The 66,751-nt window shown below is 55.7% G+C and overlaps 5 protein-coding genes across 17 annotated transcripts; 2 read left to right on the top strand and 3 right to left on the bottom strand.

The window, feature by feature from the left end:
* Window positions 1-1,102: 1,102 nt before the first annotated feature.
* Window positions 1,103-13,654, top strand: SMG9 (SMG9 nonsense mediated mRNA decay factor). 10 transcript variants are annotated; one of them, XM_074307050.1, is made up of 16 exons: window positions 1,415-1,580; window positions 1,642-1,741; window positions 2,477-3,172; window positions 4,241-4,404; window positions 8,391-8,465; window positions 8,547-8,814; window positions 9,955-10,052; window positions 10,217-10,329; window positions 11,250-11,361; window positions 11,529-11,624; window positions 11,706-11,791; window positions 12,070-12,176; window positions 12,257-12,364; window positions 12,445-12,573; window positions 12,718-12,862; window positions 13,137-13,654. In XM_074307050.1, the coding sequence occupies exons 4-16, from the start codon at window positions 4,249-4,251 to the stop codon at window positions 13,213-13,215; spliced, it is 1,572 nt and encodes a 523-aa protein (XP_074163151.1). In that variant the 5' UTR covers window positions 1,415-1,580; window positions 1,642-1,741; window positions 2,477-3,172; window positions 4,241-4,248; the 3' UTR covers window positions 13,216-13,654. The 10 variants fall into 10 exon arrangements, with proteins under 10 accessions (XP_074163158.1, XP_074163154.1, XP_074163151.1 ...); XM_074307057.1 differs by lacking the exon at window positions 1,642-1,741 and having other exon boundaries at window positions 1,103-1,427; window positions 2,553-3,172; XM_074307053.1 differs by lacking the exon at window positions 1,642-1,741 and having other exon boundaries at window positions 1,285-1,580; window positions 2,510-3,172.
* An 11,700-nt stretch (window positions 13,655-25,354) lies between these two features.
* On the bottom strand, window positions 25,355-36,729 carry LOC141564503 (interferon-inducible GTPase 5-like). 2 transcript variants are annotated; one of them, XM_074307046.1, is made up of 3 exons: window positions 36,600-36,729; window positions 30,775-31,414; window positions 25,355-26,089 (listed from the first exon to the last, which is right to left on the bottom strand). In XM_074307046.1, the coding sequence occupies exons 2-3, from the start codon at window positions 31,370-31,372 to the stop codon at window positions 25,473-25,475; spliced, it is 1,215 nt and encodes a 404-aa protein (XP_074163147.1). In that variant the 5' UTR covers window positions 31,373-31,414; window positions 36,600-36,729; the 3' UTR covers window positions 25,355-25,472. The 2 variants fall into 2 exon arrangements, with proteins under 2 accessions (XP_074163147.1, XP_074163148.1); XM_074307047.1 differs by lacking the exon at window positions 36,600-36,729 and adding an exon at window positions 34,706-34,789.
* Window positions 36,730-37,442: 713 nt separating this feature from the next.
* LOC141564501 (interferon-inducible GTPase 5-like) lies at window positions 37,443-41,426 on the bottom strand. Its single transcript, XM_074307043.1, has 2 exons — window positions 41,270-41,426; window positions 37,443-39,058 (listed from the first exon to the last, which is right to left on the bottom strand). Exon 2 carries the CDS (start codon window positions 38,966-38,968, stop codon window positions 37,571-37,573), a length of 1,398 nt encoding a protein of 465 aa, XP_074163144.1. The 5' UTR covers window positions 38,969-39,058; window positions 41,270-41,426; the 3' UTR covers window positions 37,443-37,570.
* Window positions 41,427-42,576: 1,150 nt separating this feature from the next.
* On the bottom strand, window positions 42,577-46,830 carry LOC141564502 (uncharacterized). The gene is made up of 7 exons (XM_074307044.1): window positions 46,690-46,830; window positions 45,610-45,720; window positions 45,267-45,380; window positions 44,938-45,072; window positions 43,811-43,978; window positions 43,352-43,492; window positions 42,577-42,952 (listed from the first exon to the last, which is right to left on the bottom strand). Exons 1-7 carry the CDS (start codon window positions 46,781-46,783, stop codon window positions 42,726-42,728), a joined length of 990 nt encoding a protein of 329 aa, XP_074163145.1. The 5' UTR covers window positions 46,784-46,830; the 3' UTR covers window positions 42,577-42,725.
* Window positions 46,831-52,364: 5,534 nt separating this feature from the next.
* Window positions 52,365-63,293, top strand: PLAUR (plasminogen activator, urokinase receptor). 3 transcript variants are annotated; one of them, XM_074307040.1, is made up of 7 exons: window positions 52,365-52,517; window positions 53,605-53,718; window positions 59,286-59,429; window positions 60,007-60,159; window positions 60,269-60,403; window positions 60,762-60,908; window positions 61,569-63,293. In XM_074307040.1, the coding sequence occupies exons 1-7, from the start codon at window positions 52,466-52,468 to the stop codon at window positions 61,802-61,804; spliced, it is 981 nt and encodes a 326-aa protein (XP_074163141.1). In that variant the 5' UTR covers window positions 52,365-52,465; the 3' UTR covers window positions 61,805-63,293. The 3 variants fall into 3 exon arrangements, with proteins under 3 accessions (XP_074163141.1, XP_074163142.1, XP_074163143.1); XM_074307041.1 differs by having other exon boundaries at window positions 52,383-52,517; window positions 59,289-59,429; XM_074307042.1 differs by having other exon boundaries at window positions 52,383-52,517; window positions 60,272-60,403.
* Window positions 63,294-66,751: the final 3,458 nt, after the last annotated feature.

The raw sequence follows: 66,751 nt of genomic DNA, 5'->3' as shown, positions 1-66,751 counted from the left end.
ACTCTCCCTGACCTCTCTGCAGCCCTTGACACTGCTGGCCACTCTCTCTGACCTCTCTGCAGCCCTTGACACTGCTGGTCACTCTCTCTGACCTCTCTGCAGCCCTTGACACTGCTGGTCACACGCTCTGACCTCTCTGTTGCCCTTGACACTGCTGGTCACGGGCTCTGACCTCTCTGCTACCCTTGACACTGCTGGTCACGCGCTCTGACCTCTCTGCAGCCCTTGACACTGCTGGTTACGCTCTCTGACCTCTCTGCAGCCCTTGACACTGCTGGTCACACGCTCTGACCTCTCTGTTGCCCTTGACACTGCTGGTCACGCGCTCTGACCTCTCTGTTGCCCTTGACACTGCTGGTCACGCACTCTGACCTCTCTGCAGCCCTTGACACTGCTGGTCACTTTCCTTCCCAGATGGGCTCTCCTCTCTAGGTTCCCCAGGCTGAGCACCCCATAAGAGAGAGTCTTGCCTATTCTCATTCCACGTGATGACCACTAACCAGGCATATCCACAAGGGGCACACTGGAGCCAGTTTGAACTGGAAGAGCTTATTGTTAAATTTTTTTAAGAGTATGAGCAAACACTATAAAATCAGGGGTTGATTTGTTGTGTTGTTCATTTCTAGACTCAAGGAAGTGATGGGAAAATGTTACAACACAAATTACACTTAAAAAGTATGTCCTTCATGCATCCCCCCCCCCCCCAAATGATAGTTAAAATTTTCCTAGCCCATTGCTAGTTTGGCTTTATCCCGGGGCCTCTTCTTTGTTTTTCCCCTTAGTGAGCTCATCTCGCAAAGGTTCAATTATTACCTCTGGGGACCCTCCTCAATTCTAGACCTCTAGCCCTAGTCTCTCTGAAATGCATTCGCCCACCAGACACCATGCGCATCTTGGACATTCCCTGTTCTAAGGGCCTCCCAGCTCGGACATACGGGGCTTTAAGTCCTTTCCTAACACTCTCACATTACATATTTATGTAAACTTTTCCTCTGGATTCTAAGCAACTGAAACTGCCTCTGTATCTCTAATGTTAAGCATGGGACCTCAACCAGAAACGGATACATTTAATATTTCTCGAATGTATGATAAACTATCAGGGCTGGGAGGGGCTTAGAATAGGGGGGTGTCAGAGCTGGGAGGGGGCTTAGAACAGGGGGGGGTCAGAGCTGGGAGGGGCCTTAGAACAGGGGATGTCAGAACTGGGAGGGGCTTAGAACAGGGGGTGTCAGAGCTGGGAGGGGCTTAGAACAGGGGGTGTCAGAGCTGGGAGGGGCTTAGAACAGGGGATGTCAGGGCTGGGAGGGGCTTAGAACAGGGGATGTCAGGGCTGGGAGGGGCTTAGAACAGGGGATGTCAGGGCTGGGAGGGGCCTTAGAACAGGGGATGTCAGGGCTGGGAGGGGCCTTAGAACAGGGGATGTCAGAGCTGGGAGGGGCTTAGAACAGGGGATGTCAGAGCTGGGAGGGGCCTTAGAACAGGGGATGTCAGGGCTGGGAGGGGCTTAGAACAGGGGATGTCAGAGCTGGAAGGGGCTTAGAACAGGGGATGTCAGAGCTGGGAGGGGCTTAGAACAGGGGGTGTCAGAGCTGGGAGGGGCTTAGAACAGGGGATGTCAGGGCTGGGAGGGGCTTAGAACAGGGGATGTCAGAGCTGGGAGGGGCCTTAGAACAGGGGATGTCAGAGCTGGGAGGGGCTTAGAACAGGGGATGTCAGAGCTGGGAGGGGCTTAGAACAGGGGGTGTCAGAGCTGGGAGGGGCTTAGAACAGGGGGTGTCAGAGCTGGGAGGGGCTTAGAACAGGGGATGTCAGGGCTGGGAGGGGCTTAGAACAGGGGATGTCAGAGCTGGGAGGGGCCTTAGAACAGGGGATGTCAGAGCTGGGAGGGGCTTAGAACAGGGGATGTCAGAGCTGGGAGGGGCTTAGAACAGGGGGTGTCAGAGCTGGGAGGGGCTTAGAACAGGGGATGTCAGGGCTGGGAGGGGCTTAGAACAGGGGATGTCAGAGCTGGGAGGGGCTTAGAACAGGGGATGTCAGAGCTGGGAGGGGCTTAGAACAGGGGGGGGTCAGAGCTGGGAGGGGCTTAGAACAGGGGATGTCAGAGCTGGGAGGGGCTTAGAACAGGGGATGTCAGAGCTGGGAGGGGCTTAGAACAGGGGGTGTCAGAGCTGGGAGGGGCTTAGAACAGGGGGTGTCAGAGCTGGGAGGGGCCTTAGAATAGGGGGTGTCAGAGCTGAGAGGGGCTTAGAACAGGGGGTGTCAGGGCTGGGAGGGGCTTAGAACAGGGGGTGTCAGAGCTGGGAGGGGCCTTAGAATAGGGGGTGTCAGAGCTGAGAGGGGCTTAGAACAGGGGATCAGAGCTGGGAGGGGCCTTAGAACAGGGGTGTCAGAGCTGGGAGGGGCTTAGAACAGGGGGTGTCAGAGCTGGGAGGGGCTTAGAACAGGGGGTGTCAGAGCTGGGAGGGGCTTAGAACAGGGGGTGTCAGAGCTGGGAGAGGCCTTAGAACAGGGGTGTCAGAGCTGGGAGGGGCTTAGAACAGGGGGTGTCAGAGCTGGGAGGGGCTTAGAACAGGGGGTGTCGGGACTCCGAGCATCCTTTCAGGCCAATCCCCCGTTTGACAGATGAGGATATTTAGGGCGCAGCTGAGAAGCCATTCCCCCTTCTCCCTCCCCTCCCCCCTCCCGGCCAGTGACCCGGAAGACCTCCATGCTTGAGCCCAGAGTTATTTAGGTTGGTTTCATTCAGAACCTCTTCCTCAAGGTCTTGCTATAGCCAGATAATTTTACTCCCAGAAGAGGAATTTGAAGCAGCCCTCAGCGCCGACAACCGCCCGGCACCGGCGCAGGCGCAGTGGAGCCAGATGAGAACAGAGCCGAGAAAGGGCGGGGAGCAACACCCGGCAGAAGCGCAAGTTAACGCATGCGCAGTTTCTCACGCTCCCCGCACACCCGGCACCCTCGGCGCATGCGCGATGACATCACTCTAGCGACAATCCTCTTTGCCGTAGCTCCCCTTCTTCCCCCCTCCCTCTTCTCCCGCCCCCCGGTTCCGGGAGTCCAGCAGCGTCGCTCCCCATCGTTTTCCGTTGATTTGCCGGTGACGGGCCCTTCAATAGCTCGACGCGGGAGAAGCGCGCGACTTGGTCGTGGCGCTACTCGGCGACCAGCTCAGGTAAGGATCAGGCGGCGCGCGGGCAAAAGGGCTCCTCCTACCGCGGGCGCGCGCCACTGTTCTCCTCCCTCTTTGGGAGCCCCCCCATGCGCTTCTGTCGCAGCCAATCAGACGTCATCTTAGAGAAGTGGGCCCCTCCCCTTCCCTGTTCGCGCTGGGGCCAAAGGACCAATCAGACTCGATCTCAGGGAGGACCGCGCCCATATCCCGCGCGCGCGAGGCCTCCGCGCCAGCGAGCCAATCAGGATTCAGTTCAGAGCAAGGCGCGCGGACGAGCGAACTCCACCCTCCCTCTGCACGTGCCTGATTCTGTCCTTCCACCCCCGTTAGCGTTCCTCCCCCACCATTGCTGGTAGCCCAACCCGGAAGTGATTGGGAAAGGGCCCACGACCACCTTATTGCCCCCTCTCACCAGGCGTCTAAGTACCTGAGGTGGGGGAGGGAAGGCGCACGGGTCCGAATCTCGCTCCGACACCACCCGGGTGATCTTGGGCAAGTTACTTAATGGCCTTATCTGTAACATGCACAAGGGCTGGGGACTGAGGAAGCGTCCAGTGGACAAGCATTTGTTAAGCCTTCCCTGTGTGCCTGGGGTAGAGAACAGCGGAAGGGAAACCAGCCCTGCCCTCTGGAGGCTTACACCCTAACGGAACCAGGCCTAAAGAAAGGGAGGGGGAGGGGCCCTGGCTGACCGGACCTTAGGGTCATGTGACCCGTGTTCAGGCCCGGCTCCCTGGCTTTAGGGTCGCGCCCCTGGGTGGGGGTGAAAATAAAGACCTGAATCACGGGCTTGGAATCCCTAGTGAGCTGCCACAGGGGCCGTGCCCACCCCAGGGAGCTCTCCTTCCCTCAGCAAGGGCCTGGTGCCCACCCTAGGGGGCTGTCCATCCAAACAGAGGCCCTGTGCCCACCAGGGAGCTGCCCATCCAAGCAATGCCCCCCTCCCCCAGGGAACTCTCCATCCCCCGGCAGGGAACCAGGAAATTCCTAGAGCGGGAGAGCCCCCGCCCCCCCCCTCTGCTTGCAGCTGCTGCAGGGCGGGCCCTGACATCGCTCTTTCCTCACCAGGCCGTGCCATGTCCGAGTCTGGGCACAGCCAGCCCGGGCTCTACGGGATAGAGCGGCGACGCCGATGGAAGGAGCCGGGCTCCGGGGGCCCCCAGAACCTGTCCGGGCCCGGGGGCCGGGAGCGCGACTATGGAGCCCCTTGGGACCGGGAGCGCGAGCGGCGGGTGAGTGTGTGTGCGGCTCCAGCTGCAGGGAGGAGCTCCCACCTCAGGAACCTGTGACCCCCCCAGGGGACGGCAGTCTGGGGTTGGGGGGCAAAGGGAGAGGGTCTGCAGATTTGTATGTCGTTTGAGAAGGCCGGAGGGGGCCGAGCTGCAGGAGGGCTCTGCCGGCAGGATGCCACAGGGCACAGAGCTGGGCTTGTGGGGGGGAGCCGGGGCGGGCAGCCGATGCTGCAGAGAAGGCCGGGCGGTGGGGGGGCAGCCGTCCCTCGCTCAGATGTGCCCATGCAGGCGCGGACAGCCTCAGACAGGCACACACCTAAGGGGACACCCCCGGGCCGCTCGGTCAGACTCCCCTCAGGCGCAGACATGCCCCCCGTCCATGCACATTCACACCCAGTCACACCCGGAACGAGAGGCCTCGGAGGCCCAGCTTTCGTCTAAGAGCAAAGCTCTGGAGATCCCGATGGAAACTGCCCGGCCCGTGCCCTTGAGGACGGCCCCAGTGCACCCCTTCCTCCCCCATTCTGCCTGCGTCTCTGCCTTTCCCAGCCCTCAGAACCGCCCGGGACTCGCAGAAAGCCCTTGGAAAGCCTGCAGGTTCCAGAGCGCCCAGAGCGGGCCGGCCCCGCCCCCGCTCCTTCCAGGCTCCGGCCTCTTCTTGTACCTCCCAGTCCTGCCCAGCTCCGGGCTTTTCCCTCCTTGGCTTTGCAGGGTCCACCCTTCCTGGTTATGGTCCGGAGCCTCCACCTTACCTGGCATGATCCCTTCTGGACACACAGGCTTCTTTTCTGGGCTGGGTCCCTGTGGTCTGGGGCCTGCTGCCCTCTGGTCTCTGGGCCGGGTTCCTCTGGGCTGGGTCCCGCTGGGCTCGGACCCTCTGGGCCGGGTCCCGCTGGGCCTGGACCCTCTGGGCCGGGTCTCGCTGGGCTCGGACCCTCTGGGCTCGGTCCCGCTGGGCTCAGACCCTCTGGGCCGGGTCCCTCTGGGCCGGGTCCCGCTGGGCCTGGACCCTCTGGGCCGGGTCCCGCTGGGCCTGGACCCTCTGGGCCGGGTCCCGCTGGGCTCAGACCCTCTGGGCCGGGTCCCGCTGGGCCTGGACCCTCTTGGCCGGGTCCCGCTGGGCTCAGACCCTCTGGGCCGGGTCCCTCTGGGCTCGGTCCCGCTGGGCTCAGACCCTCTGGGCCGGGTCCCTCTGGGCCGGGTCCCGCTGGGCCTGGACCCTCTGGGCCGGGTCCCGCTGGGCTCAGACCCTCTGGGCCGGGTCCCGCTGGGCCTGGACCCTCTGGGCCGGGTCCCGCTGGGCTCGGACCCTCTGGGCTTGGTCCCGCTGGGCTCAGACCCTCTGGGCCGGGTCCCTCTGGGCTCGGTCCCGCTGGGCTCAGACCCTCTGGGCCGGGTCCCTCTGGGCCGGGTCCCGCTGGGCTCGGACCCTCTGGGCTCGGTCCCACTGGGCTCGGACCCTCTGGGCCGGGTCCCGCTGGGCCGGGTCCCTCTGGACTCAGACCCTCTGGGCTCGGTCCCGCTGGGCTCGGACCCTCTGGGCCGGGTCCCGCTGGGCCGGGTCCCTCTGGACTCAGACCCTCTGGGCTCGGTCCCGCTGGGCTCAGACCCTCTGGGCCGGGTCCCTCTGGGCCAGGTCCCTCTGGGCTCGGTCCCTCTGGGCCGGGTCCCGCTGGGCTCGGTCCCGCTGGGCTCAGACCCTCTGGGCCGGGTCCCTCTGGGCCGGGTCCCGCTGGGCCTGGACCCTCTGGGCCGGGTCCCACTGGGCTCAGACCCTCTGGGCCGGGTCCCGCTGGGCTCGGACCCTCTGGGCTTGGTCCCACTGGGCTCGGTCCCGCTGGGCTCAGACCCTCTGGGCCGGGTCCCTCTGGGCCGGGTCCCGCTGGGCTCGGACCCTCTGGGCTCGGTCCCACTGGGCTCGGACCCTCTGGGCCGGGTCCCGCTGGGCCGGGTCCCTCTGGACTCGGACCCTCTGGGCTCGGTCCCGCTGGGCTCGGACCCTCTGGGCCGGGTCCCGCTGGGCCGGGTCCCTCTGGACTCAGACCCTCTGGGCTCGGTCCCGCTGGGCTCAGACCCTCTGGGCCGGGTCCCGCTGGGCTCGGACCCTCTGGGCTCGGTCCCGCTAGGCTCGGACCCTCTGGGCCGGGTCCCGCTGGGCCGGGTCCCTCTGGACTCAGACCCTCTGGGCTCGGTCCCGCTGGGCTCAGACCCTCTGGGCCGGGTCCCTCTGGGCCAGGTCCCTCTGGGCTCGGTCCCTCTGGGCCGGGTCCCGCTGGGCTCGGTCCCCCTGGGCTCAGACCCTCTGGGCCGGGTCCCGCTGGGCCAGGTCCCGCTGGGCCGGGTCCCTCTGGGCTCGGTCCCGCTGGGCTCAGACCCTCTGGGCCGGGTCCCGCTGGGCTCAGACTCTCTGGGCCGGGTCCCTCTGGGCTCGGTCCCGCTGGGCTCAGACCCTCTGGGCCGGGTCCCTCTGGGCCGGGTCCCGCTGGGCTCGGACCCTCTGGGCTCGGTCCCACTGGGCTCGGACCCTCTGGGCCGGGTCCCGCTGGGCCGGGTCCCTCTGGACTCAGACCCTCTGGGCTCGGTCCCGCTGGGCTCAGACCCTCTGGGCCGGGTCCCGCTGGGCTCGGACCCTCTGGGCTCGGTCCCGCTAGGCTCGGACCCTCTGGGCTCGGTCCCGCTGGGCTCAGACCCTCTGGGCCAGGTCCCTCTGGGCCAGGTCCCTCTGGGCTCGGTCCCTCTGGGCCGGGTCCCGCTGGGCTCGGTCCCGCTGGGCTCAGACCCTCTGGGCCGGGTCCCGCTGGGCCAGGTCCCGCTGGGCCGGGTCCCTCTGGGCTCGGTCCCGCTGGGCTCAGACTCTCTGGGCCGGGTCCTGCGGGTGTTCCGGCCGTGCCCTCGGTGTCAGGGCATCCTCCACGTAGGATCTTAGAGAGTCGGTGTCTGGCTGCTTTGGGAGCATGGTTGGCACACCCAGGGACCCTTGAACTCTGCCCCCGGCCCCCTGATCTTCCACCTGGGTTCCGGGCATCAGCCCTTGGCTTCCTGAGTCTCTGCTGCTTTGATTCCGTCCCGCTCCTTCCGGCGCTGGCGGGTCTGCGCCGTCCTGGCTGGCCAGGGTCCCGGGTCCGGGCCAGCTTGCAGACTTTGTCTTCTCCCGCTTCTTCCTGCCGAGCTTTGGTTTTTCACCCTTGCCCGTTTTTCTGGACGACCGTGCCTCTGGAAGTTCCATTTTCCTCAGAGTCTCTGCTCGCTCATGCTGAAGGCTCTGGGGCCTCATCGCTTGGCAGGACGCTGACCCCTGCTCTCTTTGGGATTGCAGGGCCTCCCCCCGGCCTCAGTTCTAGTGCGTGCTCAGGCCCACTTTAGGCCCTCGAAGCCTCCAGGGACCGCTGCCCTTCAGGACCTCTTGGGACGAGCCTCTGGGCCTGAGCATCCCCAGGGTGCGCCCTTGAGGCCCCCGCCTCTGGCGGCCCCTCGACACCTTTAGTCACCATGTCCTGGGTTCCTGGCTGACCCTTGTGCACTCCTGGGCTGGAGGGGGTCGCTCCCTCCAGTTTCGCATTGAGTTTCCCTATGGTTTTTCGGGCTCCACTTTTGGCTGGGCAGGGGGGTCGGGGAGGTCAGGGGATCTGCCTGCATTCAGAAGTCAGGCTCTCCTCCAGCTTCCCACGCTGAGGGGAGTCGTGACGTTGCCATCCCCCTGAGGAGAGGGGATTAAAGCACCCCAGGTGATTTGATTACAGTCCTCCAAGGAGGAAGGGGTGGCTCGTCCCTCCTTGACCTCTGGGAGTGTGTGTGTGTGTGTGGGGGGGGACACCCTGCACTACATCAGTCTTCTCTGGCCGGGGAGAGAGGATGGCTCAAGGGGTGTGATGGGATAGAGGAGAGCTAGAGGGATGGATGCTGGAGTGGGGTCTTGACAGGGTGCGGCAGTACTGGGGAGCCGTCCCAGGCCCTTGATCTCTGGCGCCCTTCCTTCCCTTTCACAGGATGGCAATGAGGAGGCAGGGACGTCAATCATCCAGAAAACGCCCATCATTCTCTCCAAGCCTCCAGCAGAGCGGGTAAGGCTGTGGGCAAGTCCTTGGGGGGCCCGGGGTATTCTGGGGGGGCCGCAGGGATTGAAGCTTCTTTTTCCTCCTCAGTCCAAACTTCCGCCCCCGACCACGCCGGCTCCCACTGCTCTCCAGGCCCCTGCTCCTCTGGACAAACCTATTGTTCTGATGAAGCCTCGGGAGGAAGCCAAGGGCCCGGCCGGGGGGGCAGGAGCCCCGGCCCTTGAAGGGGCCACGCCGCCCCCTCCAGTGGTACCCACCCCCCCCAAGGGGGAGAAGGAAGGCCAGCGGCCCACCCAGCCCGTCTACCAGATACAGAACCGGGGCATGGGCACCACGACGCCCGCCGCCTTGGACCGTAAGTGGGGGGCACACGGAGACGGTGCTGCGACTAGGGGGTGCTCGGAACAAAGCGGGGTGAGCAGGTGCACGATGTGTCAGTAGGCGGCTCTGGAGGTTGCCCTCCACACCCCACCATGCCTGTTCCTGTGGCAGATGCTCGGATGGGGGGTGGGGCCCCCAGTCAGCACAGCAAGGGAGCCTGGGGCACTTCTGTGTGCACGGGGAGGGGGACACGCTCAGGGCCGGCCTCTGCCTCCAATAAAAGGCGAAGGAAGGACCCTTTGTGTGACGTATCTGCACGCAGACGTGCGATGGCATGGCCGAGATTACCCGGGGAGAGGCCGGGCCACCGCACGCCCAGTGCCATCACCTCCTGTCTGGGAGACGCATCCTTAATGTGAAAAGTGGCCCTCTGGGCCCGGGCCGGGTCCTCCCCAGGGACTCAGTGCAGACAGACCCGTAGGTCCCAAAGGAGGGAGATCCTGAAATGGGGGGGCACGATTCTGCAGTGAGGCCGGGGGTCCTGCCAGGGAGGCTCATCCGGGGTCCTGCCTCAACATGGGCTCCGTGGAGGACAGTGCCTGGCGTGAGACCCACCAAGGTAGACATTTATAGAGAACGGAGCCCTGCCAGGTCCTGGGGGAGACTTGGGCACTGCTGGCTGGCCCATTGGGGGGCAGGGGGGAGGATGGAGAGGGGCAGGGGGCGAGTGGGCATGTGGAACAGCCAGCAAGAGGGATCTGGGAGGACTCATCCTGGCCCGTCCTTCTGGGAGACTCCCTGGGACCCACTCGCAGGTAAGGGAGAGGCTGGGAGGGAGGGTGCTGCAGTCAGAGTCGCTGGGGGGCAGTCCCTCCCCCCAGGGCACCTGCCCGGCCACTGCCCAGGCTTACCGCTCCAGGGACTGGGGCCTGTTTTCCTCAGAAGGGAAAAGGGGGGGGGAGGTGGGCTCACCCTGGGAGGAACAAAGGCCGCCCCACTCTGCACTCGGCTCGGCCTTCCCTCGGGCCGCGGCCTCCCCTTTATTGGCCAGCCAGTGTGCATTTATTAGGTGCCTGCTGTGTGCGGCACTGTGCCAAGCCGTGCAGATATACAGAAAGGCAGAACCAGCCCCTGGTCCGGGTGACAGGCGGCCCCCTTCTCTCTCCCTTCCCAGCCGTGGTGGGCCAGGCCAAGCTGCTGCCCCCCGAGCGCATGAAGCACAGCATCAAGCTGGTGGACGACCAGATGAACTGGTGCGACAGCGCCATCGAGGTGAGCCCCTTTAGGAGCAGGACCTGGGTGGGACGGGGGGGAGAACCTACCTGCTGGGGGGGCTGCCCAGGTGGCTCTTCCAGCAGCACCCCGCCTGTGGTGGGACGAGCGGCGCCTCTGCAGTCGGAGGGGGGGGCTGACGTCCTGCACTGCGCTCTCCTCAGTACCTGCTGGATCAGACGGACGTGCTGGTGGTCGGGGTCCTGGGTCTGCAAGGAACGGGCAAGTCAATGGTCATGTCCCTGCTGTCGGCCAACACCCCCGAGGAGGACCAGAGGTAGGCGGGAGGCGGGTGCCCGGGCCCAGCTCCTCCTCCGCCCCCACACCCGGCCCTCTCCCCACTGCGTCACCCATCACGGAGACCCCCTGCCCCTCCCCACACGGGCGATCCGGGGTCACGGCTCTCACCCAGCCAGAGCCTCGGGGGCCCTCAGTTGTGAAATGTCCCTTGGGGGCCTGGCTCCAGGGCTGTGGGGAAGCTCCAGGAAGTGAAACACCAGCGTGTTCACCCCAGGGGGCCAGCAAAGGCCTGGCCTCCTCCAAGAAGTCAGCCCTGATCCCGAGCCCTGTGGTTCTGGGGGGGCTTTCCCTGTGCCCCGCCCTCCTGCGGCCCCAGCTCTGTTTAGTCACAGGCCAGGATGAGCTAAGTTTGAGGTTTCTCAGCCCAGTCACAGGGTTGGGCACACAGTAGGCGTTAAAGGCTGCTTGAGTCAGTAAAAGGAGACTAGGTGTGAGGCGGAGCCCGCCCAGAACTGAGCCTAGACCTCCCTCTGTGGTTAGTCCCTGAGAGGGGAGGAGGAGGGGGAGGGGAGGCGGCCACCTCCCAGAGGCCTCCCTGCCCTGGCTCCACGTTGGGCCGTGTCTCAGACAGGGTCAGGAAGAGCCAAGTTCTGGTCCCTAACCCTGGCCCATATTGTCTGCATGAAGTAGCAGGGGAGGAGCCTAGGGAGGCCCGTGCTCACCAGGAGCTGGGGGTCCACTAGCACCCCCAGCTTTTCCCCACGGCACTGGAGGCTGACGCCATGCTCCCCCCACATCTCCTTGATCCTTCGCGGCAGACACGTGCCGTCACCCCCGTTTCAGATGTGGAGCAGCTTCTGAGGCTGCTTCCCTGGGCCGGGCCCCCCCGAGGGCCTCCCTGGCCCCTAGGGAGGGGGCACAGAGTCTGACGGGAGGGAACCCGTGCTGCCCCCACAGAGCCTACGTGTTCCGGGCCCAGAGCGCCGAGATGAAGGAGCGCGGGGGGAACCAGACCAGCGGCATTGACTTCTTCATCACCCAGGAGCGCATCGTCTTCCTGGACACCCAGGTGGGCCGGGCCTCTGCAGGCCACCAGGGGGCAGTAACGGCACCCAAGGCATCATTAAGCGCCCACTGTATGCCGAGCACAGTGCCCAGCTCGGGCCGCCAAGTCCTCTTCACCTGCTGGCGGTTCTCCCCGTCTCGGCCCTGACGCTCCTTCCCTCCTCCCCTCAGCCCATCCTGAGCCCGTCCATCCTGGACCACCTCATCAACAATGACCGCAAACTGCCCCCCGAGTACAACCTGCCCCACACCTACGTGGAGATGCAGGTGAGAGGTTGGGGGTCAAGCGGGGGGGAGGGGGGAGAAGGCAGGGCCATGGCCCCCCTGAGCATCATCTCTCTTGTCCAGTCCCTGCAGATCGCGGCCTTCCTCTTCACCGTCTGCCACGTGGTCATCGTGGTGCAGGACTGGTTCACTGACCTCAGTCTGTACCGGTGAGCAGTTGGGGGACCCGGGCCTGGGCTTAAGGTACCGGATTCGAATTCTGACTTGGGTGCTTCTGTCTGTGCTCCTGAGGGCTAAGTGGCTCCCTAAGCTTTGGAGGCAGCAGCAGAGAGGCAGGAGCTCGAGGCCAAGAAGACCCAGAGCCTCTGTAAAATGGGGTTGGGCCGAGCAAGGGGAGTCCACAGACACTGGGGGGGGCTTCCTGCAGGCGGGTCTTGCTTGGCAGGGCCACAGGCAAGGCAGCGAGCCTCCCTGTGTCCCCGCCCAGGTTTCTGCAGACGGCTGAGATGGTGAAGCCCTCTACCCCCTCCCCCAGCCACGAGGCCAGCAGCTCCTCCGGCTCGGACGAAGGCACGGAGTACTACCCCCATCTGGGTGAGGTGCCGCTCCAGGGGGGAGGAGGGGGGAGGGGCTGCTCCTGCCCAGCCTCGGGCTCACCTGTCCCTCTCCCTCAGTCTTCCTGCAGAACAAGGCCCGGCGGGAGGACTTCTGCCCCCAGAAGCTGCGGCAGATGCACCTGGTGATCGACCAGCTGATGGCCCATTCCCACCTGCGCTACAAGGGTAAGGGGCCGCCCTCGGACCCACCTCGAGGCCGCTTCATGCGCCTAGCTCTCACCACGGCCTCCTCTCCCCTTCATCAGGCACCCTGTCCATGCTGCAGTGCAACGTCTTCCCGGGCCTGCCCCCCGACTTCCTGGACTCAGAAGTGAACCTCTTCCTGGTGCCCTTCATGGACACCGAGGGGGACAGCGAGAGCCTGCCCCGGGCAGGTACCAGCCAGAGGGCCTTGGGCCTAGGAGGGGGGCTCCCCAGGGGTGTGGGGTGGGCATGGGGCTGCTCTGGAGGGGACGGGCACCCAAGGGGAAGGGCAAAGGCACCAGGCCGAGGTTCTCACCCTATCCCTCAATCCCCAGGCCCGGGCTCCAGCCCGCTCTTTTCCCTTCTCCCGGGCTACCGAGGCCACCCCAGCTTCCAGTCCTTAGTGACCAAACTCCGGAGCCAGGTGATGTCCATGGCCCGGCCGCAGCTCTCGCACACCATCCTCACCGAGAAGAACTGGTACGGCCCTGGGGGGAGGGGGGCACAGGAAAGGGGGGCCGGTGGACAAGGAGCTCACCTTCCACCCTTGGCAAAGCTCAGTCCCCAGGACATGTGAGCTGGGGTGGTCTGGGCCCATTTCAAAGCAGAGGTGGTCCTGAGCAGTCTGAGATTCTTGGGTCTCAGTGAGGTCCCGGAGGTTCTGGTGAGGTCCTGGAGGTCTCAGAGAGTCCCAGAAGTTCTCTGATGACTCCCTCCGGCCCACTCACTGACACCGATCCTCCCCTTGGCCTAGGTTCCACTACGCCGCCCGTATCTGGGACGGGGTCAAGAAGTCCTCCGCGCTGGCTGAGTACAGCCGCCTGCTGGCGTGAGGGTGTGCGAGGAGGGCGGCGCGCAGGGCTTGCTAAGTTCCTGGAGGTCCTGGGGTCCCTTTCCCCACCTCCAGCTGCCGTGTGTGAGTACGTGCACACCAGGCCCCCCGAGGGCGCAGACAGCAGCAGCGGGAGAGCCAGTGGGGGGATTCAGCTGCTCGGACGTCCCGGGGCCAGCGGAAGGTTCTCGGGGGTCAGAGCCTGGGGCTCATCCATCCCCACAGATTGAGGGAGGAAGGTGACCGATTTCAAGACCCAGCGAGAAGCGGGGCCCCTCTCCCAGCCCCTCGTTCTCGGGCCAGACAGCCAGACAAGTGGGGAGCTCAGAGCTCCTGTCCTCCCCGGGTGGTCCCTCTGAGAGCTGGGGCCGGGGATGCCCCTGTCCTCCAGGGCTCCTCATCTGGGTCCGATTTGTTGGTTAATAAAGATGGTAACACAGCACCGCGCCGGTTCTCACTCCGAGACGCCGCCCTCCTCCCCCTTGCTCGGCCTTGGCACGTGGCTCAGGGCAGCTTCTGTGGGGACCACTGCCCATGGAGGGGCTGGCCGGACGCAAGGGTCAGTTCTGGCCCATCCCTCCCGCTCACTGGCAGAGAAGAGACCCCGTGCCCCCCCCCCCCAGGCTGGGAATGCGGGGGCGAGCAGGAGGGAAGGGTTCAGTAGCAGCAGGGGGCTCAGTGCACTGTAAGCACCTACTAAGTGTTTGTGGGATTGGCCCAGCACTGGTTGTACAAACGGCCAGTGTAGAGGCTACTGTGGGCTGTGGTTGGCAGCAGCTGTGCGTTGTAGACGGCGCCTCCTGCAGGCAGGTGAGTCATTCAGGTAACGGCTGGAGAGCTACATGAGAGCCCCTAGACAGGGACAGGGGCAGGTGCTGCATCATGTCAGCTGGTGGCGCTGGCCTGGGCGTGGGACGTGAACTCGGAGCTCCTCTCCCAGAGACTCCCTGGTCCTGCCTGAGGGTGGAGGGGTCCCAGGATCTCCTGAGAGGACGCCTGGCTGGCTTCCCCCACATATCCCTGCGCTGAGATGGCAGTTTGGGTTCTGGCCTTCGTTTTTAGGTTCAAGCCACTTTTCCAGTCTGGCTCAGTCTTTCTCCTCCCCAAGTCACATGGATGCGCCCTCGCCCTAACCTCCCTAAATCCTCCTTTATTCCCTGAGACATCCGCACGCCCCATCTCCCCATCGCCCACACGTGCTCCCCCACCCCCAGGGTCACGGACTCTGACACCCGATGGCCGTCTTGTCCATGTGCCCCCCGCCCCGCGCCCCTCCGTTCTTTCCCAGGCTATCCCCCTGGAAACCGCTCACTCGGACACGCTGCCGCGTTCCTTGCTCCCCTTGGCCCTTGTCTAAAACCTTCAGGCCTCACCCGCCTGCTGCTCCTGCTTGCCAGCCTGACCCCAAGTGGGCCCTCCCACGGCCTGGCTGCCAGCCGCTGCCTTGGTGCACAGAGCACTGGGGATGGAGAGGACTCGTCCTCGGGGTCAAAGCCGGCCCTTCGCCAGACCCTCTGCCCCAGAGGCCCTACACGGGGTCACAGAGAGACACAGGAAGGAGCCTGCCCTGTCCCTGGCCTCGCCATGGCTCGCCAGCTTTCATTCCTCCTCAGCTGAGGATCTGCCCTGACATTCTGCTGGAGGAAGGAAAGCCCTCCACCAGCCCTTCCTCTCCTCCCTGCGCCCATCCCCCGCGTTGGGGCGCCTCTGCTCCACAGGAGAGCTGGGCCCCCGGCTGATGGGCCTGCCGGGATCTCGCCCCCTCCGCCTCATCTCTTAGCGCCTTACTGCCTGTGAACATGTGCACACGCCTCCCTCCTCAAGGATCCGTATCCCGATGAGGAGCGGCCGCTCTCCGGAAAAGCCGGGGACAGTGGAAGCTTCCACTTCCTCCCATCTCGCCCTCAGACTCCTCCACATCTGGCTTCTGACCTCCTCCTTCCCTGGAAACCGCTGCTCTCCAGACGCCCTTGCTCTCCTCAGGGCCAGAGCCAGCGTCCTGCCCTCAGTCCTTGTCCTTTCCCTCTGCAGCCTCCAACGCTCCTCATTCTTTCAGAAAAAATTTTTTTTTTGGTAAATCGTATTTTACTTTTTTCCATCACCCATAAGAGGGAATCACAGGCTGGGACTGGACAACATTCGTTTCTTAGATTTTTGAACTTGACATTTGTTCCCCCGCTTCCCATTCTCCCCTCCCCCAAATAGCAAATAGTCTGCTGTAGGGTATACACGTGCAAAGATGGAAACGTTTCTCCTTGGTCATGTGGTCAAAGAAAAGGGGGAAAAGCGAAAATGCTGCTTCAGTCCGCACCTCCGCGGGCCCCGCCCTCTCCCCGCGTGCCCCGACGCCCCGTCTGGCCACCCCCGGCCTCCTCGGCCGGATCCCCTCCTAGTCATCCCCACCGCTAACCGCTCATCTCCCTGGTCTCCGGGTGATCTCACCCACCTCCAGGGTTTCAATTATCTCGGCCCGGATGACTCAGCCCCACTTAGCGAGCCTCAGGGCGGAGCTCCAGGCCCGCATTTCCTCCAGGTAGCGCCCCCTCCGCCCCCCCCCCAACGTCCCAGACTCCTCTCCCCGCCTCTTCCCCCGCTAGGCTCCGAGTCCCGCCTCGCCCCCGGGCCCCGCCCTCCGTCCCTCGCGGGTGCCGGCCCGTCCCTCCCTCCTCTGCGGCCCTTCGTCCCCGGGCCGTCGGGCCCCCCACGCCCGCGGCTGTCACTCTTCGGGAGCTTTGAGCGCGTCCGCCCCCGCTCGGGAACCTCCGGCGCGTTCTGCGCCCTCCCTGGCCCCGGGCGGGGGGCGGCCGACGGCTTCCCCGCTGCGTCTCTGCACGTGACGCTTCGTATCCCGACCCCAGAGATCCCCTCCCCCCAGGCCCGGGGTGCTCTCCTTCATTCTGCCTCCCGCTTAGCCGGCTCCCTTCAGCTCCCCCCATAACGGGGGCGGGGGACAGAACACGGGCCCTGGGGGTTCAGTCTCGTCTCGGGGATTCTGCAGCGCTAACCTCGACCGCGGAGCGGCCAGAACGCCTCCCGCGTCCCAGTGGCTTCCCTCTCAGGCGGGGGAGGGCGCGCGGACATTGAGGCTGTTACGCACAGGACCTCCAGCAGGGGGCGCTACCCCAGCTCACCGGGACCGTGGCGCGGGGCTGTCTGATCCCCACCCCGGCCCCCTGCCGTCCGCACGGGATGGTTCGCACGTGACCCCCCTCCCCCCACGTCGGGCCTCGAGCTCCGGGACAGCGACTGCCTGCCTTTCTTTGTAACCCCAGTGCTTAGCACGTAGTAGGTGCTTAATAAGTGCTGGTTGGCTGAGAGTATCCCCCGTGGTGTCTCCGGTCTGGACCGGAAGCCAGATTCTCGCGGGAAATGCGGGGTCTCCCGGCCGGTAAACGCGACGTCATCGCCAGGAGCCAGGCAGGCCCTCGCATCCGCCCGAACCCTGGCCGCAGTGGCTCCGGCCCCGCCCGCTCCGGGGCCACCCAGGGTTTCCATTTCCGGGGAGTAAACTGAGGCAGGGCAAGTGACTTGTCCGCGTCCCACTGCTAGCGCCCCAGGCCGGACTTGACCTCGGTCCTCCTGTCTCCACTGCCGCCGGCTGCCTTAGCCCGAACGCGTCTTCTCCTCCGGAAACTGCTTCCTTGGCTCCCAGGATATGTACAGATCTTACCGTTCCTCTCGGAAAGCTGCGGATTTCCAAGTTCTCCCCTCCCCCTCGGCCCGCTCCGGCCCGGAGCCGCGGAATGGGGTCGCACCGAGGGGCTACGGCTCTTTCCTAACCCCGCGGGAACCGTCTCCCCGGCCTTTGTGGGGTCAGTGATGGCGGCCGCGGGCTCTGCCCATTATTCTGCCCCAGAGACTGAGGCCGCCTCCCGGGCCCGACGTCCCGGCTCCTTCCCCGAGCTTGTCTGGCTCCGGAACCGAGCCCCACCCCGGGATAACCCCCTCAGGGGAGAAGCTCAGGCTTCTGGCAGCCAGGGGGCACGTGATGTGTGACCCTGGGCAAGGGGGAGGGGGGAGGAAGGAAGAATGGAAGATAGGAGAGAGAAAGAAAAAGAGAAGAGGAAGGGAGGGAGAAAAGAAGGAAAAAAAGAAAACTAGAAAGTCTCAGCCTTGGAAGGGTCCCTGCTTTGGCAGGCTGCAGTCTGCATCAGAGAGAGGAGCTTACAGGGAAATAAATCCGGCAGCTCGGGTGAAGCTGCACGGACAGCATCCGAGGTAACGGGCAGGGAGGGGCCAGCCTGGAGAGCACAGTGTGAGGCACACAGTGGGCGCCTAATAAATGCTGCTTCCCTTCCCCTGGCACAACAACAGGAACATGGGCAGAGGCTCGGCAGTGACGCCCACCAGAGCCGGATCTACGGTCCTGTGACTGGTTCTTGCCCCATAGTCGGCCCAGCCTTCCCCACAAGCACGTCTTCGGCCTGACGAAACCTCCGCCACTTCCTTTGCGGAACCCCCTTTGGGTCCTGGGCGGTGGCGTAAGTCAGACCTTTCCCGTTGACAGACGTCAGCTGGAGCCCCGAGACAGCCGCACAACACCCCCAGGACAGTAGTTCTAGAGCCCTTGAGCCCTTGTCTCTGGCGTGACTCAGTTTCCCAGATGATCCAGCCCCGTTTCCTCCTCCTGTTTCCTTCTGGGCAGGCTCCTCACAGAGGCCCCTCCGGAGCTGTCCGTGCCGGCTCACATCCTCCTCTGACCAGCAGGCCTTTTCTCAGGGAGGGTCATTAGACTAAGTTCTTTTTGAGTGCCGGCAGCGGTCAGCGGTCAGCGGTCTGGGATTGGCTCCCAGCTTGGGGAACCTTTCTACGTGTAAGGAGCGTTCCGGCTGCGGATGTGGGGCCCGGTCCTAGCACCGAGCCCTGGGTGGACACAGCCGGTGGCGAGTTCCAGTTTTGTGAACAACATCCAAGGCACCCGGTCGCCCCCGGCCTCCTTTCTCTTCGTCAGGCTGAGATCGCCATTGGTGTCCACGGCTCAAAGTGTAGCCCTCCTGATCTGTGATCCATCTTCATGGAAGACAATGACAAAGGTCAAACTTGCTTCTCCTGGAGGACTTGGGCTTTCCTTAAAGGTGAAGTGTTGAGAGATGGGACCAAGATGGCCGAGTAAAGGCAGGAGCTCGCCCAAGCTCTCCCCCAATCTCTCCAAATTCCCTTAATGATTCAGAATAAATTTTAGAGCATCAGAACACCCCAAAAGACAGAATAGACCGTTTTCCAGCCAAGGACAACTTAGGAGGTCAGCAGAAAAGGTCTGTGACAATAGGCAGAGTCCAGGACGCAGTTCTGGCAGAGATTGCGCCAACTCGCCCGGACCCCAGCAAAGCAGGACTCTGTGGCTTCAGCACACTGGCTCTTACAGCGACAGAGGGGTAGGGGCAGAGAAGAGGGCTTGTGATCAGTCCGAGAAGGCTCTCTGAAAGAAAACAGCTTGGGACAGTGCACCCTCTGCCCTGGAAACAGAGCCCTACTTTACCAGAAAGTTAAAAGCCGAGTAATAGGCTAGGAAAATGAGGGAATAGCAAAAAAAAGTTTCTGATCATAGGAAGATGACGTAGAATATGACAAAGTCAAAGCTCCTACATCCAAAGCTTCCAAGGAAAATCAGATTTGGGCTCGGGCCATGGAAGAGCTCAAAGTAAGAAAAATAAGGAAAAGATCTGAGAGTGGTGCAAAAAGGACATTTTAAAAAGCTAATGAGAAGAATTCCTTAGAAAGAACAATTGGACAATTGGGAAAGGAGGTACAAAAACACACTGAAGAAATTAATTCCTTAAAACTTATAATTGAACAAATGGAAACTAATAACATGAGAAATCAAGATATAATAAAAGAAATCCCTCCCTGCCCAAAAAATTTGTGAAATATTTCATTGGAAAAATTGACCTGGACAATAGATCCAGGAGAGATCATTTAAAAATTATTGGTCTACTTTTATGATCATAAAAAGAACCTGAATATCACCTTTCAAGAAATTATCATGGAAAACTGTTCTGATATTCAAGAACCAGAGGTAAAATAGAAATTGAAATAATCCAACAATCACCTCCTGAAAGAGATCCCCAAATGACAACTCTCAAGAATATTATAGCCAAATTCCAGAACTTCAAGGCCAAGGAGAAAATATTGCAAGCATCCAGAAAGCAACAATTCACATATAGTGGAGCCAGTCAGAATAGCACAAGATTTAGCAGCTTCTGCATTGAAAGACCAGAGGGCTTGGAATATGTTATTTGTAAGAGCAGTGGAGCTAGAATTCCCCCCCCAAGAATCACCTACCCGGCAAAAGTGGGTAAAAAAATCCTTCAGGGGAAAAGGTTACCAGTCTGACTTTCGCTTCTACTACAAGGGGGGCCTTGGGCAAGGCACAGCCTCCCCAAGACTCACTTCCTCTATGAGTTGTCCTTTTCAGTCCCAAGTCTATGGTTTCATGATCTGTCCTGTCCAGGCTGGTCACTCCCTCCTTTTAAGCCAAACCACTTCCCCAGCCCCATTCCAAATCAGCTATTTCCCAATCATTTCCTTTATCCAGTTTCCTTAAATCAGTCTGATGAGCTCCAAAGTCACTCAGTCCATCTATCCAATTCTTCCAGGTTAGTCAATCTAGCTTTTCAGCCCATCCTCCCCAGGTCAGTCAGTACGAGTGTCCATCCCTGCCAGGACAGTCAAGTCTACTTGTCCCCATCCCCCAAATCCATCATGTCATTTCTCTATCCAGTTCTATCCCATCTGCCAATACAGTCATTCAGATGTTCAATTTTACCAGGTCAGTCTAATTTTCTATTCTCTCTCCTGCCCCCATCAATCAGTCTGTCTGTCCATTGCCTTCAGGCCAGCCTACTTGCTGAGTCCCTCCCTCACTCAGTCTCCCCTCCCCATCATTTAGTTCAAGCCTCCTGATACCAGGCAGCTCACCTGCTCATCCCAATAAGGAGATCTGTCTGTCTCTTGTTCTGTCCAAGTCAGTCAGCCTATCCATCCAGATCTAGGTCAATGAGTCTGTCTTCTCTGGGCCACTCGGGCCATTTGTTCAGCACCCACAGGTCCATTGATCCATACTCTGATTTCATCATCATTGATCCATAGGGGCAAGCCCTCCTCCAACCCCCTCGCCGGTCCATCTCTGGCCAGTCTATCTGTGCCCCAGACCTTTGCCCAAAGTAATCAATCTGCCTCCTGCTCTTCTCTAGACCCAGGGCAATCACTTTGTCTACCCAACTTCCCAATCTTTGCCTGTCCGGTTCTCCAGGTCACTGAATCCATCAATGAAGCTCCCCAAGGCCAGTTTCCCTAATCACTCATCTGTCTGACTTGAGCTTCTCCTACAGATATGACCTTGGACAAACGACTTCCCTCCTGGGCTCTCAGTTTCCCCATCTGTAAAATAAATGAATGGAGCGGGATGTAGAGTCAGAGTTGGCCACAGAGTCAACAAGACCTGAGTTCAAATGACACACACTGGCTGTGTGAAGTTCCTTAACCACTTGGGTCTCAGTTTACCTATCTGGATGAATAAGAAATTAAAAATTTCATATTAGAATTATAAGCTCACTCAAATCTGACAGGCCTGAGCTTCCAAATTATGGGAACTTGACCGTTCCATGAATTCTGTATATTTTTGACACTAGATACTAGGAACTAGCCATTCCTAGAGATGTTTATGCTCCAGAGAAGAGTGGCTCCCTCCCTTGAGCATAGGCAATTAATAAAGAACTGTCAAGATGCAGACGACATGGAACGAGTCAACTAGTGAAGCCCTCCTGTACCCCACACCTGCACAGATGTGCCAAACCCTTATATAATTTTTTGGCAAAAAGCCTTCTTTGTCTAAAGACCTATAAAAAAGGTCAGGGCCCCATACTATGATAGAGCCTCGCCCTTGAAGGGACGCCTTGCGCAGGGAAATCTTGACACAACTCAAGTTGAGAAGGCTGAAAAAAGAGGGGCTCCCAGCCGTTTGAAGTTCTTGCGGGTTCCCTTGAGTTGGTGATGTATTCTCTTCCTCTATCTGCTATAATTGTCATATTAATTGTTCTTATTTCTATTTTTTTATGCAAATCTAAACTATCTATACTTTGTCTTATTTGATTAAAGCTTTTTACTTTTACTTTTTAACTGAGCTTGAGAGCGTCATTTATAGGAGCGAATCCGAACTTTTCTTTAAAATCACAATACACTGGAGTAGATGGCTTCTGCTGTCCCAACTTTTAGCCCTACATTTCTATGACCTTATGACTCGATCTCAGGTCCCTTTCATATCCAAGTCCATAAAACTGTGACTTGGGAGGCAGGATAGCCAAGTTTCAGAATAAAGGCCTGTCACACGGAAGGAGGGTTAGCTTTGTTCTGTTCAGCCTCAGAGGACAAAACCCAAAGCTACGGTGGGATGACGGATGGAAGGGGCAAGGAAACAAACATAGGCTCAAAATTAGGCTCCCTGATAGCTAGAAGTGTCCAAAAGTGAAATGGGCTGCCCTAGAAGGTAGTGAGCTTCCCATCGCCATAGGACTCCAAGCAAAGGCTTTTCTCAGGGCTAAAGGAGAATCTCTGCTCAGGTGCAGGGCAGAGTAATGATCTCAAAGGTCCCTTTCACCTCAGGTACAAACTGTCAAGCCCAACACAGCTACAGTAGAAGCCTTGCAAAACCCTTCTGTGTGGGGTCCCCAGAACCCCAGGCCTGATCCTTGGTCCTTCCCTTTCTTCACCTTGTCCTGTCCTCTCTCCACTCCCAGAGCCCCTCCAGTCCTTCCCACTGGGGGCAGGCTCCCACCTGCACTTTCCAGCCTCCCAGAAGCCACCAGGAGCGGCTTCCTAAAATACAGGATGGAGCAAGTCATCCTCCCTCTGCTCAAATCCTCCGGAGCTCACACTGATCACCAGGAAAAAATACAAACTCGTCAGGCTGGCGCTCCTTCACAGACTGGCTCTCAGCTTTCCACTTCTCTTCCTATTTTCTCATTCTCCTCTTCTTTTTTCTACTTATCTCCCTTCCTCCCCTTTTCTTTCTTTCAAAGTTTTCCTTTTCTTTTATTTTGTCTTCATATTTCTGTCTCTCTGACTGACTGTCTCTCTCCCCAATCAGGAATTGTCTCCATCCTCTGCCCATTCATGCCAGGGGTCCTCTATGACTAGAACCCTCCCTCAGAACTTCTAAGACTCCTTCCTGCAGCCAGCCCTTGCCTCTGGAACCCATTGTGCTTTCTTCAGTTCCCCCTCCCAGACTTACTTGGACTACGGACCCACCCTCCTCATCCCATCCCCAGTGCAGTAAAGCAAACAGAGCAGGAATCATTGCTTTCCTGCCTTTATATCCTCCTGCTTTGCACACACTCCAACGTGGTCTCAATTTTTGCTTAATCCACATTATCTCCGGCTTTAATTGGTCTCTGAGGTCCCTTTTCACTGGAGTTTCTAATTCTGTGCCGTTAAAGTCGGGGAGGGAGTGAGTTCCCCACGTCTGGGACTTCAGAGAGCACCTGCTGGCTGCCACAGGGTCACCCAGTCAGAGCTGGACCAGAAGTCGGAAGGCAGCCCAGGAAGCTCCATGGTCAGGCTGTAGAAATTGTACTTCTCGGGCCAACTTGGGGATCTTGAGTCTGAAGGGAAGACGTGAGTCTTCAGTGTTCCTGGGACCGGCGTGTGGAGGAGGAAGGAGTCCGGCTCTGCTGGGCCAGGAGCCGGGAGGGAGAACGCCAAAAGGGAGCCGGTCACTCCCCCTAACCAAGCGCCCCAGAGTGGAAGGGGCCTCCGGGTGGGCTGAAACGCAGGCAGGATGATGGGAGGCGGCATTCTGCAGGTGAAGCTGAACTTGGGAACTTGGAGGCCTTCTCTGTGACCCTGGGGGGCCCAGGAAGAGGGGCGTAGACTTCTCAGGGACTACAACACATCAGATCTTACCAAACCGTGCTGGGAGACCACTCAAGCCCCCTAGACTCTTCTCCCACCCTCCCTCCTTTCTCTCCATGCCCTCCCTCCTCCTCCTTCCCTTTCCCTCCCTCTCTGCCCCGCTTCTCCATGTTCATTCTCTCTCCCCTCCCTCTCCCTCCCTTCCTCTCCCTCCCTCCCTGCCTCTCTCCTTTGTTTCTCTCCCCCTTCCCTCCCTCTTCCATCCTCCTCCTCCTCTCCACTCACTTTCCAACTCCCAAGTCTGGATTTCACTTTTCACCTCTGAGCCCCAACCACTAAGGCCGGGGCCTTTTTCAGTGTTCCTTCTCTCTTATACACTGCCCTCCCCCCTTCCTGGTCCCCCTCAATCCTGGCCCCTCCCCATCTCAGGCTCCTTACTGGAACCTTCCCCTCCCTCTGCAATGACCCAGTCTCAGGTCAGAGATCTCATTTGCTCCCAGGGATTCTGCTTTCTTCTCTCCACAGAAAACTCTGGGCTCCCGGAGCCTCTGGCTGCCCGCTGGACAGCTCCCCCGGACTTCCATTGGCATTGCAAGCTCAGCAGCTTTGCCTCTGGGCCCGGCCCTCCCAGCACCCCCACTTCTGGGGGGTGCCATCCTCCTTCCCATCGCCAGCCTGTCCCAATATCTTGGCCAAATTGTTTTCCCTCTGGGCCTCAGTTTCCCTGTGTGTAAAATGAGATGGTTGGACTCCATGGCCTTGGGTGAGAATTCTGGCATGGGTCTATGGATCTTTATGAGTTCCAGGCCTTGGAGACCCCCCAGTTCAGCCCTCCTCCCGCCCCACCCCCACATCTTGCATTGCCGAAGCCCTGAGACAAGTGATTTGCCCGACGTCACACAAACGTGGCTTTGCATGATCCACCCCCCTCTTTTATTGCTCCTGAATGCCCATCCCTGATCCATCCCAGAGCCCCCTGGGGCAGTGTGCCCTTTCCAAGGCCGCCTGTCCCATCTCTCTCCAGCCAGCTCAGGCCTGCCTTCTGCTGTGGGGGCACTGGCTGAGCTGGGGGGGGAGGGTGAAAGCCATCTCCCCATTTCTGCTTCTGTGACCCCCAAGTAAGACCCTCCCATCTCCCTTGGCAACAAGACGGCCAATCCCAGCTCCAAGGCTTAAAGTTTAGGGTTAGGCTGCCCCGATGGCTTCGGGCACTATCCAGCCTGGGTCCCAGAGCACAAAACGGGAAGCGAGGAGTGGGAACAAGGCCAGAAGCCAGGCTGACCCAAGAAAGGCTTCTGCGCCGGTCATCCTCCGGGGTCAGGGCGGCCTTCCGGCCCAGAGTGCGGTACGGGGCCTGGCGCACAGTGGGTGCTGGGTAAAGTCACTGTCTGAGAGTGAGAACAGGCTGAAGGGTCGGGAGGGAATTCCCGGTCCGGAATCCATGTGACAATTCCTTCTGAGACTCCTGGCTCTGAAACACTAGGATGCTGAGAGGGAAAATCCCCTAAAAAAGTGACCTGGAAAAATACACTGTCCGGGGTCTTTCAGAGGGACTTGGGGGGCAGGTGGAGGCTTGGGCTACATGGGGAGGGCAGCGCTATTACAACTGGGAAAACCTGTGGAATTGTGTGTCAGACACACAGAGACAGAGACAGAGAGAAACAGAGAGACAGAGACAAAGAGACAGAGAGACAGAGATTGTGAAGCTGGTGAGTGAGGGGTGCCCTCTTGGGAGGTCACAAGCAGGGATGCAATGATCCTTTGCCAGGCGGGCTCACTCAGGGAAGGGTTTGGTTCCTACTTACTCTCGGGACCCCTTATTCTATTAGGGAGAACCCCATGTGGAGAAGACTAAAGGTGAGTGCGTGGGCCCCAGGCCTTTGGTAGCCAAGAGCAATGTAGCGACATCTCCCCGGGAGACCCTGGGGGGGCTTTGGACAGTTCCTGGGTCAGGAAGGCCCAGGATTCAAGCCTGTTCTGGGCCTCCAACCTCCACGTGCCCCTTAGACCCTCTAAGGCCGTGCAAGGGGAGGTCACTGTCCCACGGGAGGCAGTTTCTCTGCAGGAAGCCCTGGCCCAGGAAAGCTTCCTCAGGCTCAGAAAGAAAAGCTGGGTTACTGTCTCCCTCCAGACCCGCAAACTCAAGGCCCCTCTGAACATTGTTGCCCAGAGTCCTGGGGGACGGAACGCTGTTCCAGCAGGGGATTAATGTTTGCTGACTGGTGAGCGGTGACCAGTGACCCTGCCTGCTGAGTGTGGTGAGACGGGACACAAAGAACCACAAAGCCGGGTTTCTGGAGGTGAGAGTTTCTTGGTCCTCCTGTCCCTCCCGGCCCACTCCCATGCAGCTGGCAGGGGCTGCTCCCGGGCCCGGGGCAGCACAAGGGGGATTCCCGGCCGCTCCCCGGCTCACTGGCCCGTGGGCAAGGCCTGGCTCAGGGTTTTCTTGGCCTCCGCTGTGGCCTTGTCCAGGTAGGCGCGGAGCATCTGGTAGACGGTGGCGAAGGAGAAGCTGCAGGAGGCCAGGACCCCCAGCACGGGCAGGGACGCCAGCTCCTGCGCGAAGGTGGCCGCGGTGCTCCCGCAGGCGCGTCCCAGGAAGTCGATCACCTGCGGGGAGCTCGCCTCGCACAGCGGGCCGCACACCCTGCTGTGCAAGGCCTGCAGAGAGCCGCCGGTGCGCTGGGCCAGCCGTTGCAGGCTGCTCGCCTCCAGGCCCAGGCCGCGGCGGTAGCCGGACAGGGCCCGCACGAGCAGGCCCAGGTCGCAGGCCACCTCGGGCACCCCGGGCACCGGCAGCGGGTTGTTGGTGCAGGCCACGGTGGCCACGAGCCAGATGTGCTGGAGCATGGAGCCGGCCTTCTTGTCCAGCATGGCGGCCGACACGTTGGGCAGGGCCAGCAGGAAGGCGTGGCGCTTGGAGCTCTCCAGGTCCCTCACTATGACCTCGCTGAGCAGCTGGAAGTCAAACCTGTCCAGCGCGAACGTGGATAGCAGGAAGACCTTGGGCTTGGTGACCCCCTCCGCTGAGGAAGACAAGGGTCCCTGCGTCTGCCTGGGCCCTCCCAGGGCGCCGAGGTACCCGGGCTCTGACTTGTGGGCGCCCTCGGGCCAGAGCTCGGGCACCTCCAAAGCCCCCCCTCAGGAAGCCCAGCTTTGGGGGCCCTCCAGCCCCCTGTCCCGGAAGGCCTCCCAGAATGCTCTAGGTGCTCTCTTGCTGCACCCCGATTTGAGAGTCAGGACTCCTCAAATCTGGGGGACAGGAACGCTGTTCCAGAATCATAGTCCTGGCCAGGAACTTCAGAGGGGAGGAGGAGGACTCATCCCTGAGCGGGGCCTCCATCCACCTGCTGGCACGGGGCACTCACTACCTGCTTTTCTTCTCCCGAACCACTAAGTCCTGGAGTCAGGAGGGATCTTGGAGGCCCTGACCTGCACACAACTCCAAAACCGGGAATGAGTGATCCCCCGCCTTGGATACCTCCCATGGCGGGGAACTCACCACCTGAACAGACATTCTACATCAGGAGAGCTATTATCAGGATCCTGGATTTAAAATAGAAAATACCTCAGAGGCGACGACCCCTCACATTTGTGATTTATTCACGAGGCAGAGAAGGCCTAGAAACCAGGATCTCTGACTCAGAGTCCTCCCTCCTTCCCCCAGCATACAGCTGAAATCCGCCTCTCTGCCCCTTCGGCTCCTGGTTCTGCCCTCCGGTGCACACAGAACCATCACTCTCGCTCTGTAAGCTAAGAGTCCCGAGTTCAAATTCAACCCTCTGTCCTCGGTAATTAAGCGCTTCCTCACCCCTGATGGTCCACAAACCCCTGCCTGGTGGAGCTCTCCCCCGGCCCCATGCCCGTGCCCACAGTGGGCGCTCCGACTTCTCTCCTGCTCACAGTCCCCAGAGGACTTTCTCCGGCCCTCGCCGTTGCCATCTCACACTCTCTCTGTCCCTGGAGCTGTCTCCGGGCACTGAAAGCGGGGCCTCCATCCCACCTGGCTGTACCGAGAGCACCTTGTCCATAAGCAGTGATGTGCACAGAACAGAACCTGCTCTCCCGCTTCCACCTGGCCCATGCAACCCCCTCAGACTGAGCATTAAGGGGAGCTAACCACTGGTCTCTCCGGAGGAAGTTTCCACACGGGAAACTCCCTGCACTGATGAAACCCCAGGTCTGAACCAGCTCCGGACAATAAAAAATAAAAATAAAAACCCAGCGCTGCTTAGCAAGTTGTTTCCCCTTCCTGTCGAGGCTTCTGACCAGAGCTGTAACTAAGGCAGGGTGAAGGGGGCCTTTCCAAATTGTTTCCCCCTCATGTAAAGGCTTCTGACCAGAGCTGTAACTAAGACAGGGTGAAGGGGGCTTTTCCCGGGGCACTTAAATATAAAGGGTACAAAAATGGAACACTTGCTCTCCTGCTACAGTGTGGAGACTCCTAGTTACTAAACTGACAACTCTGTACTTCGTTAAAAAGAAGTCAAAATGGGAAGCCACCAGACCATCCTTGAACCACTGGGGTAGCTAGTGCTTCCTCCTGCTCATCCACGTTTCTCCAGATCACATCTAGAATCCTTTTCACAGGAGGAACCATTAGGCCGCGCTGAGGGTCCCTTTTGCTGCCTGACTCGGGTGCCCAGACGCTTGGCCCACTTTGCCCTTTCTGCCCTCAGACTCTTCCTCCTTCCCCATCTCCACTAGTGACTGTGCCCTTCTTGCATTTCCGTTCTGGGGATCCTGTTGTAATTCAGAGCCACGGATTTGTGGGAGGACCCACAAGCTTGGGAGAGAAGGGCTCCGGAGTCCCCTCTCAGGCCTGCCCCAGTGAGTGACCACCCTCTCTGCGTCTCAGTTTCTTCTTTCAGCCGGAGAGGCCCTCCCCACCTTGCTGACCTCACTGCCCCCCCATGACCTCACTGAGCCATCACTAGATTGGAGCCTGAGCGCTGTGTCCAATATGGCGGCCTTGTAGCAGCAGGCTTGGACTCAGGCTTGGAACTCACGGGAATACCGGGAATACCGGAAAATCCACTCGTCTTCCAAAGAGAAGGGGAATATTTTTTGGGAACCGACAGAATGGTGTCCCCAGACCCCCAAAGGCCTTGGTAAATAGTGTGGGGGGGGTCAGTTTCTACAGCAATTGTTGGCTGAAATACAGTTTACGTGGGATTTGCTGACCCGAAACATGAAGGAACAGAGATACAGGATTCAGTGATCACTAAATTAAAAAAACTCAACAGAGATAAGCCTGAGGACAGAGAGTTGACTCGGAGGAACCCTACGTGTGTGGCCCAGGCAGCATGACCACAGTTGAACAATCTCAGAAGATTCTGAGAAATGGGAAGGGCTTTTCTCAAGAAGAGTTTATGCAAGTCTTATGCAAGGACATCTTTTTTTTTTTTTTTTTTTTAATTTTTGCTGAGGCAACTGGGGTTAAGTGACTTGCCCAGGGTCACACAGGACATCTACTTACTTTTCCCAGGAAGAAAAAATGTTCTTCCCCCGACTAAGGATTCCAGCTGAGGCCAGAAATGGGACAGTGAGAGAAACTCCCACAATTCCCGGGGCCCTGTCTACCCATTAGCAGCCGGTGCTGGCCACGGGTCAGCCACAAGAGGCCAGTAGCGAGCGGCGGCTAACAAAGCATCTTATCTTTGCTACCCTGCTCCACACGTTGCCTAGCTACAGGAGTAATCCATCTCCATGCCCCTGACAGCCTGGGTTCAGCCTCACTCATATTGTCTGTGCATCTTCTCTCCCCCCCCCCCCCGACTGCAGATGCAACTGGTGGGAGACTGATCCGGGTCCATGGGGACTTTCCTCACTATGTTACTTCATCAAATGTCTTTGCTTTGGAGCCGTCGCCTCCCCGGCTGCTTTTACAAAATAAACACACCGATGGGGGCTCATGAGCTGTCCTATGGAATCCGCACTGCTCCATGGGAGACATAATGTGCAAACCCAGGGCCACTTCCTAGTGATATAAGGAAGCATTTTCTAATAATAATCAGAGCGCACCGAAAATATAATATTGCCCGGGAAAATTTACCATCCCCCACCCCGTCTCCAACATGGGAATAACAGCAGCACCTTCTTCCCAGGATTGTCATAAGAATAAAAATTTTTTTCTGCTGCAACAATTGGGGTGAAGTGACTTGCCCAAGGTCACACAGCTAGGAAGTGTTAAGTGTCTGAGGCAAGATTAAAACTCAGGTCCCCCTGACTTCGGGGCTGGTGCTCCATCCACTGCCCCACCTAGCTGCCCTGAAATAATATTTCTAAAATGTGTTGTGAGCCTTGCTTTAAGCACCATGTAAATGTTGGCTGTTTTACATAAGCTGTAAAGAGATGAGATCTCTTGCCCTGTGGAGACCTCAGTTTCTCTATCTGTACAATGAGGAGACTGGTTTAGATGGACTTTGAGGGCCCTTTCTTTCAGTTTCAAAGTGATGAACCCATGATCCTTTGAAGACTTTTTTTTTCCTTTCTCTCATCTGTAGCTGAGTCAGTGAATGGAAGACATAAAGAGTGGGTTCAACACAGAGATGGATCCTGTCAAGAGATCTTTAAAAGTGAAAGGGGCTCCCTTGAGGAAAGCTAGATGACTCAGTGGGTGAGCACCAGCCCTGAAGTCAGGGGGACCCGAGTTCAAATCTGCCCTCAGACACTTAACACTTCCTGTGTGACCCTGGGCAAGTCACTTAACCCCAAGTGCCTCAGCCAAAAAAAAAAAGAAAAGAAAAGAAAAGAAACAATAGGCTCTCTGTCACCATGAGTCTTCAAGCAAAGGCTTGATCATTTGTCAAGGTTGTTTTTCTGGGAGTGGAGGAGTAAAGGTCTCCATGAGGGGGTCCCTTAGGGGCTTCTTAATTCAATGTCTTTTTTTTTTTTTTTTTTTTTTTTTTTTTACAGATGAGGAAATTGCAGTCCAGAGAAATAGAATGACTTGCCTAAAGTTGAGGGCAGGGAGAAGTATTGCTCATACATTGTTCATGTATGACTCGAACTGATAAGCCCCCAGGGGATTTCCAGGCTTGGGATTTCATATTCTGTGATATTAAGGATATGGACATCCTTCCCAGGGAGAGCTCCGAGACCTTTAAAGGAGGGTCGGCTGAAGGCCGCTGGAGTCCCTGTTCGGACCCTTTGGGGGCCCATTTGATATTAGGGGTACGAAGGGAGTGAGTTCCCTGTCCCTAGAGGGTCCAGGTCCGGCCCAGATGCCCATCTGTCACTGAGTCTGCAGCGCGGTTTCTACCCGGTCCGCCTCAGTCCCGAGTGCTTGTGGGCTCGCTCCCCTGGCTCCAGGAGTGCCCACGGAAGGCAGAGGTTGGGGGGTTGCCGCCCCCAGCTTTGGGATCATGATCCCTGGGCCCTCACGTGTCCCCGGCCCCTCCCGTCGCTCCCTGCGTGCCGGGCCCCTCCCGTCGCTCCCCGAGCCCCCAGCCCCTCCCGTCGCTCCCCAGCCCCCGGCCCCTCCCGTCGCTCCCCGAGCCCCCAGCCCCTCCCGTCGCTCCCCGAGCCCCCGGCCCCTCCCGTCGCTCCCCGAGCCCCCGGCCCCTCCCTTCGCTCCCCAGCCCCCGGCCCCTCCCGTCGCTTCCCGAGCCCTCGGCCCCTCCCGTCGCTCCCCGAGCCCCCGGCCCCTCCCGTCGCTCCCCGAGCCCCCCGCCCCACGCGTCCGGCCCTCCGGCGCCCCGGCCCTCACCTTGCAGGTAGGAACGGCAGTTTTCGCGGATGTCCATGAGCACGCCCTCCTCAGAGAAGGTGCTGGGTCTGCGCTGGCGGGAGGCGGCCACGTCCACGTCCACCTTGGAGCGGACCAGGTAGAAGGGCTTCTCCCGGGCCTGGAGGGCGCGGGCGAGGCGCGCGTGGCCGGGGCTGAAGCGCTCGGCGCTGAGCAGGATGAAGAGGTCGTAGCGGCTGGACAGGACCTTCTCGAGGTACTGCTCGGCTTGCAGGGAGGCGGCCCCCACGTCGGGCAGCTCCCAGAGGATGACGTTGGGGTACTGGGGGTGCGGGTACGGCGTGGGCACCGACGTGGTCCCGCCCAGCGCGGTCTGCGCCGAGCCCAGGTCCTCGTCGCCCAGGCCCCGCAGCGAGTTGACGAAGGTGGACCTGCCCGAGCCCGCCCCTCCCGTCACGGCGATGTCCAGCCGCACGTTCTCCAGGGACTGCAGGGTGGAGCGCAGCTTGGTGGAGGTCGCCGACAGGCTGTCTCCCTGGAACACCTCGCCGATGGACGCCATCTTCTCCGGGCTCAGAGTCAGGGTGGTCTTAGACTCCTGGGTCGTCGGGGCCGCCATCGCGGGGAAAGGTGGAAGTGTCAACGAGGGGAGGCTGGTGACCTTCGGGGCGAGGAGGGAGGGCGGCGTGAGCGGCGCCCAGCGGGGAGGGGCCGAGAAAGGGCCGGCTCTGGCACCCGCGTTCCAGGTCCCCCTTGTGTTTACACCCCATGTTCTAAGGCCCGCTCAGGTCTACATCCCGTGTTCCAGGTCCCCTCTGCTCTGACGTCCCGTGGTCTAGGCCCCCACTCGTGACTGCACCCCGTTTGTGTTCCACGCCCACACAAGGCCATAAACACGTTTTCATCCATTCATTCCCCGAGGCCCCGTGGGGTCCCCAAGTAGGGGAGAAGGTGGGAAGTGGAGGGAGGGCCCGCTCCAGGCTGGGCAGCCGCTCCCTCCTGGCACCAGAGGGTTATTTTTTCCTTGCTCTCTTCAGTCCCACCTGGTCTGTAACAAACTGCACACATCCCTTCCTCATCCCTCCTGCCTCCCCCTCCTCAGCCGAGTCCTGTCACTCACACGCTCTCCTTGTGAGCCCCGTCAGGCTGCTTAGCCCTGCAAAGGCCCCCGCCGTACTAACCACCACTCCTTGCATTGAGTTGGTTTGAAAAACCCAGGCCTGTTATCGGGGAGTCTCCAGCCTGGTCACTTTGCTTTCAAGGCTACAAAATAATCCCAGTGATCTTCCTAATAGTGCTGTAACATGGATCCTATTGTCCCATTTTACAGGTGAAGACATTAAGGCTTTGAGACCATGTGATTCACTAAACGTCATTCCCCTTTGGGTCACCCTGGACCCTGAGGCCAAAAGTCTGTCCTCTCATCAGCATCCTTCCCATCGAAGCATTAACGATAATAATAAGGGTTTACATTATTCTGGCCACCACACCAGTGCACGTCCATGACCTCATGAGCTCCTCACATAGTTCTGGGATGTATGTAGGGCCATTGTTGGCTCCATTTTGTAGATGGGAAAGTGGAGGCTTGGGGAACAATCTGGTCACCCAGTGAGTCTGGGGATCAGAGACATCCTTCAGGGGTGATGGGAGCCCAGGGGAACAATGCAGAGAAGAAAACGGGGGAGAGGGGCTTTCTCTGGAGGGACTCCTCAAGAAGTGGGCCGATGAGGGTGGTCCTAGGGCAGAGGGGAGCGTGAGGAGCTGAGCTGAGAGGGAGCATCCATGGAATCACCTCACCATCCCTCCTGCTAACAAACTCCCCCAGTCCTTTCAAAACAACCACCCTTCCCAGCCCAGCTGTTCCCCCAGCTGTCACCTCGAACCAGCTGCCTCTGAGATAAATCTTCCTGCCCTCAGTGTCACTTTTCACCACTCCCCTTCGGGCTTCTCCAGCCCCTCTGGTCAAGAGAGATTCGCTCTCTCTGGGTCTCTGTCTCTGTCTCTCTGTCTCGTTCTTTGCCTCTGTCTCTGTCTCTATCTCTGTCTCTGTCTCTCTGTCTCTGTCTCTCTTCCCTCCCTCCTTTTCTCCCTGTTTCTCTGTCTCCGTGTCTCTGTCTCTATACTCTAAGATGCACAATAAGTACTTAAAAACTTAGTTGAATGGAAAGAGAAGTGAATTGAATTATTGAAAAATAATAATAGCTGTTTCTTATTACCTTGAGGAGTACCTGGTGGGGCTGTCTCTACCAGTACAGATGACAACCTCCTCTATTTTATTTTATTTTTTGCTGAGGTAATTGGGGTTAAGTGACTTGCTTAGGGTCACAGAGCTAGGAAATATTAAGTGTCTGAGGCCAGATTTGAACTCAGATCCTTCTGATTTCCAGGTTGGTGCTCTATCCACTGCACCCACCTATCTGCCCCTAACCCCCTCCATTTTAGGGGATGATTTTCACCCTGTGGCAAATCTGGTAATGAGCCTCTGGAAGCTCATAGAGGCTGATCCTCAAGAGTTGAAGCCTCTCATTCCCAGGCACATCCCAGGATATCCCAGTTGGCTGAAAACAGAGCCTGGGTTCTGGTAAAAGGGCTTTAGAAGTAACACTTAGGGTGAAGGTATGTGAGGAGAAACCCAGTAAAGGGAACGGTATTTCTCCTGACATTTCCTACTTCATTATACTCCAGAGCATGACCGTGTCTCACTGTACAGAAGCTGCCTCTGTAATGTGCGCAGAAGACTGGCCTCGGGCTTGAAAAGTTCTGGTCTTGGGCTTGGAAAGTTAGGGCCTTGGACATGGACTCCGGCCTCAGGCTTAGAAAGTTCCAGCCTTGGACTTAGAAAGCTCCGGCCTTGCGTCCCTTTCGGGTCCACAGTGGCTGTCAGTAAACGAGAGTTTGTGTAACAGGGGCAGTGAGGTGCCACATGGATAGCTCTGTCAGAAGGACCTGAATTCAAATCTGGTTTCAGACACCTAGTAGCCGGGTGATGGGAAAACACTTAACTCTGTCTTAGTTTCACCTGTAAATAAGCTGGAAAAAGGAAGGACAAACCATCTCAGCATCTTTGCCGAAGAAACTCCCAATGGGGTCAGAGGGATCGGACATCCCGGAGACGACTGAAGTACTCAGTCAGGATGGAAATCCATTGTAACACCTGACTCACACTTAAATGGTGTGAGAAGCACTGGGTGACCCTGGACAAACGCCCTCGGGTTATTCTTTCCCGAAGAATGGTGCAAATTGATTTGGGCAGATTGCTTTCGAGTACTGGGAGTTCCTACCTGGGTGAGTTCAGATTCTGTTCAAAATAATGCTGAGGGCAGAGCTTTCCTTATTTGGGGGACTGTTCCATTGGGGCAAAACCGCTCCAGAAACTTGCTCATATATGGAACACAGGACTCGAATATGATTCCAAGGCAAGTTCTCCATCGGCTTCTGCCACATTGCCTGTTTCTCTAATAATCTACCCTTGACTTCTAATAGTGAGAGTGTGTAGTCGAGTCAGAGCAGGGAGTTCCAAGTGTAAATGCACTTGATCATGGCCCCCAGTGTGAGAAGAGAGCCCCTCCCTCTGTCGTGTGTGCTTTGACAAGGGCACAGAAGAGGGCCAGAGCTGGGGTTTCCCACACATACATCCCAGCTCCCAGCAAATGGTGTCCCCTTCTCCAGAGGGCTTCCTAGATGTGCCTGGGGAGAAAGACTTCTGGGAACTAGGGCCAGTGAGCTCGAAGAGAAAACAAGCGGGGCCTTCCTCCACCTTCTCACCTCAGCCAGCTCATTCCACTTGCCTGAAGTATTAATACTTCCTGACCCCTGGAGCCCTGCCTGCCTGAGACAGGGAGCCCAGCTTTTGACCCAACCCCCATCAAGGCACTGAGACCCAGAGTGTCTTGAGGCACCTAGATCCCCAGTGCTCCTGGGGCCAGTCCCAGGTGGAGAGACGGGACCTTACAAGAGTTTGGAGCTCCAAGTTTCTGTCTTGGATTTTCTTGGACAAGTTCCCTGCCGCCTTTTTTCAGTAATGGTTTCTTCTGTAAAATAAAGGGGTTGGCCCTAATCGGCCCCTAAGGTCTCGTCCAACTCGGATGGACTAACTATTTTCTTCCTCTCCTGATTCAAGTCCACCTGGATGGAAGCAGGTTGGTCCAGATTTGGCTGCTCTGGATCCCAAGCTTGAGATGAGAATGCTAGGGCACCTATCCTGCCTCCAAATTTCACAAGCTGTGGTTAATCTTGAACGATTCTTTTTCCTCCCTTGGCTGACTAGTTTCCTCCATAAAATAGGGATAGTAATCCATGTACTACCAGGAGACAGTGGAAAAGGGGTAAGTTTGTCAATGGTCCTGGATTCAAATCCTCTGCTTGCCACCTGAACTGACCAGACAAACTACTTCCCCTCTGTCTCAGTTTCCTCATCTGTAAAGTGAGCAAATATGACTAGATGGCCTTGAATGTCCCTTCCCGCTGTAGCTCTAGGATCCCCTGGCTCTCTCCATGTGATCTTTCCTTCCTCTGAGCCTCAGTTTCCTTATCTGTAAAGTGAGATTTCTAAACAAGCTAGCTCTAAATGGATCCCATAAAGCTGTAAAGCTGGAAGACTCTTAAGGCCTCATTCCCTGTCCTTCACCTCGTCTGCTTTCTCTTGGTTTGATTTCTACATCTGATGAGCCTCCTCCTCTCTTTCCTTCGGTTGACGGGCCCTGGCCTCCTGGTTGGTCCTCCGCTCTCCTCACTTCTGCTTCCTGGCTTCCTTCAAGTTCCAGCTAAAAGATAACTCTATAAATATGTATACATTATATTAAATGTAACATATACTTTAACATATGTATCATGTATTGGTCTATCTGCCATCTGGGAGAGGGGATGGGGGGAAGGTGGGGAAAAATTGGAACAGAAGTTTTTGCAAGGCTCAATGCTGAAAAATTAGCCTTGCAAATGTCAATAAAAAGCTATAATAATTTTTTTTAAAAAGTTCTAGCTAAAATCTCCCTCTCTCCAGGAAGCCTTTTGTGACCCCTCTCAGTCCCAGCGCTTTGTTTTCGTGTCTCTAACTCGATTGGGGCTGGGTTTGTGCCACTCTCCCTTAGACCGTAAGTTCCTTGGGAGGACGCACTGGCTTTTGCCCTTCTCTGTATGGCTGGCACACAGTGGGTGCTTATGCTTATTGACTGTTGGCGTTCTTCTCCAAGTCCCCAACAAGAGGACAAGGGGTGAGTCTCGCCTGGCCTAACAGAGGGGGGGCCCCAGGAGGCAGAAGTCAAAGTGATGCTGTCACACACACTGTCTCTCTCTTTCTCTCTGTCTCTCTGTCTCTTGTCTCTCTGTCTGTTTGTCTCTGTCTGTCTATTTGTCTTTGCCTCTTTGTCTCTGGCTCTGTCTCTGTCTCTTTTTCTCATACACACACAAGTAAAAGCCCGGCCAAAAGGTCATTCTCTGTCCACTCTCAGCCACACCAAGTGGCCATCCCAAAGTCACAGTAATCACCGACCTAAATCACACTCACAATCATCCTCGAGAACTTCCCAGCCGGACCGGCTGAAATCACCGCAGAGGCCACACACACACTCCAGTCACCCGCACAAAACCTCCTGCCCACCGTTAGATTCGTGCGCCTTCTCCTCCCCCACCCAAAAAACTACCCTTCCCCAGAGTTGCCCTTGCAGAGATGGAACATGAAAGAGGCTGGGGCTGAGCCGCACTGGCCTGGGGCGACTTGGGGGGAGTTTGGGGAGTTTTTAGGGGCTGAAACGCCTCTCTCATCTTCCCGTGGAAGGGTACAGAGGGGCGGGGGCAGGGAGTTGGGGGCCGGGGGCGATCCTGCCTCGTCAGCCTCCTCCCTAACTCACATTTAGCAGGGCCTTCCTTTGACCCTGGCCCTTCTTCTGCTTCCTCTTCTAGTCGCGGAGCATCTTATCCCCACCGACTCGGTTGGCTTCTCGGCCACACCTGTTGCTAGGGCCCATTGTATTGAGAAACGAATGCTGATTGGTTGGCTCCTCGGGGAGGGGGTGGGGGAATCTTCGAGGAAGGGGGCGGGGTGCTGGCGTGGAGCCAGAGGATTGCCATCAAAGGACACCCTTTGGGAGGGAGAGATGGGGGGGGAAGGTCGCCCCAAAGGGACGCCTTTCTGCAGGCTCCCCAGTTCTAATCCCCCTCGTACGCTTGCACCCCGCCGGGAATCCCGTCTCCCCAGTGGCCCCTTCCCCGAAAAGACGCGTCTGTGGGATAGAGGAGGTGAAACCGGCCCTTGAACGGGCTCTCCCCCCCACCCCCCGCGGGCTCCATCCCAATACGCCTCCCTCCCCCCCGCCCCGCCCCCCGGGGGCTCCATCCCTACACCGCTCCCTCCCCCCGCCCCGCCCCCTGGGGGCTCCATCCCAACACCGCTCCCTCCCTCCGCCCCGCCCCCTGGGGGCTCCATTGCAACCCCTCTCCCTCCCCCTGCCCCGCCCCCCGCTCCATCCCAACACCGCTCCCTCCCCCCGCCCCGCCCCCCCTCCATCCCAACCCCTCTCCCTCCCCCTGCCCCGCCCCCCGCTCCATCCCAACACCGCTCCCTCCTCCTCCCCCTCCCTCCCTCCTCCCTCCCCGCCTCCCTCCCCCTGCCCCGTCCCCCCGCTCCATCCCAACCCCACTCCCTCCCTCCCGCGCGGGCCCGGGCCGGTGTGGAAGCAGTCGGGAGCCTTCCATTGGTTTCTTCACATGAATTTTTTTTTGGTAGGGACAGGGGACAGGGGTGGGGGAATGGGGATGGGGGATGGTGGGGTGGAGTGGTCAGGAGGGGGGTTTTCTTTCTTTGGGGGAGAGGTGGCCGTTTTTATTTGTCTTCGACCCCATCCCGTTTTTTCCAGCTCTCCAGAATGTACTTGAGCAGCAGTCCAAGCTTCCGGCGGGCTGAGATTGGAGGATCCTCCCCGCCGCCCTCGCCTGCCCCCCTCTTCTCCAACCCGGGCCCGCTGGCGACGTCGAGGCGGGCGTCGGAGCCAGGGGAGGTGACCTCCTCTTCCAGGGCTTTGATCCGGACACGCTGCGCGTCCTCGGCCATCTCGTTAAGGCAGCCCTGGAGCATGGTGTAGACGGTCCCGAAGGAGATGCCCCCGGCCACCAGGGTCCCGAACACGGGGATGCCCTTCTCGAAGGCCCGGGCCACGCGCATGGCGCCGTCCGATGACTGGGCGTACATGCGCAGCACCGCCTCGGGCGACACCTCGGTGGCCAGCGGCGAGCGGATCACGGAGCGCAGGTCGCCGGCCTGCTTGCCCACCTGCTCGGCCAGCCTGGCCAGGGAGTCGTCGTCCAGGCCGAAGCTGCGGTGGTAGCCCCGCAGGGAGCGGATGAGCAGCGCGTCGTCGTAGGCGGCCGCCAGCCCGGGCACGGGCAGGGCCTGGATGACCCCGGACACCAGCGCGGTCTTCAGCACCTGCTCCTGCAGGGCATCCTTCTTCTTCTGCAGGGCCTGCAGGGAGATGTCGGGCAGGGACAGGAGGCCGGCGTGGCGGCGGTGGGCCGGCAGCTCCCGCTCCCAGGTGGCCACCAGCAGGGGGAAGTCGTAGCGCGCCGGCGACAGGTTGGACACGAGGAAGATCCGGGGGTCCTGGACGCCGGCGGCTCGCAGGCGCTCCGCGCAGTGGTCTCGGATCTCCTGTAAGACAGCGCTCTCGCTGTAGCCCGAGGGGCGCTGGGTGCGAGAAGCCGCCAGGTCCTCGTCCACCTTGGTGCGGATGAAGTAGAATTTCTTGCCCTGACGGAGGATCTCGGTCGCCAGCCGGGTCTCCACGGCCCCACAGCGGCGGGGAGAGACCAGGAGGAAGAAATTGTAGCGAGCAAAGTCTACCTGCTTCAGGTACTTGTCGGCTGGGCAGCCGGGTGAGCCGGCCCCTGGCAGGTCCCACAGCATGAGCTCAGGCAGCTGGGGGTGGGGGTAGGGGGTGGGCTGGGTAGTGGTCTCGATGACGCCAGTCCGAGCCGCGCCGGGATCCTCGGCCCCGATCCCTCGAAGGGCGTTGATCAAGGAAGACTTGCCGGCCCCGGACTCGCCGGTCACGCCCACATCCAGGCGGCTACTCTCGGCGGAGCCCAGAAGCTCCCGGAGGCGGGAGGCAGCCTTCGGGATATCCCCCAGCTCGAAGGCCGTCCGGAGAGCTTCGAGCTCTTCCTTAGCCATGAGGATGGTGCTCTCCTCCTCGGTCGGGGGGGCTTGTGACTTGGACGCCATTGCGCCCCTGGGGAGAGTGGGGGGGAGTGGGGGAGTCTCGATGCGTGTGCTCCTTGGGGTAGGGGGCAGGCCGCTCACACCACCTAGGCCCTGAGAGCGGGCCGAGGAGAGAGACACGGAGACGGACACACACACGGACACGGACACGGACAGACACAGACACGGACACAGACACGGTTAGCGGTAAAGGCGGCCCGCCCCCTTCCCCCCCTTATCCAGGCTACGCTGCCGGAGGTAGCCTCGGAAGCGCCAGCCTGGCGGCTCTCCTACCGGACCCTCTCCGTCCCTGACAACGGCTCCCACTCGGCCGCTTGCGGCCTCTGTTCCCCTCTTCTCTCCTCCTAGTCTCTGCCTTCTCCGGCCCCCTGCCCGCCCCCACAGGCTCCCGTGTGTTCCAGCGAGCCGGAGCCTCCTTACACTGGGGGCCTTTCCCCAGCCTCATCCCACGCCCGCTTCCTACCCCCTTTGCAGGAAAGCAGGGATCCTCCTCCCACTTTCCCCATAGGTAAAGAAAGCAATGGAGGGACTCTCAGAGCAAATCGGTGGGCCCGGCGCTAGAAGCAGAACACATGCCGGAGAACCAGCTTCTACAGGGAGGGGAAACTGAGGCCACAGGAGAGGAAGGACACTCCCACTCAGGGGGGAGCTACTGTCAAGCCCACAGCCTTTCACGGTTAAATCGTGAAAGGCAGCTTGTCCGACCCCAACATGGCGCCAATGCCAGGATTGTGGGTCCCAGCTTTTAATCATCTCTCCTACTCTAGGCCTCAGTTTCCTTCTCTGCAAAATACTGGAGGTCAGACTACAGGTCCCTTCCTGTCCGAGAGGCCTAGGAGCCCATGGTTCTGACTCCCATTTTCCCCTTTATTACCAAAGGGAGGGATGATCCCCTGAGATAGTCCACCCATTGGATCTCCCCACCCCGTGTCTTCCTCTCTAGGTTCCATTGCATCTCCCCACCCCGTGTCTTCCTCCCTTTCTGGACCCCCTCCATTTTCCCTTTGTTTCTGGACTATGGCAGGGTCCCCAGGAGATGGAAGAGCAGGAGGTCTGAGGTGAGAGGAGATATATGAACAGTAGAATGTGGGGAACTCAGACTCGTTTCTCCCCGGTAAGCATGGGGTCCAGGAGTGACAGTTTATCAGTCAGTCTCTACAAAGAGGCTGGGGAATTAGCTGCACACCCCCTTCCTCCTCTCCAGCTCTAACAGACACAGAGACACTTCCTTCTCCCAATCTTATGGATGGCTCTGGAGTTTTTGTTTGTTTGTGTTTTTTTTTTTTTTTGGAGGGGGGGGTTTGAGTATGATTGAGTATGGAAATGAAGGGAGGGGACCCTAACCCCTCCTTCCAACACTTAGAACTCTCTTCCCCTCCTCTGGCGCATGGGGGGCCCAGAATCGTCTAAGCAGCAAGCACAGTCCATAGGAAGTCAACACAATCACACGGTCTCGTTTCTCTGCCCCTCTCCCACTCACCCGGACCCCTACTCATTTGAGATACTGCAGGGGCTAAGACTGGTTCCCTCCCACCCCGGCCTGGCCACCACCTCCCTCCGCCTCGCTCGAACACAGTTCCGAGTGTTTCAATAAGCAGTCCGGAGGGCCCCAGGACAAAGTGCCTCTTCCGTAGAGAGCTCTGGGTATTCAGTGGGGACCTCACAGGAAACCCTTCCCACACCCCAAACTTCCCTCCATGGGCTATTTGAATTGATAGAGGGGATTGGGCTCAAACTCCCCACGCCGGGGAGTTCTCTTTTCTGGGCCGGGTCTGGGGTATTGGAGGGACAGATCGTAACAGCTGGAGAAGGAACTGTGGGGATTATAGCGGGACTTGGCCACAGCCCCCCGATTTCTCCTGCCCTCGTTTTTACAACGGGCCTAGCACCTCTGAGACAGCTAGCACAGGCAAGAGAGCTCAGCCCGGGCGATTGGGCCCATATGGACTGTGCCTCAAACCCGCTCCAGTCTCTCTTCTCCAGGAACCGAGGGGCAGGCCGAGCCGGTCCATCGAGACGGAGAATTGGACTCCGTCCTCTTGGCCCTGACCAGACCTCTCCTCTCCCAAGTTTTCGGGGTCTATTGGAGAACTTAATGAGGTTGAGCTCTTCCTACCTAACCCTGGGCTCCCTCCTCCCCCCCGCGGCGTGACGGGTTCTGGGTAGCCGAGACTACGGGGATCCAAAGGGCAACCGGGAGAATTGGACCTAGCGTCTATGTCCCCGGGACTTCTCTTCCCTTCTTCCCTCGGAATTGCCCTATCTCACCCACATTGAGTACCATTTCCCCCCAAATCAACTCACATTCACAGAGGAATTTCCCACACCCCTCAGACTCTCCCCGCCCACGGGGTCTCTCCCCGTTTGCCTGGGCTCATACCCCGTTGCTAGGGGCCATTATAAGAGGGGCTAGCGGCTGATTGGCTGGCCCCGCCCAGCCGGGTAACACCAGCAGGGACCCAGGCCAACAATGCCCACTGGGGTGACCTCATGAGTGGAGCCCGAGGGGGGAGGGGAAAGGAGAGATGGGTCCCCCCACTGACCAAATGATTGGCCCTTGATTCTTTCAGCAAACAGTTACTGAACTACCACTGAGCACAGGGTTCCATACAGGAAACTGAGGTAAATAAGACACGGTCTCTTTCTATTTAAGGAGTTCACAGTCTAGGGAAACCCATGGCCTACTAGAGAGATGTCAGTCACATACATGAATGTCTCTCTCCTTGTTCTACCCCCCTCTCTCTCTCCTCTCTACCTGTCCTCCCTCTCCCGTCTCTGTTTCTCTGTCTCTGTCTCTCTCTTCTCCTTTTCCCCTCTGCTTCTCCTTGTGGTTTTTCTCTCTCTCTCTGTCTCTGTTTCTCTCATCATTTGTCTCTCTCTTCTAAGAAAATTCGCCTGGGTGCTCTTTGCCGGGTCCATTTTCTTCCATAGCTCTTGGTTTTCTTAAATGAATGGAAAGGGTTGGAGCGAGACTGAAGGTTAAAAGTGCTGAGAAATTAAGGCATCCTCCTTGGACAGATGAGGAAACAAGTCTAAAGAGATTAAGGCCAAGGTCACAGAGCTAGGAAGTGAGATGGGATGGGGAAACAACCTAGGATTTGAATGGAAGTCCCGACTGCAAAACCCTCCCATGATTCTGTGCCTACATACGGTGTGTGACAGCTTGAGAAGTTCCAGGTGGAGAGCTCGCCGCTGTTGGAGGTGCTCAGAGAGGATTCCCGGAATGGGAGGTAAGGCGTCCCGTGCAGCCGTGGAGCCCTTCGGCCCATCAGCTCAGCCTAAGCCATTTTCAGCAGCCTAGGACCAGCGCCAGGTTCCGAACAAGATGTGGGCTCGGTTTAGCCCAATAGCAACTCAGGACTCCTGAACCCCAAGACTCCCCAGCTGCCTTCCCCTCCCAAGCAGCCCCAGGCCCCATCTCCTGAGTCTTCAAAGAGAATGTCAGGCTCAAAGACTTCCCCTTGGGGTCTGAAAATTCCCAGAGGAGCCGAGGACCCAGCCCAGGTGTGAAGGACAAGATGAGCATGAGAGGGATGGAGAGAATTCGAGAAAAGACATTGGCCGATTGAGGAAATTGACCGATGTATAATTTATTGGCTGTTGCAGTCGGGCTCTGGGATTTCAGAGACTTGGGGAGGGCGTCCTCCGGGCTGGGGTTTGTCCCAGCAGCCTCTCGGAAGGATTCTAGACTTGGGCTGAGCCCCTGTTGTCAGAACACACGGCTGCTCCTGCCCGAGCTGGGGAGGATGACGGGGAAGGCTTAGGCGAGCCAAGTGGCCATCCCCACCGCCAGCAGGGCCGGGAGGAGAGCGCCTGCCCCGGAGCCAGTGGCTCCGTTGTACCGGCACTTGGAGCCCAGCACGGCCCGCCTGGAGGAACTGCAGCTGGGCTTCCCGACAAGCTGGTAGTCCAGGCCCAGGGTGTGGTTCTCGGGCAGCTGGCAGAGGTCCTTAGAGCCACACCCTCGAAAGATGCTCTTCTGATTCCCTGGAGAGAGGATGAATCCAGGGAGGCTTTGGACCCCACCGGGCCCAGGAGCAGGAAACAGCCCCTCCCGGAGCACCAGCCAGGACCCTCCAGTCCAATGCCTTCATTTTATTTTTGCTGAGGCAGTTGGGGTTAAGTGACTTGCCCAAGGTCACACAGCCAGGAAGTGTTAAATGTCTGACACCAGATTGGAAGCCAGATCCTGCTGACTTCAGGGCTGGTGCTCTATTTACTGCACCACCCAGCTGCTGCTGATCCCTTCATTTTAAAGATGGATGGGGGAAGGGGGAAGGGCTACTTGCCCACAGAGAATGAGCAGCTCCCTCATTCCTACGTCCTCCCAGCTCTCCTGGCCCTTTTGCCTCTCAGTCTTTCCCTCCTTCCTCCCATCCCTCTTACCTCCGAGCTGAACCACATTCATGCTAACACAAGAAGTCTCTCCTTGGAAGCAGAGCAGGTATGAGTTTTCATCACAGGAGGACTCATTCAGGGAGCAGACGGGACACAGGAAGTCACTGGCGGTACCCTTCGGCAGGGACTCTGGGGGATGCAGGGGAGAGGAAGCCCTCCAGAGACGGCTCTCCGGGGCCTCGGAGGCTCGTCTCTGCCTTCGGTGCTCTCAGACGCCCTTCAGGAGGTTGGTGCTAAGGGGCATTTGGTCTTGGAGAGCAGCACAGAAGGTGGGGGGCTGTCTTATGGGCCTGCTCCCTAATTCCCCTTTTAACCATTTCTCCATCCGCTGCTTCCCTGCCCCCCTACCCCTCTTAGCTGTTTCTCCATCTCTTCACTGATCCCTGACCCCCCTTAACCATTTCTCCATCTCTCCGCTGCCCCCCACCCTGCCCGGGCACAGCGTACCTGGCTGGGAGGGCTCACCACAGTCTTCACCGCTGCAGCAGGTGACATTTACCCAGAGGCCCCGGCCGGAGCCATAGGACAGGCTGTAGACCCCGGGCTGGCAGTCCTCCGGCGCCACACAGGAGCCGTTCCTTCTGAAGGCAGGCTTGTCCTTCCCTCGAAAGTCACCTTGGCGGGAGATCGGGCGAAGGGGACAGAGCTCAGGCCCGCCGGCCAGCAGCTGGGACCGCCCCCTCCTCGGCCTCCCCTTTCTCCTCTCAGCCACCAGTGGCCTTGGAGGGGGAAGTGCCCCCCGGGACAGGAAGCAGGTGCATGAACCCCCTCCCTGCCCCCACCCCCATCCAGACAGGGGCCCTGGGCGATCCCCGGGCAGGGTGCCTCCTCTTCTTTCTCCCAGGGTGCTTCCTTCCCATCCATCCTTCCTACCCACGTGCCTCCAGTCTCTGGGATCATAGGACAGAGAGGGAAGGACCCTCTAATCCAATCCCTCCTTCCCACTGAGACCCGAGGGAGCAGTCCCGGTCAGCACTGAGTGGGAGGGAGAGCTCGGTTCTGCACCAGTGCCCCCTGCTCACACGCTGTCCAGAAAGGAGCCGTCGCTACACAGCCTGACGCCAGGCCACAGATTAAACAGAACCAGGATTCGATCTCAAGACTTGTGACTGCTCTCCTCCATCTTTCCCCCGTCCTGCTCTGCCTCTGCCTCCTTTTCCTTTCGGGCTTTCTCCTCCCCGCCCCCCCCATCTCCCTCCCTGTCTCTGCCCCTCTTCCCCTCATTTCACAGGTGCACCTCCTGTCTCTCCCCGGCTCTGCCTCTGTCTCTCGGCTCTCTCTGTGTCTCTGTCCCTGTCCCTGCCTCTGTTTCTCTGGGCACTGGGAGCTGGCTGGGACTCTGCAGGGCACAGAGGGAGTCAGAGACCCCCTTTGCCTTCAGTGGGGGGAGACCCGAGTGGAGGCGGGGAGCGGGGGCGGCATCCATCCTCTGCTCCCCTCCGTGTCCCCACACTGGCTTTTGCACTAAGCAGCGGCCCCGCCCCCCCAAGGCTGGCACGGACCAGGAGTTCTGCCCTGGCCGAGGGAGGGCGCTCGCGGGCCGCTCAGGGGCTCAGAGGCGGCTCCGGGCTCACCTTGCACCTCCACAATGCTGAGGCAGGTGTCCCTCCCAGCGGGGCACAGGAAGCGGTGGCAGGGCCCAGAGTCTGGGCAGGAGGAGCACGTGGTATTTTTGTGTCCCCCTGAGGGCGGAGAGGTGGTGGTGGGTACTGCAGAGAGAGAGAGAGAGGGGAGGGGGCTTAGAGACAGAGAGAGGGGGGACCTAAAAGTTCTCCTCCAGAGCATCCTGTCACAGGTTTAGAGGCAGTGGCTGGGGCTCCATCCCTCCCCTCAGGAGGCTCTTCCTGGGCCACTCCAGTCTCTTCCTGGGGCACCCCCGTCCTCCCCTTAGAGCTGACCATACCTGAGCAGTTTCCTTGGCAACAGGAGACCTTGGTATGGGATGCATTGTTCAGCTTGTGCACATAATCCTGGCAAGTCTGCTTATCCATGCAGAGGTTCTTCAAGAGTTCTTTGTCTGCGGGGGGAGCGGCGGGGGGACAGGGTGCAATCAGAGGCCCCCCTCCCTCCCACCCCAAAATTCCCCCCCTCTCCTGCCTGTGGCTCTCCGTCCTCCCGGAAGGAAAGCCCAGCTCCTCCCCTTGCTGGCCGTTCCCTCTCATCCCTAAAAGCCAGGGCGCTGATTCCGGACCCTCCCCGTCCCTGCCCCGACCAGTCCCCCATCTCCCCGGGGGCCTTCTCCACACCGGAGCCCGTGTAGTTGACAAGGCAGAAGCTCTGGTTCAGGGAGCACGCTATCTCGTGGCACTGTCCCGGGACGGAGCACGACACGCATGTCGTCTGATTGGAGCTCCAAGCTGGAGGAGAGAGAGTCGTGGGAGACAGTGAGGGTCACAGGAGGCAGCTGGCCCGTCCTCTCGTCATACAGAGGCGGGAAACAGGCCCGAAACCGGCCCCCGCCCTGGCCCTGGGATCCGAGGTTCCAGCGGTTACGCGGTTAGAGATAGGCCCAGTCCAGGAGTTCTTAACGCGGGGTTCAGGGTGGGGAAAGAATTAGGTCTCAAACGTTTATCATTTCCTTCAATTATTTAAAAAAAAAAAAAAAAAAAGATGGTTTTGAGAAGAGGTCCCTAGACTTCCACAGATCACCTAAGGAGCCCATGAGCAAAAAAAGAAAGAAAGAATCCCTGATTACTATTTGTGCCCCATTTTGCAGAGGAATGGGATAAATAAATAAAAATAAAAAAGGGAATGACTGGGTCAGAGAATAGGATTTTAAGCTGGACTGGACCTCAGAGGTCACTGAGGTCGGCATCCTCACTTACAGAGGAGCTTAGAAGACCCGAGATTTCTAAGCCACGAGCTAAGCTCAGAGAGAAGTCGTTGGCTCCAGGCCCCGGTTCTCTCGGTTCGAGTCCAATGCTGTCATTGTGGGTCAGGGCAGAGGGTAAGATGGGAGTGGGAGGCCAGCGGGAATGCGTGTTAGGCAGAGGGAGCAGGGGCTAGAGCTCAGAATGGGAGGAAAGACCAGGGGCGACCGTGAGAGGGAGAATCTGAGGGTCATGGGAGAAAATCCACCCCCTCATTTTGGAAGGAAACTGAGTCCCCCAAAAAACTCCCAAAAAACTCCCTCAGAGCTGATACAATTCTGGAGGTCACAGAAGATCAGAGCTGGAAAGACCCCTTAGAGATCATTGTGTCCAATGTCCCATAAAAAATGGAAGCTTGGAGGGGCCCCCATCATATCTGAAGTCCAGCACCCAAAGCTTCCAGGGAAGAGAAGGAGGGAAGGCAGACACCTCCCCACCAGGAACCCCTCTACTTACCTCCAGGGGCAACCAGGATACAGAGGAGCCCAAGAACCAAGATCATTGTGGCTAAGGGAGGAGGGCCCGGCAGGAAAGTCGGGACAGAGGGCATTGGGTCCTTTTATCCAGGTACCAGGGGCTGGGCGAGATAGAAAAGCAAACAAGCAGTGGCGCTAAGGCTGGCCACCACCCAGACCAACTAACCCCTTCGATCCCAAAAAGGATGCTGAGAAGGCCTTTCTCCGGGCCCGCCAGCCCAAGGCAGGGTCTAAGCAAGCCGGGATCTGCAGGAGCCTCTGACACAATTCCCTGCATAAACTCGCATCCACTTTTTTTCTCTCTAGTCCCCAGTTTCCATAAGATCATAGATTCACAGCAGAAAGGGACCTTAGTGGACATGGAACCCAAATGCCCCCATTTTACAGGTGAGGTTAAGGGATAAAAATACCATCTCGGAGCTGAGGGAGCATTTGAACTCGGATCCTTCTGCATCAAAGCCCCATATCTGTCTGCTAGTTTCTGGGTGACCTAATGTCCTTGTTTTTGAAATAAGATCATTAATTACAAATGTTTTGTTTTTCTTTGTTTTCCTAGTTGGGGGGGGGGAGCCAGAGGCAAAAAAAAAAAAAAAAAAAAAAAAAAGTGGTAGTTGAAAAAAATAACTAAAAATAAAATGTGATAAAAGTATCAGACCAGATGATCTATCTCTGAATCCTATAATTCTCTAAAAGGTTGATCTGCCTTCTCTGGGTCTTAGTTCATCCTTAAAGTTGAGATTAATCAAGATCAATCAGTTCTTAATCCAGGGTCACTGAAATTGTTTAATATTTTATTGTGCCTCAATATAAATTGGTTTCCTTGGATCATTGGACTTGTTTAATATTTTAAATGTGCAATATAATTTTTTTAATTAAATGTGCAACCTAAATTGGTTTCCTTCCATCACCGGACTTGTTTTGTTTTATACTTTAACTGTACTTCAATATAACTGATTTCCTTTGTCGTTCTATGCATTTTATTTTGTGCATTTAAAAACCTTCGGAGAATGGGTCTATGGTATAAAAAACACACAAAAAAAAATGAATTCCTGGTCAAAATGGTCTGGAAGCTAAAGCTCCTCGATGGACATTCTGTGTTCTGCATGACAGCCCATGGTAATAAAAGGCAGGTGTGCTCCAAGCATTTATTAAGTGCTTACTGTGTGCACACACGCTGGCAAGGAATGACCTCTGTGATCAGTCACGGAAGCCTTATTCTTCCTGCGCAGGGACTGAGAGCGAACCCACCGTTCACTCCGCATTTTTGTTCTGTGGAAAAGTCGCTGCTAAGTTGGGATGTTCAGGGCCATCTCCGAGACTCGTCCCAGCCCCGGGTTCTTCCATCTGTCAGCCCTGTGGGGCAGACTCCAGAGAGGGAGAGAAATGCTTTCCCTAGAATGCTATGGAAAAACAGGTTTTCTGTGTGATAGGGAAATGGGGTTGGGCTGGGAGGAGGGCTGGCTCCCCCCCAACATCGTGGATTTGGGTGTTCCTGGACAGCATTCCAGTGGAAGGAGCACTTGAGGTGGGAAGTTCCCTGTGCTGAAGGCTAACTGTTTCAGCCCTGGGGGTCACAGCAGAAAAACTGGGACCCACTCCCAGCTCTGACAAGTCCTGCTCTTTTTTGTACCTTTATTTGCCTTTCTGCAAAATGGAACGAGTCGGGGTAGGTATCTGGGAAAGTCCGAGGGCCAAGCTCCTATATGACCAGGGCCCTAGTTCTTCCCCCAGGGTGTGCCTGGTCAGAGCAAACACCTAAGGGGAGAGGAGAGAGGGTGGAGGCCATCAGCTGGCACAGAGGCCAGCCAGAAGGGAGGCGGGATCTCCCCCATATTCGGGACTAACTAACCCTGAGCTAGCCAGGCCCAATCCTGGACCTGCCAGGCCTAGTGAGGGCCCAGGAGGGGGTGAAAAGACCCGGCTGATTTCTAGTTTTAGCTCTCTGGCTAATTGACCTTTGAAAAATTCCCTTAAAAAAAAATAATTAAAAAACCTCAGTGCTTCTTGAGAAGGGGAGGGGTAGCAGGAGGAGACCTGGCTCAAGCTCCCCTTGCCTTGCCCCTCGGTCTCAGGCCATGGGCACCAGTAGCAGGAGACCACCTGGCTCAAGCTCCCCTTGCCTTGCCCCTCCGGTCTCTGGCCCTGGCACTAAACGCCAGCTTCAAAGATCTCTTCCCTTGCATCCTAGGCTTCCTGTGACTTTGAGCCCAGGAAGGTGGAGGCACAGCCCCTGCCCCTGATCCCACTCCCCCGGCCCTTCAGCTACGGGAGGAACTCTGTCCACAACATGAGACAGGCAGGAAATAGTCCAAAAAGCCCACACTTTTTATTTTTTGAGGCAATCGAGCTTAAATGACTTTCGGTTGTTTTCCAGTCATCTCAGCTATGTCCTTCTCTTTGTGACCCCCTTGGGCTTTTCTTGGCAGAAACACTAGAGCGATTTGCCATTTCCTTCTGGAACTCACTTTATAGATGAGGAACTGAGGCAAACAGCGTGAAGTGACTTGCCCAGAATGGCACAGCCCGCACGTGTCAGAGGCCACATTTAAATAAAAACTGTAGAGCCCGAGATCTAGCCGCAGAACCACCTCGCTGTCCACTGAGACTGGACTCGGTGACCTCTGGGGTCCCTTCCAGAACTGTGATCTCTGATTAACTGACTTCTTTACCTGATTGGGTCTTTCAAGATGGCTTTCAGCCAGGACCTGAAACCAGGATGAAACCGGGATGAAACCGGGAGACTGGAATTCGAGGAAACCCTGGAGACCTTCCATCCCAACCCCCATCCACCCGCCTGCCACTGAACAGAAGGTCCCGGGTCCAAGGTCCAGAGGGAATTGGGCCTGAATCCCTGAAGGCCAGGCCTAAACCCTCCATGCAGCCACCCTCCCCCCTTATATATTCAGGTTAACAGGAGATGCTAAAGTTCAGTGAAGGGCTGCATCTGTTCTAGAAAGAAGGCAAAGAAGTGGGGGTGTCCCTAATCCCCTCCCCTGGACAGAGGGGGTGCTCTCAGCACCAGGAAGCTCTGCAGGAAAGGAGCTCAGAGAAGTTGTCAATCAGTAAACATTATTAAGCACCTACCACAAGGAGTTAGACTAAAAAACAAGACCAAGGGGTCTGGCCCAAGGAGCTTGCATTCTAGCTTGGCAGAGGGGGAGGGGGGGAAGAGAACTCTTGGCTAGTATTATCAGGAAAGGGTTTATGGAGGAAGGGGTATCTGAGGGCAGAATTGTGGGCAGCAAAGCATTCTGGGAAGGAAAGGGGGTCTGTACCTGGAGCAGATACACTTTTTAAAAAAATAGTTTTTATTTACCAGCTATATACATGGGTAATTTTACAACAGTGACAATTGCCAAATCTTTTGTTCCAATTTTTCCCTCCTCCCTCCCTTCCCCAGATGGCAGGTTGACCAATACACGTTAAACATATTAAAGTATAAATTAAATACAATATATGTATACATGTCCAAACACTTATTTTGCTGTACAGAAAGAATCGGACTTTGAATCAGTGTACAATTAGCCTGTGAAGGAAATCCAAAATTCAGGTGGACAAAAATAGAGGGATTGGCAATTCTATGTAGTGGTTCATAATCATCTCCCAGAGTTCCTTCGGTGGGTGTCGCTGGTTCAGTTCATTACTGCTCTATTGGAACTGATTTGGTTCATCTCATTGTTGGAGAGGGCCTCGCCCATCAGAATTGATCATCATACAGTGTGGTTGTTTTGAAGTATACAATGATCTCCTGGTCCTGGAGCAGATACACTTAAGGGTCCAAAACTCAGAGGTTTGTCTGAAATGTCAAGTGCCCAAAGCCTGGGGGTTAAATCCAGACTGCTGGGGCAGAGAAGTCTAGTTTCTCCTGGTGATAATAATCACAGAAGGGGAAATCTGAGAATCAGATTATTTCTGGAGCTGAGTGAAGGAGGGAAAAGGCCGGAATGAAGGAACCCATTAATTAGGAGACTGATTACAATAGCTCAGGTGAGAGGTAATTAAGTTGTTGGTGGGAGAATGGAGATAAGGAGCCCAATGTGAGAGGTGTAATTAGCAGTGATATCGATGGAAAGACTTTACAACTGATGGGGACATGGTGAGGGGGGGCAGAGCTAGGGTGAAGGTATCCACTAAAGACTCAAATCCGGTGAGATCTTGGACAAGTCACTTGACACCATCCGACCTCGGTTTCCCTCTTTGATGAAATGAGGATTGGGCCCTTGAGGTCCCACCACATCGGTAAATCCAAGTTTATCTGGAGCAGGGGGAGGAGGTACTAGCCACCAAAGGAGGGGATTAGGAACAGCCTCGTGAAGGAGGAGTTTCCAAGGAGGCAGGGAGGTCCGGGTATAGATCCTCCCCATAGGAGCCAGGCAAAGGCCCGGAGACAGATGGGACATCACGCAGGGCCGCAGACCGGCTAGGTGCCTCTACTTCCTGTGTCTGTCAGTCTGGCTCTGTGCCGCCTGGGAGAGGAACAGTGGGCCTGGGGCTGGAAGGGAGGGGAGATTTGAAGATGGAGGCCAGGGGTCAGGGTGCACACGCCTGATCTGGGATAGCCAAAGTTGAGGTCACTTCCTGGGGGGAAACAGAGCCGGAGACCTGACTCAGCCCTCACACCACACCCCACCTGCCAGCTCTCCACCTGGGCTTGGAGTCTCAGTTCCAGGATGCGTCTCCTTATAACCACTTTTCTTTCTCTCAAAGTCTCTCCCTCTAGAAGACTGCCATATTAGGTACAAAGGTCCTCTGGCTAGGAATTTGAGTTTTATACGCAGTTGGGGTGGAGCTGGCCCAGCCCCGTGTGACTCAGTCAGTCACACATCCAGTATCGGCAGCCCTGGGCCTTCCCGGAGGCACTTGGTGCTGTCCCTGACTCAGCCGCGACTGTAGAGACGCAGGTGGAGACCGATGGAGAGCCCTGGACGGGAAGAAAGACAAACACAGGGGAAATAGACTGAGGGAGAGACGCTGATGGGGGAGATGGGGAAAGAACAAATTCACACTGGACGGCGAGACAAGGAGAGCTAGCCTGAGACCCATAGAGGAAGAGAGGAGGATGGGAAGGGTACCTGCTAAGTGCCAGGCCCAGGGCTAAGCACCTGACAAATATCATCTCACTTAAGCCTCAATCACCAAGCCGATCTTTTATTATTCCCATTTGACAGTTGATAAAACTGAGGCTCACAGATTAATTGATTTACTCGGGATCACACAGCGAGGAAGTGGTTGAGGCTAGATTTGAATTCAGGTCTTCCTGGTTTCGGACCCAGCACCCTCCGCTACAACACTGTTTAGCAAAGGTCATTAAGAAATGGTGTGGCAGACGCTAAGAATGGCTGAGAAACTGAGACTTGGAGAGGACAAGGCGAGGAGCGAGACGCAGAGGGAGGCAGCCCGAGGGGAAGACTCCGGCAGGTGCCAGAGCAGACCGAGGCACAGCGAAGAAAGCGTCGGAAGGGCAGGACGAGTGGAGGGCACCAGGAGAGAGAAGCAGGCGGGAGGCCTCGCGGCCGTCGGGGGCGCTGGGCCGTGGGACCCGTCCCAGAATAGGTGGGAAGGAAAGAGCCAGGTAGCCGCAGGCGGGGGAGGGGGGCGGGGAGGAGCCGCGGCCCGGGCTGGGCGGAAAGTGGGGGGCGGGGAGTTCCCGGGGCCGCGGGGAGGAGCGCTGGAAACCTCCCTCTAGGGACGGGAACACTTCGGCTGGAGCTCAGTCCCGGCCGGCGCCGAGGGAGAGCGCTTGCAGCTCACTGGACATGAGGGCGCTGACCCTGTGTCTCCTGTGGCTGGCTTCGGCCCGGGCTCCAGGTGGGTGACCCGGAGGATTCTGGGAAGGGGATTCTGGAGTTTCTGGAGAAAGGGAGGAGGAAAGAGCCTTCTTCGCGTTGTTCTCCCGAGGGGAGCCCAAGACGGACTGAAACTCAGGAAGAGAAAAAGCATGCTAGAGAAAGGGGGAGAGAGGCGAGCAGCAGGGGCCGGGCACTCCCTCATTCAGGGCCCCGGCACTCCCTCATTCAGGGGCCCTCTCCTCACCGCTCTGGGGCTGTCAGCCGGCTGACCCCAGCCCGTTATTTTAAAGATGAGGGAACTGAGTCACGGCGGGGACGGGGCGTCTCTGGCTTGGCCGGGGGGGGGGGGTCACCTGCCGGCCCTGGCTTTCGGGCTCAGATTCTGAGGACCCGGAGAAGTCGGGCTGTCAGGGACCCTTTGGAGGGAGAGACGGACGATGGGAAGAGGAGGAGGGCAGCCCTGTGGGCGCGGGGGGTGGGCGGGCGCTGGGCTTCCCGAGGGCCCGACGGGAGGGCTCCCACGGAGGGACCGGACGCTGGCGACGCTTCTGGGGGGTGTCCTCCCGCCCCCTCCCCCGCCAGCCCGCACTCAAGTCAGAGCGGGATTGGGAAACCGGACATAGAGGAACTTAGTCAAGCTGGGGGGGGGGGGGTGCGGGAAGGAAGCAGCCACGGGGGGGGGGGGGTGAGTAACCCTAGGGAAGCGCAGCTGGGGATGTGAGTAAACCACGAAAGAGGGTCCAGGGGGGGGGAGGGGCGGGGAAGGCGGCCAGGATCCAGGGGTGGGGGTGGGAACAGTCAGGGCTGGGGGGGCTGGGGCGCTGGGATAGGGCCTAGGGCTGGATCTAGGAGGGGGCAGAATACGGGTGGGGGGAGGGCAGAGCTCGAGTGAGGGGTGCTAAGGCAGGGCAGGGAAAGAACGCACATGAGAAGCCGCGAAGGGATGGGGGGGAGCGGGAGGGCAGGGATGGGAGAGACTTGGGGAGGCTGAGAGGGGTAGGGACGGCGCAGGGGGGGGGGACGGGGGGGCGGAGACTGAGCCGGAGGCTCGGCTAGCGGAAGCCCGGCCCCAGCACCCCTCTCACGGACGCCCCGCGTCTCCCCAGTTTGCTCGGGCCTGAGCTGTTACCACTGTGAGAGCCACGGGCCGTGCACCGTCGAGGAGTGCCTCCCCGGGCAGGAGTTGTGCCGAACCACCGTGTACCGCAACCGCTGGAAAGGTGAGCCCGGACCCGCGCCCCTCCTCCCTCTAGGGGCGGGGAGGGCCAGCCCTTGTCTCTAGAAGACCCCAATGAAGCAGACAAAGGTGGGAGGGGAAACCGAGAAATTCCCAGAGCCCTTAGCGAATTAGCTGCCCAAGGATACAGTCACTTAGACAGAGACAGGATGTCAAAGGCCTTGAACGCCGAACCCAGTTGCCCTGCCAAGCCCGAAGGAGATGAAAATAGGAAGTGGGAGCAGGGGGAGCCAGGCTGAGGACCAGCTCAATTTGGACCAATCCGTGGCCTTCCTTTCGGGACTAGAGGAATCCTGCCTAAGTGTCCCAGGGAAATCTCCTTTGAGGGCAGGGCGGAAGCCTGGTCTCTACCACTTCTCCCAGATCTCAAGCCTCCCAATAAAATAGTCCTAGCGGGACCCTAGAGATCATTCCTTCCAGTTCTCACTTACCAAGGGAAATCGGAGGCCAAGGAGAGGAGGTTTTGCCAAATGGCACCAGCAAGGCCCTGGAGGAGCTAGAATGGAAGCGGGTCTTTGCCGCTAGCTTGGGTTCCTGGCCAAACTGCATCCCGCCCCCCCACTAGTACCTTGAGGCTAGCCTCCTCCCTGCAAGCTGACTCCATCACTGGCTTTATTATCTTCAGTCACTGTCTCTCCCCCCTCCTAGATTTCTCGAAACCCCAGTTTACAAAATCATAATGCGTCTGAGCTAGAAGAGCGTTAAGTCTCTAAAGTTCAGAGAAAGAAATTGACCCATCAGTTAGGAATTAGAATTCCTAATGGTAAATTCACTTTAAGACTTTAAGGCTGGAAAAGCATTTTACAAATATCTCACTTGACTCTTGGGAGGCGGGTGCTATTATCATCCCCATTTTACAGATGAGAAAAATGAGACCCAGAGGGATTAAGTATCTTGCCCAAGATTACACAGCTGGAAAAAAAAAAATGAGACAGAGGTTAAATATCTTGCTTAAGATTACACAGCTGGAAAATGTCTTTCATGGTCCTCCTGACTCAGTGTCCAGCATTCTACTGTGCCCCCTAGTGTTCCTCAGCGCAAAACAGCATGTACAAGACCAGGAAAATATAGTGGAAGTGATTTCTGGGGTTCCAGGAGAACACTAGCAATGGGGAAGAGGAGGAATCGTTTCCTGTAGGAGGAAAATTTTAAGGCCACTGAGGGGTTTTAAGTGTCAGAGATGAGGAGCAACTGGAGGACAGCCAGTTTAGAAGGTACCCATAATCCCCAGTTCCTCCAGTCCTCCATGCTGGGCTAGCAGGCTGTTTCCCAAACTTCTCATCTATTTCTTCCTTTGTGGTAGACCATTCTTCTTTCTACATATAACTTCTGTTTTCTGTTTCAACCTCTTAATCTCCTTTCGAAATCTCTTTTATCTTGCTTCCCCTCCCATCTCTTAAAAAAAAAAAAAATCTTCTTGTGCAGTGCTAGCTGACGCCTATTTTTCTATTCCGTCCCTTTTCAAAATAGTATAGCCTTCAGAGCCAGACTTAGTCTTTCTTTCCAATCTACAAACCTCAACATTATTCCTGAAGATTGATTTGCTTCATAGAATCGCAAAAACTGGAAGGATCTATTCCTGAAAAAAAAAAAAATCCCCGATAAAACATCTGGGTTATCCCAACCTCCTTCCCCCATGATCTTCCAGACTCTGGGTCTTTCTCTGCTTCCCTTCTCCCTCTCCCCCTAATGATATTTCAGAATGTTTTTTCTCTTCTCTTTCTTACCTCCATATTCCTTCCCCATTGAGGCTTCTCAAAGCTTTCTAAAGTAGAACCTTAGACTTGTAGGACACCTGAAATTGTTTCTAGCCTCAGACACTCACTAGCAGTATGACCTTGGACAAGTCATTTGAGCTCTATTTACCAAAAAGAAAAGAAAAAATAACCCTGGCACTTTCCTGTCTTCATGCATCTTATTTCTCCACCATGTAACTCTCCAATTCGGTGATACCGGCTTCCAGGTTGTCCTTGGAACAAACCATTCCTTCTGCAGATTTTCCACTGGCTGGAAATGCTCTGCCTCCTCACCTCCACTTCCTGGTTTCCTTCAAGATTCAGTTAAAATCTGACCTTCTACAGGATCTCTTATCCTCTCACTAACCCTTCCCTCTGAGGCTCCTTTCCATTTACAGTATAAATATCTTGCATGTACATAGTTGTATGTTGTCTTTTCCTAATACACTGTGAGCTCCTCCAGGGGAGAAGACTGAGTTTGGTTCGGCTTGGTTTGGGTTTTTGTGCCTTTGCATCTTCGGCACTTAGCACCAGTGCCTTGCATACAGCAGGAGCTCGATAAATGCTTATTGACTGATTGCCCCCAGAAGCAGCCTATTCCACTAATAAATGCCTGCTAGGTTTTTCTGTATGGGAGCTGAAGTCTCCTTCCCATCCTGCCCTTTGAGGTCAGACAGGACAGTTCTCATCCTTCTTCCACATGACAAGCCTTCCATTATTTGGCCAAGTCTTCTCTTCTCCAGGCTAAATCTCCCAGGTCCATTAATCCTTCCAGTTCCATCTGATCCTCCTATATGGACACAATGGTCCTTTACCATCCTCTCCACTGGACGCTTTCCATTATCTTTCTTGAACTGTCACGCTCAGAGCTAGACACGAATCCAAAACATGGCCTCAATTAAGGGTGGGACCCTCACCCCCCTCCTTGTGGAAGCCCAGCCCGCCCCTCCCAGGATCCCATTGGTTTTTGCGGCTGCCCCACCACACTAATGAGTCATCCTGCCCTGGCAGTCCACTAAACCCCCCAGATGTTTGGCAGACAGAATTCTGTCTCACCAAGCTTTCTCCATCTTAAATCCGTTGATTTCTCTCTGTTTACAACCCTTGCTGAATGCCGTAGAGTTAGCTTTGACTCAGTGTCCACGGACTCGTGGATTTGAGGAACTCAAAGGTGACGCTCCTTGTTTTAAAGATGAAGGCACAGATTGGGAAGTGACTTGGCCAAGATCTCCACCCACTTCATCTGTTGCCAAATATACCACTGTTCCCACCACATCCCACAGACCGTCAAGGTCATTGGAAATTCTGTCATTGAGATAACAGGGATTGGGCGGCAGAAGACTGGAGTCTAGTGTTCAAATCTTGCCTTGGACCCTTTCTAATGGTGTGATCTTGGAAAAGTCACTTAAGCTCTGCCTACTTTATTTTCTGCATCTGTAAAATGGGGCTATTAGTAGCCCCCACCTCCCAGAGTTGTTAAGAATAAATGAGATAATATCATAAAGTGCTATCCAGATGCTAGCTATAATTATGCATTGTTAGTATTATGTTGTCGCATGAACATATTATACGTATAACCGGGGTGTGAGGGGGCTTATGATTTGCTACAACGTGTAGCTTTGGAGAGTGTACCTCGGTGGAAAGACATGGTAAAAAATCAGAGGTTCCCCCCACTGTCAACACCACATAAGGTAACATACTAAACAGCACAGAGCCAAGGACAGACCACTGGGATATTCCACTGGAGATCTTCTCATGAGTGGACTCCTAACCATTAATGGCAAATCACTGGGTCACTTAATGGCTTCCAATTCACCTCAGCCACTATCTTTCTGATAGATTAACTGCCTCTAAAGGGAGTTACGGACTTTTCCCTTCCCAAGCTAACCCTCTCATGGCCTTGCTTCGCAGTTCCATCCCACAGAGGATGTCCACCAATGATAGGATGATGCTTTCCACATCGCCACCATTGCTGAGTTTTCCAGAGTTATAACCCTTGAACTCATTATCCCCTTGTTGGGGGCGGGGGGAGCTACACTAAATGCATTCCTTTAATCTCTCAGTTTAGGAACTTTGTCAAAAAAGGGCAACCAAGTCAGCCTCAAAATGACTTCCCAGTTTGGTGGAAACCACTGCTGTAATGACTGCTTTTTTCCTAGATTTTCCATAGCTCTCTCTTTCATTATACATTCCAGAAACAGAATCAGTCAAAATCTTGGGATGATTTTTGCCCTTTTCTAGGCCTATTCTCTATCCACTATTGAGTGAATCCTGTTGAGGCTATAGTTCGGCTCAGGGAACTAGGGCTAACTAGTTTCTTCTTCCTGCTTCCTTATTTTTCTTGAGCACAAACTTTTATTTTCAATCTGGCCTTTATAGTCTAGAAGGGATGTTTCTTGACAAAGAAAACGGGTAAAATCCAAGCAGCTCTACTCGCATTCTGTGGTTAGGTATCAGGATCCATCCTGGACAGCGGCCCTCCTATTCATTCTTTAGTATCTATCCTTCCCTGCCATATAGTTCCCCTCACCATTTTATTTTATTTTTCAATGAACAAGTTAAAAAACAAGTTAAAAAAACTTGTTTTGGGGGGATTACCATCCCTGAAATAAAAAAAAAGAAAGCCCTTATAACAAACATTAATAAACTAACAAAGACAAATTTCTGCATTATCCATGGCACCCAAATGTGCCTCTTTTTTGGATCTTGAACCCGTCACCTCTCTGTTAGGTGTGAGGCTATCACCTTCATCATCAGTGAGTCATGGTTCCTCATTGTGTTCATTAGAATTTCAAGGTCTTTCAAAGTTCTTCGGTTCTTACCATGTTGTTGTTATTTATCAATTGTTCTCCTTGTTCTGCTCCTTTCACCTTTCATAAATACATAGAAATCTTCCCAGGATTCTTAGTATCCATAACCACACCCAACCACCACCTTTCTTACCTACCTACTTCATTCTGAACGTTAGCACCCCTGGCAAGATCTTCAGAAGGAAAGCACCGACCACCATTTTTCTTCCCCTCTTTTTTATTTTTTTTTTGTTAGACATCTTTAAATATATATTTCTTTGTGAATTATGTCAGGAGAGAAAAATCAGAACAAAAGGAAAAAACCACAGGAGAGAAAAAAAGTGAACAAATTATGTGCTGATTTATTTCAATCTTCACAATTCTTTTTCTGGATGCAGATGGTGTATTCTACCCAACGTCTACTGGAATTGCCTTCTTCTTCCCATCTTTGTCTTCTGACTTATTCCAGGGATAAATGTCCATATTCCTAGAAACCCAAAAAACCAGTGTATCTCTCCCCTGCAGAAGAAAAGTGCCCCCTTTTCCACATGACTCCACATTTCCACTTGTCCTTTCTTGACTTCCCACTGTTCTGGCTCGGGTCTCTTGTTCCCTTTGCCCACGTTCCAGTCAAACCCTGGGTGAAGGGCAGAGTTGATGCTCCATAATGGCCCAATGATATTATTTATCCAAATTAGCGGTGCAAGGTTGAGACCCATCTTAGAAACTAGATTGAATCCCTTTTCCCTCTAGGTCTCAGTTCCCACCTTTGACCTATACATAACTCACATGCTTCTTTTCTCCCCAATATTTCGACAAATTTCAATAAATAGCCATTATTGTTGTCTTACTGCTATTTATTAAGCCCCTACTGTGTGCAGAGCACTATACTTGCTGCAGGCCCTGCCCTCGTGAAGCTTCCAATCAGAGAGGTAGCAAAGGATGGAAAGCCCTGGGTCCCTGGGTGAGCTACCAGGAGACCGAGGAAGGGCTGACGTGTCTCCCTGCACGTATTTTCTCCCCAGAAGGCCAGGACCTGGAGGTGGTGGTAAGAGGCTGTACCGAAATGGGAAAAGAGAACAGCTCCATGTCCTACCGCACGAGCCAGGAGATTATCATGCTCAAGGAGACCGTGTGTGACTTTGACCTCTGCAACGAACTGGAAGCCCGTGAGTGGGTCTGGCCTGCCCAGAGCCGAGGAGGAGGAGGAGTCGGCCTGGAGGAGTGCAGAACTGGGAGGGCTTTTAGAACACAGATTGTAATGACTGGTGGAGAACCTAGAGGGTCTCAGAGATGAGAGGGACTATAGAATGTGCAATGGCAGGACCGGAAGGGACCTCAGGCCCAGAACCTTAGCACATAGAAAGTCACAGCCAGGAAGGGCCTGAGAAGAAAAGATGTAGGTGGTCAAAGCTGGACAGAACCTTAGATCATGGAATGGCAGAACCGGGAGAGATTTTTGAGCCTAGAATACAGGTGAACGAGACCTCAGGCTGGAGAAATCAGGCAAGGAAGTTATAAAACTTATAAATTCAGAAAAGTTCTCTACCTGCAGCTTCCAGGTGAAAGATGTTAGAGTAGGTCCCCCCTCTTCCTCCTCTTCTTCCTTCTCTTCCTCTTCCTTCTCTCCCTTCTTCCCCCTTCTCCTCCTCCTCCTTCTTGTCTGTCTCTCTCTCCTTCTCTCTCTCCCCCCCTCCCACCTACCTGGGGCCATCAGACTTACTGTCTTCCCTCTCCCCGATTCAGATCCCAGCCCTACTTTCCCTGGGACTCGGACCTTAGAGTGTGAGTCCTGTGCCTCCTCTGACCAAAGCTGTGAACGAGGCCGGACCCTGCCCCTTCGCTGCCCAGACCCCTCAGACCAGTGCTTGGAGAGGATCACCCAAATCAGCCCTGAAGGTGAGTGCGGGTGGGGGACGCCCCCCCTAATCGCTCTCTCCCTCTCCCTCTCCCCCTCCTGAGCCCCTCTCCCACCCATCACTACTGACCCCCCCATGTGACTCAACAGCAGGTCCCTTGGATGAGCGTTATGTGCGTGGCTGTGGGACGTTTCCCGACTGCCCCGGCCCTGTCGGCTTCCACAACAACGAGACTTTTCTGTTACTGAGATGTTGCAACTACAGCCAGTGCATCAGTGGCCCAAGTGAGAGAAGGGAGAAGGAGGGGTGGAAGGGAGGAGGGAGGGAGGGGGAGGAAAGGTGGAAGGGAGGGAGATGGAAGGAGAGAGGGAGGAAGGAGGAAAGAAGGGCGGGAGAAGAGAAAGTAGAAGGGAGGAAGGATGAAAGATGGGAGGGAGGGAGAGAGAAGGGAAGGTGGAAGGTGAATGGAAGGTGGAAGGGAGGGAACAGGGGAGAGGAGGGGGAGGAAGGAGAGAAAGTGAAGGGGAGCAGAAGGAGGGAGGAAGGTCAGGCGGGCCTCCAGGGCATCTGGAGAAAGGGAATGGGCTCCTGGGGACTTGGGCTCAGGGACCCACCTCTTTTCTCTCCCCTCGTTGCCCCCAGTGATGAAACTCTCGGACCATCCCCTGAATGAGCTTCAGTGTCACAGCTGCGAGGGGAACGGGACCCACGGCTGCTCCCCAGAGGAGACAACCCTCACTGCCTGCCGGGGCCCTATGAATAGGTGCTTTGAAGCCACCGGCACCCACAGTAAGGATCCACCCCTGAGGGTGGGGAAGGGAGCCCCTGCGGGAAGGGGACATGAAGGACACGGGGTCAAAGGGCAGGCAGACCTTTAGAGACTGCACTGCAAACCTTTCACTGCAAAATGGGGAAACTGAGTCAGAAATTCCTATGGGAGGAGGAGGAGTAACTTCTTATGGGGAAAGGGGAGGGCAGGACACCCAATGGGTAAAGATTTCTTGGGATGGAAGGAAGAGGCAGGGTCCCTTAGTTCAGCATATCATGTTCTGGGCTCAGATTCAGATCCCGCTCCTCTGTGACCATGGGCCTCAGCTGCCTCTCCTGTAAAGGAGGACCTGGTGGCCTCTGAGGGGTCAGGATCCTTTGACTCTCTAAGGAAGGCTCCGAGATAGAGAGAATCACCAAACTTCAGAAAGGGAGGACTTCCTGGAGAGGGATAAGGGGTGGGGGCTACAGGGAGCTCCCTGAATGCACACTCACACACTCAACTCACACTCCCTCACTCACACACCAGCTCGCACTCCCACTGTTCCCGCCCCAAGGCCCAGGGCAGGCGGCCATGGTTCAGATGCCCACGCTGGGGCAGAGCCCCAACCCTCGGGGCACAGGAGGAGCCGGCCCCGCCAGGCTCAGCCGCTGACCCCTCCTTTCCCTGTGCTCCCACAGAACACTGGGGTCCCGGCTACACCATCCGAGGCTGCGTGGCGCCCGCCTGGTGCCAGGCCCCCCATCTGGCCGCCACCTTCTTTGACCTGGCCCAGCCCCAGACCTTCTGCTGCTTCAGCAGTGAGTGCAACTCCGCCACCCGAGATGCCAGCCCCCGGAGGAGCGGGGCAGGGCCCAGCGCCCCGCCTGTCTCCCTTGCCCTGGGCCTACCTCTCCTGCTGCTGATGCGGACTTGAGCCCAGCCCCATCCTGCTTCCCTCCCCCCATCATAACTTAATGTTTTGTGTGTGATAGAAGCTTTTTTAGGAATCTTGGCATTGAAGCCCCCTCACCTCAGCCCTCGGGAGGCCCAGGCCCTGGACATCGGCGGCCACGGTGACCGGTGCACGGGCTGAACAGTGAGGGTGGGACCTCCCCAATGGCCTCTTGGCCCTGCCTTCGGAAGGGAGGCCATGGGAACTGGCATAGGGAGCCAGCTCCCGGAGGGAAGGAAAAGGCTAGAGGGGCCTCAAATGCCTGTTCTGCTGGGTGACCCTTCCCGGGCCCGTCCTGAGATCAGGACTGTTACTTGGGCACTCCACCTCCCTGCCCCACAAGCAAAGGAGCAGGACGTGGCTCCCATGGTGTTCTGGGAGAGGACTTGCCCCAGCAGGGGGCACAACATCCCAGCCTTCTTAGGGAAGCTCTGCGTCCAACAGCCAGCCATTAGCTGATATTTGATGGACCCACAGGCCGCGTGCATTTATCAAGCATCTACTGTGTACTGGACTGCAATCTAAATGGGGGATTGCAAGTAAAAGCAGAAGGAAGGAGAGTCGCTCCCTCCAGGAGCTAAGAGGAGAAGACCACCTTTAAAAGCACCTGCTGGGCAGGAGGAAGGGGTCCGGTCCAGAACATGGCAGCTAAGTTCTCTGAGAGTCAAGAGGAGAATGGAACCATCTCCCAAATGAGCCCCCGCAAGGAGCTCTTCAGTGGGAGTTCCCGTTCTGATCTGGGAGGGCCCTCATTTCGGGTGTGTTCTTCCTGACACTGAACCAATGTTCGCCTTTGCAACTTGTCCCCTTCTTGACCAGAGCATCCCTTGGGAGAGTGGAAGACATTTCTTCTGTCCCTTTCAGCTAAACATGCCCACAATCATCATATGATCTTCAAGTGGGATGCCCTCAATGGCCTCCACCACCCAGAATGCTGCTTTCCTTAAATTTGGTGTCCCAGAATGGCGTGACCCGGACAGGACCGAGTGACTCACCTCCCTCCTCCTGGAAGCTGGGCCCTCTCTGTGCGGCCCAAGAAGGAACTAAGTTTTTTCAGCAGCCCCTAATACTTATGATTCATATTGAACTTGCAGGGCCCTGAAAGTCATCAAATGTCTTTGTTTGCTTTTTTCAGGCAAATCCTCTCCATCTTGTACTTGTGAAGGTGATTTTTTTTTACTTCGTTTTTTTTTTTATTCTTTTCAGCAATCTACTGAATGGCAAGATTTTTTAAATATATATTTATTTAATATTTTATTTTTTCCATATTCCATGTAAGAACAATTTTTAACATTCATTTTCTAAAATTCCTGAGTTCCAAATCCTCTCCCTCGCCTAGCCTTTTATTGAAAAGGCAAACAATTTGACACAGGTTATATGTGTGCAGTCATGCAAAACCTATTTCCATATTAGTCATGCTGTGGAAGAAAACAGACTAAAAATAAACAAGAAAAATAAAGAAAGCAAAAAATATGTTTCCATCTGTATCCAGACTCCATCAGTTCTTTCTCTGTAGGTGGCTAGCATTTTTCATTTAAGTCTTTCAGAATTGTCTTAGATAATTGTATTGCTGAGAACAGCTAAGTCATTCACAGTTGATCACGGGAAACAATATTGCTATTACTGGGTACAATTTTCTTCCGATTCTGTTCATTTTCCCTTGCTTCCGTTCCTGTAAATCTTCCCAGGTTTTTCTGAAAGCATCCTGCTCATCATTTTTATAGCACATTAGAATTCCATCATAATAGTGAATTTGTTCAGCCATTCCCCTCCATTTCCAGTTCTCTGCCACCACTAAAAGAGCTACTATTGATCTTTGGGTACATATAGGTCCTTTTCTTTTTTGATTTTTATTTCCTTGGACTATAGACTTAATAACAGTATTTCCGGGTCAAAGGGGATGTATACATGGTTTTTTAGCCTTTTGGGCATAGATTCAAATTACCCTCCAAGATGGTTGAATCAGTTTACAATTCCACTGACAATGCATCAGTGTCTCATTTTTTCTATGTTCTCTCCAATATATATCACTTTCCTTTTCTGTCACATTAGCCAATCTGATAAGTGTGGGATAGTCCCTCAGAGTTACTTTAATTTGCATGTCTTTAATCAATAGTGATCTAGAGTATTTTTTCATATGACTATTGATAGCCTTGAATGTTTTGTCTGATAACTGCCTGTTCATATCTTTTAAACCATCTATTAATTGGGGAAAGGCTTATATTTTTGTAAATTTGACTCAGTTTTTTAAATATTCAAAAAATTAGGCCTTTATCAGAGAAACTTGCTACAAATATTCTTCAGTTATAATTGATGACTGTATGTTCCCTCTATTCTATTTCCTCTCCTATTTATCCGACTCTTTCTTTTCACCTTGTCCAGCCTTAGAAGCATTTTGCTCCTGTTACCTCCCCCAATCATCCCTCCTTTCTATCAACCCCTCCCTTCTCTTATCCCCTTCCTTTCCTATCTTCCTATAGGGTAATATAGATTTCTATAACCGACTGAATGTGTATGTTATTGCCTTTTTGAGCCAGATCTGATGAGAGTAAGGTACAAGCACTCTCCCCTACCTCCTTCATCTCTTCCTCTAGTGTAAAAGCTTTCACATCTCTTTTATGCAAGATAATTTACCCCATTCTGATTCTGATTCTCCCTGTCCCCTTCTCCCCATCCATTCCTTTTCTCACCCCTTAATTTTATATTTTTAAATATCATTTCCTCACATTTGACTCAAATGCCTTCCATCTATGTCTATTCCTTCAATCTGCCCTAACAAAGAGAAGTTCTTAGGAATTTTAAATGTCATCTTACTAGGTAGGAATGTAAACAATTTAACCTTTTTGAATCCCTTATGCTTTCTCTTTTTTCTTCACTTTTTTATGTTTCTCTTGATTCTTGGCGTTTTGTAAGTTTTCAGTTCTTCCAAGGTTATATGATTTAAGTCAAATTTTCTATTTATTTCTGGTCTTTTCATCAGAAATGCTTGAAAATCCTCTATTTAACTGAATATCCTTTTTTTTCTTGAAGGCTTATACTTAATTTTGCTAGGTAGGTGATTCTTGGCTGTAATCCTAGCTTTTTTGTCTTCTGGAATATCATATCCCAAGTCTTCCAGTCCCTTAAAGTAGAAACTGCTAAATCTTGTGTTATTCTGATTGTGGCTCTAGGATACTTGTTTTTTTTCTGATGCATGTAATATGTTCTCCTTATCCCCAGCAACTCTGGAATTTGACTAGTTTTCATTCTGGAATCTCTTTCAGGAGGTGACTGATAGATTCTTTCAATTTCTAATTGATTTTCTGCTTCTAAAAAACCAGGGAAATTTTCTTTTAATAATTTCTTGAAAAAAGCTGATATGTCAGCTTTTTTTTTTTTTTCATTTATCATGACTTTCAGATGGTCCAATAATTCTTAAGTGATCTCTCCTCAACCTATTTTACAGATCAGTTGTCTTTCTGATGAGATATTTCACTTTTTCTTCTATTTGTTCATTCTTTTCATTTTGCTTTTTTGTTTCTTAATGTCACATGGTATCATAAGCTTCCACTTGACAAATTCTAATTTCTAAGGAAATGATTTGCTTCAGTGAGATTTTGTACCTCTTTTTTTTCCTTCTTTTTTTTATTATAGCTTTTTATTGACAGAACATGTGCATGGATAATTTTTCAACAATGATCCTTGCAAAAACTTTCTGTTCCAACTTTTCCCCTCCTTCCCTCCACCCCCTCTCCTAGATGGCAGGTAGTCCCATAAGTATATCTTCAATACAATCTATGTATACATATTTATACAATTATCTTGCTGCACAAGAAAAATAGAATTTAGAAAGAAGGTTAAAAATTAACCTGGGAAGAAAAACAAAAATGCAAGCAAACAACAACAGAAAGAGGTGAACCTCTTTTTTTTTATTTGATTAATTCTGCTTTTTAAGGAGTTCTCCTTTTCAATGGATTTTTGTGCCTTTTACCATTTGATCTATTCTGTTTTCTAATGTACTATTTTCTTCAGCATTTTTATGCCTCCTTTACCAAGCTGTTGATTTTTTTTCATTATTTTCTTACATAACTTTCTTTTTTTTTTTTTTCAAATTTTTCACTTCTCGCTCTTAATTTACTTATTTTTTAATCTTTCTATTTTCAAAACATATGCCCAGATAATTTTTCAACAATGACCCTTGCATAGCATTTCCCCCCTTTCTCCCACCCCACCCCTGATGGCAAGCAATCCAATATATATTATACATGTCAAAATATATGTTAAGTCCAATATGTATAAACATATTTATATAATTCTCTTGCTCCACAAAAAAAAAATCAGATCAAAAAGGAAATTAAATGAGTAAGAAAACAAAATGTAAGCGAACAACAACAAAAAGAATGAGAATGTTGTGTTGTGATCCACACTCAGTTCCCACAGTCCTCTCTCTGGGTGTAGCTGGCTCTCTTCATCACAAGATCATTGGAACTGGCATCAGTCACCTCATTGTTGAAAAGAGCCACATTCATCAGAATTGATCATCATATATCTTAACTTATTTTAAGACCCTCTTTGAACTCTTCCAGGAATTCTCTTGGGGTCTGAGACCAATTCACATTCTTCTTTGAGGCTTTGGATAGAGAAGTTTTACCTTTGTTTTCTTCTGAGTTTATATTTAGATTTTCCCTGTCTCTATAATAACTTTGTCTGATTCTGTTTTGTTGTGATTTGTTCATTTTCCAGCCTATTTCTTGCCTCTTATCTCTGTGTTAAAGTGGGGCTCTGCTCCCAGGGGTGGAGGGAGCACTATCCCAAGCTTCAGGCCTTTCTTGCTGCTGTTCTCAGAGCTAGCTCTGGGGTTTTGTAAGTTTTCAGTTCTTCCAAGGTGATATGATTGTTTTCCCCCCTGAGGCTGGGGTTAAGTGACTTGCCCAGGGTCACACAGCTAGG

The sequence above is a fragment of the Sminthopsis crassicaudata genome, chromosome 3 (genome assembly GCF_048593235.1).
Source record: "Sminthopsis crassicaudata isolate SCR6 chromosome 3, ASM4859323v1, whole genome shotgun sequence".
Classification (NCBI taxonomy): Eukaryota; Metazoa; Chordata; class Mammalia; order Dasyuromorphia; family Dasyuridae; genus Sminthopsis; species Sminthopsis crassicaudata.
This window is presented reverse-complemented; position numbering and strand designations above follow the sequence as displayed.

Bases quoted from the DNA above. Each gene is read 5' to 3' on its own strand.
- LOC141564501 (XM_074307043.1), bottom strand. From the start codon at position 38,968: ATGGCGTCCAAGTCACAAGCCCCCCCGACCGAGGAGGAGAGCACCATC.
- LOC141564502 (XM_074307044.1), bottom strand. From the start codon at position 46,783: ATGCCCTCTGTCCCGACTTTCCTGCCGGGCCCTCCTCCCTTAGCCACA. The intron at 45,721-46,689 runs GTAAGTAGAGGG...TCTCTCCTCCAG, and splicing joins TATCCTGGTTGCCCCTGGAG to CTTGGAGCTCCAATCAGACG. The intron at 42,953-43,351 runs GTAAGAGGGATG...TCCTCTCTCCAG, and splicing joins GAATGTGGTTCAGCTCGGAG to GGAATCAGAAGAGCATCTTT.
- SMG9 (XM_074307048.1), top strand. From the start codon at position 4,249: ATGTCCGAGTCTGGGCACAGCCAGCCCGGGCTCTACGGGATAGAGCGG. The intron at 8,466-8,546 runs GTAAGGCTGTGG...TTTCCTCCTCAG, and splicing joins CCAAGCCTCCAGCAGAGCGG to TCCAAACTTCCGCCCCCGAC. The intron at 11,792-12,069 runs GTGAGCAGTTGG...GTCCCCGCCCAG, and splicing joins ACTGACCTCAGTCTGTACCG to GTTTCTGCAGACGGCTGAGA.
- PLAUR (XM_074307040.1), top strand. From the start codon at position 52,466: ATGAGGGCGCTGACCCTGTGTCTCCTGTGGCTGGCTTCGGCCCGGGCT. The intron at 60,404-60,761 runs GTGAGAGAAGGG...CGTTGCCCCCAG, and splicing joins CCAGTGCATCAGTGGCCCAA to TGATGAAACTCTCGGACCAT. The intron at 60,909-61,568 runs GTAAGGATCCAC...GTGCTCCCACAG, and splicing joins TGAAGCCACCGGCACCCACA to AACACTGGGGTCCCGGCTAC.
- LOC141564503 (XM_074307046.1), bottom strand. From the start codon at position 31,372: ATGGCGGCCCCGACGACCCAGGAGTCTAAGACCACCCTGACTCTGAGC. The intron at 26,090-30,774 runs GTGAGGGCCGGG...TGTCTTCCTCAG, and splicing joins CTGCCGTTCCTACCTGCAAG to CGGAGGGGGTCACCAAGCCC.